The sequence below is a fragment of the Mixophyes fleayi genome, chromosome 2, assembly GCF_038048845.1.
Source record: "Mixophyes fleayi isolate aMixFle1 chromosome 2, aMixFle1.hap1, whole genome shotgun sequence".
Classification (NCBI taxonomy): Eukaryota; Metazoa; Chordata; class Amphibia; order Anura; family Limnodynastidae; genus Mixophyes; species Mixophyes fleayi.
In genome coordinates, this window is record NC_134403.1 from 137,507,140 (window position 1) to 137,579,228 (window position 72,089).

Genomic DNA, 72,089 nt, shown 5'->3' on the forward strand with positions numbered 1-72,089 from the left:
TCATAATTGAATTATTTCTCTCCTAGCTGTGGAATGTTCAGAAGATCAAAATGGCATGTTGGTACCCATTGTAGTTGGCGCTTGTCTCGCTGGACTTGTTTTGATTGTGCTGGTTGCTTATCTCATTGGAAGAAAGAGAAGTCATGCTGGATATCAAACAATATAACAGACCACTTTTTTTTTCGTGTAAATTCACCACTAGCTCAAAACAGAATTGCAGTGAGCCAACATTTTGGATTAGGGAAATTTATTTGCGTGGGCATAACTTCATGCATCTTCATAAGAAATTCTGCTGTCTTATTGTGACTTACAATTTAAAAGCATAGATTGGCTATGCATTGAAGATCTGTTCCTGAAATTACAAGTGTCAATTTCTTTCTCTGGGGTTGGGCCATTTCTTATCAAAGTGGGAGAAACAAAGTGCTTTTAAACAAAAAGAAAACTGCTTTCCTACATATGAATGCACTATTTTTGCATAGGCGTTCAGTAACTATCTTCTTAAACTCTTCAAGTTCAAAGGGAAATTGTTCTATACTACAGTTACTAAGTATTGCAGGTCATGCTGCATTTGTGATTAAAACTGAAATTACTTACATCAATCTAAATGTAACAAGTTCTAGTGTTTGTGTTACAGTGAATATAATTTTTTCATTTAGCTAGAAAGAAAAGTAAATGCTGTGCTGAGGCAGGGCATTAACAATGCACTATTTCAATTATACTAAGTCTTGTTTGCTGTTATGGATGCTCTGCTTTTTCAGAGCTATTGCTTTTCTAAATAAAAAGGGTTTTTTGTTCTCCAGAATATTGTCTTTAGTTTAAACTTACGCAGTTGGATGATATTTTTCTGCACGTGTACAGTATAGATATGTATATGCGGATTACCTAGCTTGATGCCTGATTGGGGTTGTACACTTCAAGAAATATGTGTGCGTTGTCTTTACCAATAAAAGATTTGTTTTCTTTTATATGTGTTTATGTATTTGTTACCTGTGCTGTTTCATGTTGTGAGAATCTTGCACACACTTTCTCTAGACAATGATAGCAAGCATACCTTAGTTTTTTCTCTCACATCCATTGGGGGACACCGGGACCATGGGGTATAGAGTAGGACAGGCGAATGCTGGCACTTTAACTTTCAGTTAACTAAAGCTCTGGCTCAAACCCCTCTATACCCCACCTTCTGCTAGAGGCCAGTCTAGTTCAAGTGCCCGGCGAAGCGGGCTGTGCACAGTGCAGTCGGTTTTTAAATTTTTTCAGCTTTTATTATTTTAATATAGGGGAGACTGTATCTCCGAGTTCTGACAGCCGGCGGCTCACTGAGGCAGGTAGTCGGCTGCCACTCAGACTCTCCACTGCAGATTCATTCATTCTGCTCTACCATGGTTGCGCCTGGCGGGGAGATCTGTGGAGCGCACAGCACGGACGGCTGTGCGCTGGCTGCGGGGGGGGGGGGGGGGTGGGGTATCGGAGGTGCCGTGTAGGTTCTCCTTGTCTGCCTGCTCCCTCTGCCGAATTTAACCCTCCATTGAAGCCAGACACAGTTGTTGGTGGCTGGGGTCTGTCCTCCATCTACAGAGAGCATATGCTGTCTGCACACACTGCGGCTGGAGGGTTGGCAGCAGGTAAGTGAAACTCTCTCTAGGCATAGTGCTGAGAGAGAGACATTAGAAATCGCAGGGGGTTCCCTGAGCTGGCTTTTTTTTCCTGTTTAATTGGGTAGAGATAAGAGTTCTATTTTTAGCTTAGGGAACAGGGTCAGGCAAGGGTCACTGTCTCAGTGAGCCCTGATAGGCTGTGGATTGGTTGAGTTGTTTGTCTGTCTTAGACGTTAGCCAGTCCAGAGCTGGGCCCTGAAGGGGGGGGGGGGAGTGTTTTCCTCTTTGGCACTTCCCCCGTGGTAGTCTTTCACTCCTCGTGTGTGGACACCTGAATAGGCAGCCATTTCAAAAGCTCCTGCTTCTCCCCTTTTCTATCCTGTATACTGTAAGGTAAAGGGTTGGGGGTGGTGTGTCTAGCCTTTGTATTTTTTACACACTAAAGAGCTTTTGGCTGTATTGCAGGCTCACTTTCTCTTGTAGTTTGTGTGCTGCTTGTTATCTGTATTGTGTGTATTTCACTGTACTGTTTTGTCCCATCTTTGAACATGTCTGAGAGGGAGAAATCTTCACGTGGCAGGGCTGGTGCTACCTGTGCTGTATGTCATGTTAAGTTACCGTCTGGGCAGCCAGGAACACAGGCACTGTGTGTGTCCTGGCGTCCCACGGAGACTACTCCTGGTGAAACAGTTGCTGTATGTTCAAACACGGAGGAGCCTGCTTGGGCTCGGTCTCTATTTAATACGGTGGAACTGCTTGCTCAGAAGGTACAGTCTCAGGCTGCTTAATCTTCTGATTCTGCTTCCTTAGTTCAGGCTTTGCCTGTTGCTGCGCCAGTGCAGTCTGTAGAACCAGCCTGGGTGCAGGGTCTGGTAGCGGTCTCTTCCTCCTTGGAGAGGATGATGCAGTCGGTCACACCGCCTTCCTCAAGTAAACGGAGGCGGGTGGTCGCCTCTTTTCTCGGACATGAATCTGATTGTGGTTCCCAGGAAGAGGGTGAGTTACCACTGGGCTCTGACATAGATGCTGCTTCACTGGTGGAGGTTCCATCAGATCGTCAGAGTGTGGAAGAGTTAATTCAGGCGGTGCGTCAGGTACTTGATATTCCTGAGGACCAAGTGCCTGAGGCTTCTGGATCCTCTCTTTTTGAAAGACGCAAAAAGAGGGAGGTGGTTTTTCCGGCCTCTCTCCACTTGGAGTTTTTGTTGAAATATTGGACTTCCCCAGACAGGAAGTTTCAGGTGACTAAGCGACTGCAGTCATGTTATCCATTTCCCCCTGAGTTTCGCTAAGTGGGAGACGCTTCCTCAAGTGGATGCAGCTGTGGCGAGGTTGGCAAAGGTAACTACTATCCCTCTGCCTAACCAGGCCACTCCCTAAGGATGGTGCAGACTGGAAGGTTGAGACCATTCTGAAGTCCATTTTTGTGGCAATGGGTGCTTCTTTGAGGCCTGCTTTAGCATCAGCATGGGTTAACAAAGCTGTTGATCGCTGGTCGGAACAATTGTCGGAGAGTTTGTTGGCAGGCAGGCTATCCTCTAAATTGATTCTTTTAGTGGAACAGATTCAGAGGGCAACAGATTATATAGGTGAAGCTGCTATGGAAGCGGGGACGATGGGAGCGCGCATTTCTGCCTTGGCAGTTGCAGTGCGTCGGACTCTCTAGTTAAAGTCCTGGGAGGCTGATGTAGAGTCCAAAATGGCTCTGTAGTCCATTCCCTTTTCAGGAGGTGTTCTGTTTGGACCTCAGCTGGATTCCTTTATTAGTCAGGCATCGGGAGGTAAGAGCACTTTCCTCCTGGTCAGTGTTCCCAAGCAGAGGATGTCTAGATTTCGGGCCTTTCGTTCCGCAGGTAGGTCTCAAGGACAGTATTCCTCAGGACAATCCTCCAGAGAAACATCCCCCCCCAGAGGTGGTTTGCAGCGGGGACGTCAGGCCTGGTCTGCGCGTCGTCCAGCTGCTAGGCCAGCAGACAAACAGTCTGCATGATGGGGATTTTGCTCCTCCACTGTCGTCAGTGGTGGGAGCCCATCTTCTGCGGTTCAGGGATCGGTGGTGTCAGTCCACTACCGATGTCTGGATTCGGGGAGTGGTGAACCAGGGTTACAAGATCGATCTGCTCGGTCTTCCTCCCAGACTGTTTTTCACCACAGGGCTTCCGTCATGTCCAAGAAGGCGATTGGCTTTAACAGAGGCGATTCAATCCCTTCTGTCTTCCGGAGTGATTATTCCGGTTCCTCATTCTCAAAGAGGTTTGGGGTTTTATTCCAATCTTTTTCTTGTGACAAAACCCGACTGCTCCTTCAGACCGATTCTCAATCTAAAGGCTTTGAAAACTCAGATCAGAGTGCCCAGTTTCAAGATGGAATCTTTACGCTCGGTAATTCTCGGCATGGAACAGGGAGAATTTATGGTGGCTCTAGACATCAAGGTTGCATATCTCCATGTGCCCATTTGGAGGGGTCATCAGTCCCTACTGAGGTTTGCGGTTCAGTCAGTGCACTTCCAGTTTCAGGCTCTTCCGTTCGTTCTCGCCACAGCTCCACAAATCTTTACCAAGATCATGGCGGTTATGGCTGCTTTGCTAAGGGCCAAGGGGATTACAATCATTCCCTACCTGGACGATCTGCTTCTAAAGGCAGATTCTTCTCAGAAGCTTCTGTTACACATTCAGGTAGCAATCCAAACCCTGAAGTCGCACGGTTGGATTATCAACTTCAAAAAATCCAAGTTGATCCAGCAGATGGTGTTTCTGGGTCTTCTATTCGATACCCGTCTGAGACGGGTATTTTTTCCTCAGGACAAGATTTTAGCCTTACAGGGGATGGTGAAATCCCTGTTGATGGCAAGGAGACCTTCCATTCATGAGGCTTCTGGGCAAGATGGTATCGTCATTCGAAGCGATCCAGTTTGCTCAGTTTCATGCACGGCAGTTTCAGTTGGAACTTCTGTCGCAATGGAACAAATCTCATCGCAATCTGGCGAGTCAGGTTTTTCGCCTGTCTCCGCAGGTGCGCCAGTCGCTGATCTGGTGGCTACAGAGGCAGAATCTCACCAGGGGCCGCTTGTTCTCAATTTGGAATTGGATTCTGATTACAACTGACACCAGCCTTCGGGGTTGGGGGGGCTGTATGTCTTCAGGCTCCGTTTCAGGGGCTTTGGACTCAGAAGGAGTCCAAGCTTCCAATAAATGTCTTGGAACTGCGCGCAGTGTTTCACGCTCTAAAAGTGCACAACATTTGCTGCAGGGAAAGCCAGTAAAGATCCAATTGGACAATGTCACAACAGTGGCATATCTCAATCATCAGGGAGGCACCAGGAGTCCTCTGGCCATGAGGGAGACTCGCAGGATATTTCTGTGGGCCGAAGCTCACGTTTCGGCAATCGTGGCCGTGTTCATTCCCGGAATAGAAAATTGGGAAGCATGGAGACTCTGCATCCAGGGGAATGGTCTCTCCATCCGGAGGTGTTTCAACAGTTGGTGGTGAAATGGGGTCAACAGGATGTCGACATGATGGCATCTCGGTTGAATAACAAGGTTCCCCGCTACTGATCCCGGGGCAGTAGCGGTAGACGCTATGTCCGTCCCTTGGAAGTACCGCTTAGTGTACCTTTTCCTCTGATAGCCATGCTTCCACGAGTACTGAAAAAGGTGGAGAGAGGGTGTTCCAGTGCTTCTAGTTGCGCCGGATTGGCCATGCAGGGCTTGGTACACAGACGTGCTCTTCATGGCAGGAGGTTGGTCGTGGCGGTTGCCGGTGCGCCCAGATCTACTAACCCAGGGTCCCTTTTGTCATCGGGGTTTGCATCGTCTGGCTTTAACGGCGTGGCTGTTGAAGCCAGGATCTTAAGAGCTAAGGGGTTTTCAAGTCGGGTGGTTCAGACCATGCTTCGTGCTCGAAAGCCGGCTTCAGCCAAAATATATCATCGAGTTTGGAGGACATATATTGGTTGGTGCGAAAAGAAGGGGTATCCTACATCATTCTCTTCGTCTGGCCAGGTTACTCAGGTTCTTGCAGAACAGCTTTGATGCAGGTTGGCGTCTTAGTTCTCAAGGGTCAGGTGTCCGCTCTTTCAATTTTCTTTCCAAGAAAACTTGCTGTTATACCTGATGTGCAGACTTTCATTCAGGGTGTTCTCCATGTTCAACCTCCTTATATTCCTCCGGTTCCGCCATGGGATTTTAATTTGGTGTTGAGGGCTTTACAGCATCCTCCATTTGAGCCTTTGAATTCAGTAGATTTCAAATTTCTTACTTTGAAAATGTTTTTTCTTTTAGCCATTACTACGGCACGCAGAGTTTCAGAGCTTGCGGCTTTGTCTTGTAAGCCTCCTCTGCTAGTTTTTCATGAGAATAGGGCAGTTCTTCGAACTAAGCCATCCTTCCTTCCAAAGGTTGTCTCTAAGTTTCATCTGAATCAGGATATTGTCGTTCCGGCTCTAACTGATTCCTCGTCTTCTGATAACGATGACTCTATTCATTATCTTGATGTGGTTCGTGCCTTGAGAATTTATGTTAAAATAAAAGATCGCAGAAGTTTCGTAAAACTGAGGATCTTTTTATTCTTTACGATGCTCACAAAAGAGGCTAGCCAGCTTCTAAGGTGACCATTGCTAAGCGGATTACAGCTGTTATCCGCCAGGCTTACAACGGGGCTGGGGAGCCTGTCCCTGATAATCTACGGGCGCATTCTACAAGATCTGCAAGTGCTTCCTGGGCGGCCCGGTATGGTGCCTCCAGTGAACAATTGTATAAAGCGGCCACGTGGTCTTCTGTACACACTTTCACAAAGTTTTACAGATTTAATGTGTTTGCCTCTAGGGATGCAAGTTTTGGGAGAAAGGTGCTTCGGGCCGTTTCTTCTGAGCGTTCCCTCCCGTGAGACAGCTTTTGGAATGCTCTGGTTTTTCCTTTTGTTTGATTGTTCAGAGAATGTTGTGTGAAGTTTATTCTCTTTTCTTTGGTTTCTCTCGATCTCCCTTTCTGCAGGCTTGGTTAAATATAGACTGGCCTCTAGCAGGAGGTGGGGTATAGAGGGGGTGGAGCCAGAGCTTTAGTTAACTGAAAGTTAAAGTGCCAGCATTTGCCTGTCCCACTCTGTACTCCAAGGTCCTGGTGTCCCCCCAACGGATTAAGAGAAATGGATTTTACGTAAGTATAAAAATCCCATTTTTCAGAGGAGAGGTTACATTAGAACATTTCCAGGCATCATGGTTATACTGTAATAGAAGAGAAGGTTGCCTCTCTGAAAGCATGCTACAACTTTTTAATTTTTAGTAAAATTGACAAATACTAATAGAGATCTTTGTTTGATCTCACTCAAATTGGATGACCTGTTAGCTCAAATTATTGAGGTGCTCACAGATGCTGCAGTGGTCTGCAACTGGACAAAAACAGCCAGCACTAGAGCATGAAGCGAAACTGCTGTTTGGCCAGATTGTCATATTTGGCCAGCCATTTGTAGCTAAATTGAAGGATATACCTGAGTGTCCAGCAGCAGCACCCTTATCCAGTGTGTGGCTAGCCTTAGTCAATAAGCTTTCAGATTCTGATTTTATAATGAAGCCTCTAAAAATCTTGAACTGCCAGCCCTATATTCTGTAAACTTTACTATATGGTACTTGAATATCATCACTTGAAAACCATTTTCAGGGATAATTTTCTTGTTTGCAATTTGAAATAAATATATATATATATATATATTTTCTCAATCATACGCACACACCAGACACTGAACCAATCCAACATGCCCATGATAGAATTCTATATTCTATTGCTGTATACAAACAATACTACAGTACCAGTCATGCCATGAGTGTTAACAGTTCATATGTTTAATATACAATAACAGGTACAAGATTGATAGTAAGAAATATACCAAGCAACCAAAATATTGGGGTAATTAAAGGACAATATGTTAATATTAAACTACGAACATGGGCAGGGCTAAATTTTGAAAATCGGACAGTTGGCAGGTATGCATCTTGTACGTATGGAGCCACTTTCAGTGCCTCACATTTAAGTGTTCTGGACAGGCGTGCACCACACCCACATCAAAAATACTTCCTACACCTGGAAAAAGTATAGTTTTAGATTTTTATCCTTTAATTATTTTTTATTTTATTTTTTTCCAATGTTATAGGAGTTATGAATCTGTCCATATGAAGTGCTTTAAACATTGGTGCATGGTCAGAGAAGTCCATAACTGAAGTGTTCTTACAATCATTTTGATGTTTTCAAATGAGGCGATACCAAACAAGGAACATTTTGGGATGTAGATGATTTGCTTGGAAGTGAAGCAATGTTAACCCTTTATAAAACTAGCTTTTTGTTCATTTCCATGCCTCCAAAGAATGCTGTGTTCACTATTTCAAATGTGATACCTTCTCAGCAGACAGGAAGGAATAGGAAACCCCTCACCAAATACATAAATCTTCCCTTATGTGTTTTGGAAAAATAACCTACAATATGTGTACGATAACTTTTTTTTTTTTCATCAAAGGGATAAATTGGATGTACCCAAGCAATGCCAGAGGGTGGGAAACAAGTTATAACTAATACAAGTGTAGGTGCAAAATACAAGATCTTTATCGCCTTTTTTTTAATCAGATCAATAATGTCTACAGCAAAGTATATAGCGATGTCCATTCTGCTGCTCTACACAGTGAGGCATAAGCTTTTTGAGCCCAGGATGTAGCAAATGCCCTGGTTTAATAGCCCTAAGCTTCTTGGAACCTCACACACATTTTTTTCCTTATATGTCTGTTTGATTGAATCTTTTGATGGAACATTCTTTCTGATCTGTTGAGGATGAATAACTGATCAGTCTCAAGTTCTTTTGTTGTAGAGAAATTAAGAGATTGTTCTAACAAGGTCAAGCGTACGTAGAGATTCTACATGACGTGATAGTTGTGGATAAAAGGATGGCAAAAGAGTCTGATGTGGAAGGTTAACACTACTTGAGGTAGGAAGTTGTCTGCAGTACTACCTTTTTATGGTAGATATTTCGAAAAGGTTGCTTGTACCATAATCCTCCTCATTTATTTATGTAGCTCCACCACTACCATAATGAATTTAGTGCTCCAATCTTTGTAGAAGACTTGATTGCCACTAAAATATCACCTTAAGCACGAGTCACTTAAGTGAGGGCTCTTGCAAAGGACTAAGGCTTCTAGGCCAAGATTAATATCCCATGAAGCCACAAGGATGAATTCTCTTTACCGTCTAAAACAATCTTACTATAAGTAACTTCATACAAGTCTGGTGTTCAAAAGAACACCCAGTGCTGATTCCCTGTACCATCCAAGTGTTTAGTGCAAAACATTTTTCCAGTCCTTGCTTTAGGAAATCAAGCACCTGAGGCAGATCTGTAATAGCTGGATTGGCCATATTCTTACTCCAGAAAATAACATTTTTCCTGGAAAAGCACTTCAATCACATTACTGAAAATTCCTATTTGATTCAGCATTATCTGCTCAATCTCCGTTCCATCACAAGCAAGTGTCTTGATTTGGGTGATAAATTGGGCCCTGACATAGGTCTTTTTGAAACGGGTACTGGCTAGGGCTGCTTTAGGAGCATCTCCCACGATATCCATAACCATGGCCCACTATTACTTCACCCTTCCTAATTTTCCTCAGTACTTAGTGAATGAAGGAAAAAGGAAGAGAACAAATACCCCAGATCGAAGACCCAAATGTCTCATTAGGGCATCATGTATACCTTTTGCTTTAGGGTCTGTATGAGGGGAAAAAAAGCTGCTTTAGCTTGGTATTTTGACACCTATCTGTGGCCATTCATGATGTATCTGACAGCGGCTCCTGTAATTTGCTATTGCATTGTTTTCCCCTGCCACTTGGAGTGCTGAGAAGCACTTTAGGATTTAGCATCATTATTGACAGTTCTGACATCAAAGTTCTACTTTTCTCCTTATTGGTTTATAAAGGCCACGGTGGAAAGGTAACCATTGCCTTCCAAACAAGATATTTATGGGAAGATTATTTTGGTCCGGTTGCTACAATCTTTGAATTATATGTGTGCAAGTATGTGCACTCCAGCCCATAGAGCAGGAATCTGTATTCAACACTTCCCAATCTGGGTCTGAGAGATTCACTCCCTGATGTCTTTGTGTTGGTTTCTGTCACCATTCAAGTGATTTTCTTACCTCCTTGGTGACTTTGATCTTGTGATCTAACTATTTTGGCTTGTCGACAATTCTAGTTGAAGATCTTGCCCATGGTATCCTATCGTGGAATAAAACATGCAGAGGAACTTGAGACAATCAGTGGTAGAGGACTTTTGTATGACAGTATACAGAAAAAGGTTACTCAAGCTGCAGCATCTGTCACCCTGTGTTTTCATGGATCTGTATACACTCCCAAGAAATTGAAGCTGCTGAGTGAACACCAGTTGCCTTTGTGTCATATTTATGCTCTTGTAGATTGATTAGTTTTTGTGTTTTCCTGAAAAGAATTGCAATCCTTTGTTTTCTTAATGTTGCCATCAACACCATCTTCCAAGCTCTTGCCCGAACATCCAACACCCACCGCTCGAGTTGTGAGTGCCCTAGTACTTTGAAACTCTGCCCCCTACTGTAATTGCTGGAAGTTGCATGCTTTCCAAGACATCATGTATTTTTTTTTTTTATATCTAACATTATGTCCTTTGCTTCTAGAGGAGCGAAGTTTATAGGGATACATTGTCTACAAGCAATCTTGTATATTGTTTGCCAGGATGATATTTTTTTGTCTCCTTTAAAGCGCTGATAGGAAGAAGAGAAAGCAGATGTCCTGAATTCCTGTGGCAGAAAATGAGATTTGCTAGTTGCTATTTTCTGAATCTTTAGATCAAGTTTGTTTCCAAAGAGTTATTAACCTTTCTAAGGAAGTGTAGTTGCTCTTCAGACTGTGGCTCTGCTTCCCAAGACCTTAACCAAAGGCCTCTTCCGGCTACTACTGCATTTGCCACACTTCTAGCTGAAACGTGGTGAAAATGATGGAGGTGTGTGTGTTCAGCGCCTGTGTGGAATGAGAGAAGATGATTATATCTAGACTGTTGTCCTGATGTTAAGACAGAGTGTCTGGATGTTCCGTTGCTGCTTGTTCTTTTTGAAGGTTCGACAACTGCAAGTTAAGGTGGTCGGGTACATATATATGGTGCTTGTAGCACGGTGTAGAGAGAGGCTCACCTTGGTGGGGGTCTGCGTTTATTTGTAAATGGTTATTGGATTGGTTATTTATAGTGAGAGTTTTGTGGATATTTCTTAGAATGGATGCATTAGTTATTTGTGTAATCTATGTCTCCTTTGCTTGCAGGTTTAAATTCCTTTTATTGGTCAAAAGCTCTTTCACATGCTGTCACAAGCTTTCAATGTTTTGAACTGGAAGTTTATGGGCTTGGAATATTTCTGGTACACAATGTTTATGGCTGTCTTGCGAAATGCCTATGGCTCTGTTCTGTATGTTGTGTGTACAACACAATATTTATAGTAGATGGCGTTTGTAGTTTTGCAAAAAATGTTTAAGGCTTGTGATAGATGTAGCTTGTTGATGTTTATAGCAGGTTGTGCACGCAATACTCCCAGCTGGCTGTGTATGTTGCAAAATGTTTATATCCAACAGTGTTTTTTAGCTCTTTTTAAACAACTGGAAAAACTCAAAACAAAATTGAAGATAATAGTAACCAGCAAAATAAATTCTAGAGAGATTTTAAGGACTACTAGAACATAATTTTTTGGCACAACAAACAAGAAGAACCATACTAAACCCACCCGAAACATCTCTAAGACAACCCAAACTTCCCAAAATCTATAGAGAGAGAAAACAGAATGAGACCTCCACTAACTGCAAACAAACACAAAATCTATGCCCACAACAGAATCTACAAATCACCGAACTCAAGAAATTTTGTCTATTAAAAAAACACATGCCACAACAATTACTAACCACTGATGAAATTTCACTTCACCAATGGCTAAAAATGAACCGAAAACACCCTCAACAAAGAGGAGGAAGACAGAAGGAAGAAGCAAAATAAGGCAAAGTTCATCCAAAAAGAAGAAATAAAACCAGAAGGCATCTTTAATCTCAGTTTACCAGAAAACTACCTTAAAAAGTAAAGACATCAAGTCAGTGATTCTCTTGTTAACACAGGTGAGAGTGTTGACGAGGACGAGACTGGAGATCACTCTGTCATGCTGATTGAGTTAGAATAAGAGACTGGAAGCTTTAAAAGTAGAGTGGTGCTTGAAATCATTGTTCTTCCTCTGTTAACCATGGTTGTCTGCAAGGAAACACGTGCAGTCATCATTGCTTTGCACAAAAAGGACTTCACAGGCAAGGACATTGCTGCTAGTAAGATTGCACATACATCAGCCATTTATCGGATCATCAAGAACTTCAATGAGAGAGGTTCAATAGTTGTGAAGAAGGCTTCAAGGCAACCAAGAACGTCCAGCAAGCACCAGGACCGTCACCTAAAATTGATTCAGCTGCGGCATTGCGACCCACCAGTGCAGAGCTTGCTCAGGAATGGCAGCAGGCAGGTCTGAGTGCATCTGCACAAACAGTGAGGCGAAGACTTTTGGAGGATGGCCTGGTGTCAAAAAGGCCAGCAAAGAAGCCACTTCTCTCCAGGAAAAACATCAGAGACAGACTGATATTCTACAAAAGGTACAGGGACTGGACTGCAGAGGACTGGGGTAACGTAATTTTCTCTGATAAATCCCCTTTCAGATTGTTTGGGGCATCTCGAAAAACGCTTGTCCAGAGAAGAAAAGGTGAGCGATACCATCAGTCCTGTGTCATGTCAACAGTAAAGCATCCCGAGTCCATTCATGTGTCTGGTTGCTTCTCAGCCAAGGGAGTGGGCTCACTCACACTTTTGCCTAAGAACACAGCCATGAATAAAGAATGGTACTAAAATATCCTCCAAGAGCAACTTCTCCCAGCCATCCAAGAATGGTTTGGTGACGAACAATACATTTTCCAGCATGATAGTTATCACTTTTGCCTTATGGCAAGGTGCTCCAAGTGTCTTGGGGATTGAAACATCAAAATTTTAGGTCCATGGGCAGGAAACTCCCCAGACCTTAATCCCATAGAGAACTTGCGGTCAATCCTCAAGAGGCGAGTGGACAGAAAAAACCCCACAAATTCTGGCAAATGCCAAGCATTGATTAGGCATGAGCGGGCGGCCATCACTCTGTATGTGGCCCAGAAGTTGATTGACAGTATGCCAGGGTGAATTGCAGAGGTCTTCAAAAAGAAGGGTCAACACTGCAAATATTGACTCTTATTTATTTATCTTACATTAAACTTAATGTGATTGTCAATAAAAGAGTTTGAAACTTATGAAATGCTTGTAATTTTACTTCTGTATACCATAGCAACATCTGACAAAAAGGTCTAAAAACACTGAGGCAGCAAACTTTGTAAAAACCAATACATGTGTCATTCTCAAAACTTTTGGCCATGACTATATAAACTTCCAGTTAGATATATTGAGAGTTTGTGACAGTGTGCAAAAGAGCTTTAGCCCAACAAAAAAGTTTAAACCTACAAGCAAAGGAGATAAAGAGACTACAAAGGTAACTGATACATCCATCCCACAAAATATCCACAATACTCTCGCTATAAGGATAATCGATATAATTACAAAGAACTGCATACCCCAACAAGGTGAGCCTCTCTTTTTTTTCTACAAGCACAATATGCTGGGACCCGAACACCTTCACCAACCAGAACAAATAACCACGCTCTCGAAGAAACCCTAATTTACAGAACCGAAATCCCTGAACTCTTCATCAGGCAGCAACAACCAGTACACACTTTCCACTCACAAGCGCAGGCAGTCAACAAGCCCTCTATCGTACGAAAAGCATGATGATATCCAATCGCATCACATATGAAATCAGTCCCTTTTCCCATGATATCCATATTTCTGAGTATACAAACCTCTCCACACCAACTGCCTTGCTCAGCTGAAAAGACACATAAGGGAAGTAGGAGCAAAGTTATATACATAAGGTGTTTCCTCAGCTTTAGAGAGACACAGTAAAAGTAAAGAATTAACCCATTTATAATGGCTGCCCAGGAGCAAGATGAGAAAATAGAAAAAAAACCAAAAAAAAAAAACCACAAACTTGTACCAGAGTAATCAGATTTATGACCAGTTTAGCCACAAAGATGTGCAGCCAAAGCTGGCAGATTTGACTATCCAGAGTTTAGATAGAACAGCTGAATCATATTAGTTGTCAGGTGGATGTGTACCTCAAGAAAAAGTCAGAGAGGTAAGGAGGAGAAGGTTGCAGCAGGCCAGATGAGATATGAGTGAATGGACCAGAATTTTGGTTATTTCCTGAGATAGGAAAGAGCAAATTTTAGTAATGTTACAGAGGAAGCAGCAGGACTTAGTAAGAGACTGGATATGAGGGGGTAAAGCTGAGAGCAAAGTCAATGGTGACTCCATGGCAGCAGGCATGGGGGATAGAGGAGAATATGACGGTTTCAACTTTGAGGAGGGATAGGAACATTAACGAGGAAAGATGATGAACTCAAATTTCAAATGTTATGTTTGAGGAAGCATTGAGACATTCAGGTAGGGGACAGCAGGGAGGCAGGTAGATACATGGGATAGGAAAAATGGAGAGAGGTTTAGGGAGGAAAGACAGATTTGTGTGTTGTCAGAGTCAAAGGTAAAGGATTGAGTACGTTTTCCAGAGAGAGAAGAACGGAGGACCAAGAGGAACTGTGATAGAGAAAGGAGAAGGGGTGGGGGAAAGATTGCAAACACATTAAAAGGAGCAGCCAGAGAGGTAAAAGGCAAACTCAGAAAGGCCAGGTTTGTGAAGACCTGGGGTGTGAAAGGTTTTAAAGGAAAAGAGAGTGGTTGACGGTTAGACTTTGCTATGAGTAAGTCATTTGTCACTTTAGTTAGGCCAGTTTCAGTTGAGCGAAGGGGGATGGAAGCCAAACTGGAGGGTCAAGAAATTAGTGGAAAGAAAGAAAGTGGGGCAGGAGGTTCAAGATAAATCATTTTAAAGAATTTAGAAGCAAAGGGGAGGTAGTTGAAGAGAGAGAGAGAAATTATATGTCAATGGGGGGTTTCTTGAGAATAAAGTAGATGAAAGCATGCTTGAAGGTGGAGGGGAAGACGCCAGTGATGAAAGAAAAGTTAGAGATAACAGGCAATGGAGCAGAGTGAGCCAAGAAGCTTGGAAGAAGCAGGGTCAATGGGATAGGTTGAGGGAGGAACACAGCAGAGGATTTTGGACAGTTACAGGAAGGAGGAGCAAAGGGTGGTGGAGGGAATGGTGGAAAGGTCATATGGGGGAGTTAATTTTGTCTTTAAGTGGCAAAGCAAAGAGCAGGGATAGAGGAGGAGAGGCAGGACTTTAACAATAGCAAACAGGCTTCAGGGGTTATTGAACAAGATGGAGATGAGGGATTTGAAATAGGTGTGTTTGGGGATAGGAAAGACAGAATACTTATTCAGAAAGGGTGAATTTAAAGTGGTTGCAGTCAACAGGAGAGCTCGATTTTCCACATTGGTGAGCTGAAGAGCGGGAATACTTTTGGAAGTAGCGAGTAAAAGGGGAGTGCCAGGGTTGGTGTTTAGAATGGAGGAGAATTAGAGAAGTTGAAGATGTCACAAAGATGGGAGAACGTTAGGTCCAGGGAGTGACCATCATGGCTAGTGGGGAAAGTTATCTATTGGGAGGGCCCATAGGACGAAATGAGACTTAAGAGTTTAGCACCAGGGTAGTCAGTAGGGATGTTGAAATCCCTGATAATAGTGGGAATGTCAGAAGAGAAGAATGTGAGAGCCAGGCCGCAAAGTTATCAAGAAATTGTGAGCAAGGGCCAGCGGGACACAAAAGTGGAGAGGAGAGAAGAGCCAGATGGAGTGAACTTTAAGGGTGAGGAGGGAAATTGAATGTGCAGTCAGGACACCTACAACACCACCTTGAGACGAAGGCAGGCTGAGAAAGTGTGTGATAATGGCTATAATAGTAACAATAGGCAATGAATTAGACAAGCTAATAAAAAGCAGTGGATGAGACAGTTCTACTGAAGGTACAATAACAGTAATGGCTACAACATTATGAAAAAACTGAGTATTCAAGAGTTTGGAAAAACAATGAATGAGGAAAAGTTATTGAAGGTGCATGGATTTCAATGGTAAAAGCAGATATAGGACAAATACCATAGAGGCTGAAGGGGTAGTGTGAGCAGATGTTAATGGATGCAGTAACGGGAGGCTGGTGAATTATTAAGTCCTGTGAAGAGACGCAGCTGGTATAATGAAGAACAATGATGTAATGAGCAGTTGGAAAAAGATGGTGGTGGAGGAGGAGAACAGCAAAGACTAAACACAGGTCGGAGCACAGGAGATATCCAGCCAGGGATTAAAGAGAGCCCCCGGGGCACAGGAGGAGTCCAACATGAGTTGAACAGAAGTCTGGGGCATATTGAGGAGTTCAAACAGAACTTTATGTGACACAATATTAGGGGCACAAATTCAGCAAAGAAAGCCTAATTACACCCAGATTCTCATGTCAGAACATGCTACATTTTGCACCCCTGTACATGCCACCATCACTAAACTGCATTTGCTTTGCAAGGCCTTCATTTCTTTTTTTTTTTAACCTACCTTTAATAAGCCTGTATAGGTGTTAGAAAAGCTGATCTTCATATCTTTGACAAGTTGTGACACCACAATATACCGAAGATGAGGTCTTCTTTCACATTTCTTAATAAACATAATGAGGCAGTTTCAACTGAGTGCAATGTTCAGCTGTGCACTTTTCAGGGTACCTCTATGGGGTGGCAAGGTGAAATCTGTGACGTTAAATCATTGCAGATTGCGTTCTGGAGGCTGTCCGTGGCACGTCAAGCTGAATTGAATTGGCTCCATTATGTCATAAATGTAATATTCACATTTTATACCTCATTTCTTAAAATACAGTATATTCAACTAAGAAGCTTTACACTTTAGGAAAATCCATACCGTAAAGCATAGTGCTAGCCAACTTCTTGGCTATGGAGAAACACATTGTTTGCCCATACATGGTAGAGTGATGGATGTACTCTGTACATAGTTGGGCATTTTGTAAAACAGAAAACAAAGTATTTTGCATGCATGGTATGACCAAAAAAAGCGAGATATTCAAAATCCTTTGGTGCAATTAGTCTTATGCAATCACAGGCCAGTGCCCAGCACACAATGCCCTGCAGGGAAGACTGCTATATACCCACATATCCTGATTGTGTTTTAGTCCCACCAGCACAAACCAACTGCCCAACATAATATCATGCACAGGTCTGATGCTTACCATAAACAAGCTCTGTGCTCCGCACACCTGCGTTATGCATACTAGTTCCATTGCCACTGTACATAGCCCTGTCCACAGCATCATGCTCACCTGTCTTATGTCTACTTTAGATGTTCCTTTGCCCTAAAATAAGCATGCATCAATATCATGCCCCCCCCTTCTTAGTGATGGTGTTCTATATTTACTAGCGTGGATAAGACTGCCTTGCTAACATTTTTGTTTTAGAAATATGTGGACTTATCTTTCCCCTAATGGTTGACTTACCTGGGATGTCTCCTGCTAGTTGAGTATCAACAGCGTGTGGGGGGATGGGTGTGCAGTACATCTTCGATCAATTCATTATAGAAGCATCCTTGACATGCTAGCCCTAGCAGGCGAGTTCTTCATGCTGTATCCATCTGTGGAGGCTCAACGCACTACCAGCCAGGAAATATACTGGCATATGGTGCAGAGCCAATAAAGAGAAAGTCCCACTATTTAAATCAAATGTAGTGTCCCATAGGGATAACAGGTGATTTCAGCTAATGAAACAAATAGATCTCATGTGGTGAATACATATGAAGCCTCCTTCTGTAATGCAGCAGCCATGGTTTCAGTTACTAAAACAGTCACTTACTGTTTTAGAACAAAGTGATCATCTTCACAAACCGTGAAATTAGTAAACAATATCTACTGAAATGTGTGGAAAGTATTTGTTTCATTTGTGAGGCCTCTCTGGAGATTATTCTTGTCTTCTAGAAGTATGAAATCAGCAGTAGTAGCAAGAAGGGCTCTTTGCTGATTTGCAGCCCACATTTATTTTTCCCCGCTAAATAACAATTCAAGGAAGCCTGTACTTATAGGCTGAGAAACAGTATTCTAGGCAGTTTGAGAACTCTTCCAGACAGTTAATTCCGCCCTTTAGAACTAAAAAGAGGGAGACCAGGACTGCAAACAACACACTGACTTTCTCCAAACCCAACCCCTGTTTTTTCCTGTCGGGGGCAGAATTGTAAAATTTGCCATTTGGGATCGGTGGGTTCAAGATGTAGTCAGCAAAGGCTTAAAAATAGAATTTCATTATTCAGAATTACAACTTAAAAGTTCTCAATATTTTAGAGATTTGTTTTACATTTGCTCACCCGACACTACAATTTCAAACCATTTGAGGCCTACTTCTCTCCACTTGCTGCGACAGAGAGAAGCCCTTTAAAAGCATAAATCTTTTCCAGTGGATCAAGCTACATAAAGGAATTGAATAGCAAGACATCCATGACTCTGACAAATCATTCCCAAACAGATGGACCTGTACAGACACCGATTAACATCCTATCCTGGAATGTGGAGGGATGGAATCTACCAGTTAAAATAAAGAAATTACTTTCAAACCTCAAAAGACTTAATTCACACATTGTATTTTTCTTACTGGACAACAGAAAATAAAGGGACATTATGAGACACCCGAATAGGACCAACCATCCTAACCAATCTTCCTTTACAGATGTACTTCAAAGGGTTATAGACTTGGAAGGACAAAAGTTATCATTGGAGGTGATTCTCAATACAGTCAGTGATCCATCCATGGACAGATCTGAAGGTAGTACTGAAAGACACTTCAATACAACCAATGGTATCACACTTCTCAACCCAAATCTAGATTTAATAGACCCATAGTGTCTTTTTAACCCCATCCAGGAGGACTACACTTTTACTCCCACCCCCCATGGCAGACATTCTCGCATTGATAATTTTTTAATTTCCAATCAACTATTTTCCAAATGATAAAAGTGCTGTATAAAGGATATAATCATATCAGACATGCCCCAATAACCATAAAAATTAAGCTAGATACACCTAAGCATTATACAAGAAACAGGAGATACCCAGGGTTTCTTAATCACTCAGAAGCGTTCACTCATCATCTTAAGTCAACTTGGCATAATTACATGGATGGCAACATATAGATGACCCAACACTCTTTTCAGATACCTCTAAGGCTGTATTATTATTATTTTGTATGTCCTTGCTTTATGCATGTTCTGTTTTCAATACTGTACAGTGCTGCGGAACACTGTGGAGTCTTCAAATCTACGATAATAATAAAATAATAATAATAATCCAGGGAGAGGCAAAAGGTCAGCAACAGGTAATCAATACATTTAATACAGAAGTGGAAGTTGCTAAATTTATAGGGTCATAGCAGGTGCATGAAAGGGTGAGGTTATCAAACTCTCACGGTTTAGAGTTAGGACAACCCTATTAGCACAAGCTCCGTAGAGTGGCGGTTGGCTTAACATACATTTGCAAATGTGTGCAACAGAGACTTTTGCATTTGTATGTACAAGTAGAAATGGCAGCTCCCTAGCTGGCTATAGAAGTCTGCTGGTGGATTTTCCTCTGTGTTTGTTCCAAGCAATAGATATACTCTGAGCCAACAGCAGGCTTCACGAAATGCAGGCACAAACGCTATCACTGACAGGGAGGCCACGCCCTCCCAACCATTTACAATGCATGTGGCCAATCATAGAGCTCCTTTTGAAACAAACCTCTCTACAGGGGCTGGATGAAAATATCACATGACTGCCAGAGTGGACGAAAGAAGCGTCATGACTGTCTATCAACCAGCCTGGAACAGATTTCGAGTATCATGGTGCCTCATAACAATGACGTTTAAAGGAACAAATTTCATAGATGGGGCAATATCAGGAAGCTTTTAGCAAACCTTATTAAAAGGCCTAAGCTTAAAAACCTGGGTCACATTCATAAAAAGAAATATACACAAATCTCTGATCATCTCACTATATGTGAGGAATTCAAACAATACTATCAGTCACTATACATGGCAGACCAGGACAATAAAGGCTGGTCTACTTAAACTTACATCTGAAGAACAACTTATTCTAGAACAGCCGATAGCAGAACAAGAAGTGATAGACACCATTGAATCATTACCCAATAGCAAATTCCCTGGATTTGATGTATTCAAGGCAGAATACTATAAGGCCTTTAGAGAGAACTTGGCTCAAAAACACTGACAGCTCTATATAACCATATCCTCACCTCAGATGAAATTCCACACAGATTTAATGAGACAAGAATTCCACACAAATTTAATGAGACAAGAATTACTGTCCTTCCAAATACTGTTAAGGATCATACACAAATTAATTCATACCAACCTATATCCTTCCTTAACCAGAATGTTAATATCATAACCAAATAATTGCAAACACATTACAACTGATTGTGCCTCACCTGATCCCATCTACCCAATTGGGCTTTGTTAAACACAGACAATCCATAATGGGAATGCGTGCAGCAATTGCAGTATTCATTGACACTCACATACACAAGCGTAAAGATTATATTAATACATTTAGACGCTGAAAGGACATTTCATCAAATTGCATGGCCTCACCTAACTAGTCTAATGAAGTTTTAAAATTGGCCAATATTTTCACATTTTCAAACCACATATTCTAATCATAGTGCACATTTCACCGTTAACATAAATTCATGCACCTTCTTCTTACAAAGGGGATGTTCCCTTTTCTCACTCCTTTTTAATGTACCCTTAGACCTCATAATTAGACACCTGACCCTACAAAAAGATTTCCATGGCATTTCCAAGGTTAAAATTACTGCATTCACAAGTTGATTACTATTCATAACAAATCCCAAGAGATCAAAGCTTCTAATAACATAAACAAACAAAAAAAAAAAAAAAAAGATTCATAGGCTTCTCCATAAATTTCAACAAATCAGAGGCTTTGGCGACGTTTAGACCGGAGGTAATCGTAAAAACGATTACCACAACCCCGACAATACCTACAAATAAGCACTGATTAGGCAAAAAAACAACATCAATATACACAGACTTACCTACAAAGTGACGCTGCAGATTTCCGAGGGGTGGATGATGCTGACCGCAACTAATTCCGATGAGAGATCTCTCCGGCATGTGACTTCTGCGTCACTGAACAGTGCGACCAAGGTAACTGTTCATTTAAAGTGACAATGCCGGGACCCCGCAGGTTAAGTGTTTCAACAATTAGGGAAAATTCAACCTATGGCAGGATTTGAATGTCGTTGCAACCTTCTTAAAATGCCTAGTTTTCCCAAGATACTTTAAGTCATACAGTTGACTCTCCTTATCCTCAATAAGGGGACATACAAATCCTCAATAAAAGCATCAAAGATTTTTTTTGTAGTTCAAGAAAAAAGAATTACAGCAATCTGCCCAGAGAGGAGGAATAAAACACTGCTAAATCTCAAACACTAAAATATTGCTTGAGAAGTCGCAATAGACTGGATCACAGACAAAAGTCTACATGTGGACACACTGTTATAATCCCAGTTATGTGCCCCAATGTGCCATATTTATATACTTCATGCACCTGTTGGCAAACTCAAAGCGCATGACTTAGGTAATGTCTTACTCAATCTACATAAAGAGACATGGACACTTAATAGGAAAATAAAGAAGCTACAACACACACATTCATTATTTCTTCCACTGGTGGGAAATTTAGAATTTCAGAATGAGGAGAGGAAACAGCCATTTACTACTTGGGCAAAAGTAGGAATAACAAAACTAACAGATCTATTAGACACATCCAAAACACCCCTCTCATTCCCAGAAGCAATAGAAACATATAACCCTCCACTCAACACACATATTTGCATTTATTCAAGCAACCCATTATCTGCATATTTTCTTTCCTTCTTTAAAACAAAATGATTTTATCAATCCCCTAGTCTCTATTATATTACATGGCACACATTCTACTTATGCAATTTACGCAAGAACTAACCGTGAAATAAAGTTCACAACTGAAATATCATGTGTCCAAAAATGGGAAACACATTTCCTAAATTTAACACCAGACATACTACATCATCTTAAGATCACAATAAAACTTATACCAACTAGTAATTACCAAGAGATGACATTTACACTCTACATCAGGCATACCTTTCCCCAAAGGTGATCTATAATTGGCAGTTCCCTTGACAGTAAATGCCCACAATGTACTGCCATTGACACAGACCAATTTCACATTTTTGGGTATACCAACAAATGCAAAACTTTTGTAAAGAATGAATCAGATTCTGCAACAATACCCTGGGTGTCTTATTTACAAGCACACCACAATGTGCAATATTTGGTTATCTAGCTGACCAACCCAGAATTCCAATAACAAACAAACATTTATTATTAATACTAGCTGCGCTAGGAAGCAAGGCAATCGTACAACAAGGTATTTATAACACACAACCGGTGATAGAAATGACAACTACCAGACCATTACTGTTTAACATGGACCGGTTGTAAACAATAAATTACTCTTAACACCAGCATTATTCAAATGTTGGAAACAATTCATACAGACTCTCCCATTATCATCCAGACATGCAATTCAGAAAAGACTTCAGCAAAAACAATTCCTGACAGTTCGCCCCCGACCCATCCATCTGTAATTATACTTTACCTTGGATTTTCTCCTGCGAGAGGCGAACCAGTCACTTAAATATATGTAGACCCCTCTGTTTTCAAAACAACCCAAATCCATGGATGGATTGCTGACCTACTGGGACTCGGGTGAGAAACTTCTGTTTTGATTACTGTTATTGTTTATAATGTTTCTCTTCTCTTTCGAAGTTATTTCTATCACTGCACCTCATCAGAAATGTACTATGTATCTAATTATGAAACAATAGTGCACAGTCTACTTTACATTATATTGTTTTAGTTTATAAAAAAAAAAAAAAAAAAAAAGTGTGACCCTTAGGCAGCTGCTTAGAAACATAACAAACAGAACTAAATAAAACATTTATAACACAACACACAAATATTGTTTCTAGTGTCAAAACTGATCCCAGGATTTGTAATATTTCATCCTAAAATTGACTAATATATGTTATATGAATTTGTTTAAATTGTCAGAAATCACAATAAAAAATATTTTGGAGAAAATAATAATGTCATCAAGTGCCCCAAGGCACTGCTTTCTATTCAAAGCTGTTCCTGGTAGAAAAATTGTCAGGAAGTTTCAGAATCATTCTGAACAGATACTCAATCACTTTGTATATGCAAGACATTTCCAAGTGGAATCGGTGGACTCCATTCTTTACGAAATAAGAACCTCAATAGACTTCCACGTGGAAATAACCACATTCCTACTCCAATACAACATCATCAATTCCACAGATTCTTTAACCATGGATATCACTTCCAGTTTATCTGCTTGCCATTCGGCATCACCTTCATCAAAGTACTGGCTGCACTCTGAAAATGTAGCATAAACCTGTGGCCGTTCTTAGATGACATTCTTGTCAGAGTAAAGTCAGGAAACATTGCCAAGAATATGACAACACTGGTGATCTTATTCCTACAACAGCATGGCAACACAAAAAGTAATCTAAACACCTGCAGTCCCTGGGAGTTCAGATAGATATCTACATACTGATTCAAGCAAGGAAAAAAAAATAAGATAATTCCATTATTTATCATGGAATCTGGAAAAGATTAAATTTTTTGATTAGTGTCCCAATTATTTATGAATTTCTTAAAGACGGTTTTGATAATGTTCTGGCTCTCTTTATCCTGAAAGTTCAGGTATTTGCATTTTTTTCTTGTTGCCGAGCCGGCTTCTAAAGACCTTATTTATCAATGTTTTAATACAGTAAAAGATTAAACTTTCTGTAACACTCTGGGATCTCAATATTGTTTTGGATGCCTTAATTTCAGATCCCTTTGAACCCTTTGCAAGATATTCCCCTGAAACTGTTCACTCTTAAACCATTGTTTCTAGCAGCAATTACATTGGCTTGTCAAGTGGGAGAACTATATGCCATGTGGTGTAAGGAGCCTTTTCTAAACATCTATGGAAAAAAAAAGCAGTATTCAGAACAAATCCTGCTTATTTACCTAAAGTAGTTTGCACTTTCCTTATCAACCAAAGACTTACACTACCACCTCTATGTCCATAACTAACTGATAAAAAGGAAGAGCTAGTACCTTCTCTGGATCTTGTTGTTAGAACAATATCTATTTACCTTTCCTGAACAAACCGTTTCAGAAAGAAGAATTATTTGCTCTTTCTGGAGGTTCCCGCAAAGCATGTGCTTCATCCTAACCCATACTTGCCAACTCTCCCGGAATGACCGGGAGACTCCCGCATTTTGCGAGAGTCTCACGGACTCCCGGGAGAGTGAGGCAATCTCCCGAATTTTGCCAACTTCCTAGTGAAGTGGGCACAATCAGATCCGAAACGCCACGATTCCTGGTGAATCGAGGTGTTTTGGATGATGCGTCATTACTTCACGGGGGCAGGTCCAAAATGACGCGATTTTGGAGCCCCGCCCCGCACCACGCCCAGCTCCCCCGGCAGGCTCCTGGAAAACAAATAGTTGGTAAGTATGTCCCAACCTACTCTGGCAAGAAGGGGAACGGCATGAAGTGCCTGAAGTTTTAAAGGCGAATTCTAGAAGGGAGGTGGCTACATCCTGGGCACGCAAAGCTCAGTCCTCAACAGATAACATCTGCAAAGCAGCTGAATGGTCATCTCTTCACACCAGACATGATCTTATAGATGTAACATCCATTACTGCATTTAGGAGAAGATGTCCTTCAACAAAAAATTCAGTTATGCAAAAATAAATAAATATGTAATTATCAGTATTATTTGTAGATTACTCTTTGATTTACACTGCTTTGGTACATCCCACTGGATGGGAGTACTTCAAAGAAAATAAATTAACGGTAAGGATAATTGTCTTATTTTTCCTCATCATTTTTTGCTCCCATACTAGAACAAATAATTGCTATGCTGTACACATCACAGCTTTATACAAACTTGTGCAGTCAGTAACATTGAAAACGTATTGTTACAGGTAACGAACATGTTATATTAACATATTAAAGTAAAATAGAGTATGGAAAATGTATTACAACACAAAGTTATAGTAATACATATCTTAACTGGTAGCAATTATATATTTCTGTTGCCACAAACAACTTTTTTTTTTTTTTTTTTGCAAATCGCTTATAAACAAAATACCAATTAAGTCTAGAAATTTCCAAGTACAGTACAGTGTTCAAAGCTCTTAAAAAGGCAGGTCCGTGGCCTGTGTCAACAGTCAGCATCCTCTGTTGACTTCTTACTGCCAAGACTGCAACATATTGTATAACAACATCTTGCACTCCACTAGGCATGAAGAATTATTCAGTGCAATTATCACATTGAAGGAATGTGTCAGTCATAATTGTCAGTCTTCCATTATTCCAGAGGGAGTAACTGTGACAGTGATTCATTCATAGTTTGTTTAGTGTGGTCCTGAGTAAGTTACTGTGAGCGGTGTTTCTCTCGTAGTTTATTTATTATGGTCTTGGATGAGAAACTGTGAGCAGTGTTTCTCTCGTAGTTTATTTATTGTGGTTCTTGATAAACTTCCTGGATCAGTAAAGATTTTCTGCAACAGAACAAAAAGGAAAAAAAAAATTGCTTACATTTGAATGTATTTATTTTGTATTTCATTTTAGCAGTACACAGCAGCAAATGCTGCAAAGCCAAAAGGTCCTATTACATACAGAAATTCTGCAGCATTATCACTGGTGAGAAACTGCACCAATATGGCTGTGAGTGGTCCCCCGTATGAGTGTGGTGCCAGAGAATGATCTCATTGAGTTGCGGTCAGCAGCTGAGCATTGGTGGATTGTGGATTCAGTCATCAGTCAACTACACCGATAGAGCCCTCAGTGTAATCCTGCCAGTGTGTAGCCAAATTGAACATAGATCCTGGAGCTTGGGATGAATAGCAAGTTTTGCAAGCAAAAGACTGCAATGATTTTATTTTTATATTCCAGTTACCCAGTGTAGATGTACGTACGTACGTACGTACGTACGTACGTACAACCGGTTGGCGGAAGTGATGTAATTGCCAACCATATGTGTTCAGTATGTTAAGGTTACCAACTGCCATTATGTTATTGGTGGTTATAGGAAGTGAAGGTCACCAACTGTCATTAGGTTATTGGTGGCTACAGGAAGTGAAGGTCACCAACTGTCATTAGGTTATTGGTGGTTACAGGAAGTGAAGGTCACCAACTGTCATTAGGTTATTGGTGGCTACAGGAAGTGAAGGTCACCAACTATCATTAGGTTATTGGTGGTTACAGGAAGTGAAGGTCACAAACTGTCATTAGGTTATTGGTGGCTACAGGAAGTGAAGGTCACCAACTATCATAAGGTTATTGGTGGCTACAGGAAGTCAAAGTCACCAACTGTCATTAGGTTATTGGTAGCCACAGGAAGCGAAGGTCACCAACGGTCATTAGGTTATTGGTGGTTACAGGAAGTGAAGGTCACCAACTATCATAAGGTTATTGGTGGCTACAGGAAGTCAAAGTCACCAACTGTCATTAGGTTATTGGTAGCCACAGGAAGCGAAGGTCACCAACGGTCATTAGGTTATTGGTGGTTACAGGAAGTGAAGGTCACAAACTGTCATTAGGTTATTGGTGGTTACAGGAAGCGAAGGTCACCAACGGTCATTAGGTTATTGGTGGTTACAGGAAGCGAAGGTCACCAACGGTCATTAGATTATTGGTAGCCACAGGAAGCGAAGGTCACCAACGGTCATTAGGTTATTGGTGGCTACAGGAAGTGAAGGTCACAAACTGTCATTAGGTTATTGGTGGTTACAGGAAGTGAAGGTCACAAACTGTCATTAGGTTATTGGTGGTTACAGGAAGTGAAGGTCACCAACGGTCATTAGGTTATTGGTGGTTACAGGAAGCGAAGGTCACCAACGGTCATTAGGTTATTGGTGGCTACAGGAAGTGAAGGTCACCAACGGTCATTAGGTTATTGGTGGTTACACCAACTGTTCGTATGTTACAGAGGCTGGATAATAAAGTGTGCTGTTTAATTTCTCCTCTTGTCACTCCAGTTCCTCACAGTGTACAACAATTTTTGAAGTGACCACCAAAGACCTCCCAAACACAAGTAAAAATGCTAATTGACAATTGCCTGCCAAACACTGTTGACATGCGGCTTCACTGGCATTTTTAAATGCTCGCATACAGCCAGGACCTCTGACACTTGGCACTGCTCAGGTCTCTCTGGAGCAGGAGAGATCTGACCCAGCAGTATTAAACGAAAGCCTACTGCTAATGTTGAAGTATGTGCTTAAAGGCACGTCTTCCTCAAACAGTCCCATTTCAGCCAGAAGATTCAACATCATTTCTTTAATGAAGCCCAAGTTAAGTTAAAAAAGGGTTTTTGAAAAAATAAATAAAAGATCATCTCAATATGTTACGAAATAAAAAATAGTTTTCATAAAATCATAAGTAGACACATCATGTCTTTACTGCGGACATAAAAGTATAGAGTTTTACAGATAACTTTTCTTCCCATATACATATATGCAATACCTGCATGAAGAGGTGGCAATCTGTAACAAGTTGTCCTTTTGTTATTACACTGAACTTCTCAAACACATCTGGGAAATTCTTGGCTTCCAAAATGAAAGCTTCATTCTGCTTTATTAGTGTTAAGGCCACACGAAAAATTATTTTTGATCCCTCGTGGAATAAACAGTCCCATATTCGAAGTACAGTCTGTGGAATTTGAGAACAGTGCTTATGCATAATATGGACAAAACATCTCCTACCTTTTAAAACACACAGATTACTAAAAATGTACAAACTATAGCAATCTGTAATCATCACAAATACTCTGCTTGCAGCTTTTGTAGCAGGTTTTCTGGAAAGCCTTTTACATTGTTTTTGACTAATGTGCCTAAAGCAAGGGGGAGGTTTAATTTGCATAAAGTGCGCACATGCTCCTCATTCACCAGTAAATCGGTGGATTGAGCGATTATGCAAGACAAGAAAGGTGAAATACCCTTGTAACGCTCACTCCAGTAGAGGTAAAAAAAAATCTAAACTATATGGAAAGGCACTCGGAGTTATCAACCAAAAGGAGACCACTCAAACCTGAATTTGCACTTCTGGATTAAAGTTCCATTAAATTTAACATGATCACAGAACATTACTTACCTGGGGTCTAGAGTTAACCCCACTCAAGGTAACCAATATTCAGCCTACTAATTCACTAGTGGCATCATTGATACATGGGGTAATTGGTGTCTCATGCCCAATGACATTTTTGTATACATTAAAAAATTAGTTAAGAAATGTGATAGTAAGTAAAATGTATATTTCATGTATGTATGTATGTATGTATGTATGTATGTATGTATGTATGTATGTATGTATGTATGTATGTATACAGGACACTGCAATCTGACTCAACCCGCTTTGTGGCGATTGGGGCACAGATTAAGTAACAAATTCAAATAAGTAAATATCAGTTTTTCCTACATAAAACCAGTCTATGCTACCATTTACATATATAGCTTCATAGTGTGGATCTACAATCAAGAATCTTATTCTCCTGGTTTCCCAGGTTGACGTTTCCGTCTTCCTTAAAAAAAAAAAAAAAAATCTACTACTCTCCCTGTTCCTGCTGCCACTAAGCATCAGAATAAATAATAATTAGACATTTTATCTCAGCAGCTACTTGCTAGCTGGCTGCTGAGCGGATATCTTCTCCCCTCCTTCCTATGAAGCAGTCTTACATAGAATATGGCATGTCCTTTGCATGGAATATAGAACATGTTTTATGAACAATCCCTCACAATCACTGTATGGAAACCTTGTGCCGTTCACTATAACTTGATTTTACCCTTCCAATAATGTTCTGTAATTGGTCTCTGGACTAAATCTGGTGACTTTTACTAATCTCTAAAGCTTTCCTTTCTCCTTCCGTTCCTCTCAATTTTTTGTTACACCTTATCCAGGTTCTACTGCAACTTAGAGTAGTGTACATCCAAATATTGCTAAGCATACAGTTTTGGTCAGCATTTTTGGCACCCCAGCATTTTAAGTACATCATGTACAATATTTCCTGAAAAAAAAATGAATGTAGTGAAACAGTTTGGTCTATAGACACTCATATTTGGCACAGAACCAATCAGATTCTAGCTGTCACTTTGTAAAATGTACTAAATAAATGATAAATAGAATCTGATTGGTTGCTATCGGCAACATCTCCATTTTTTCAAACCCGCAGTTTAGTAAATATACTCCCTGATCTCAATCCAATTGAAAATCTTTGGATAGAGCTGAAATCTGCCACTGGGAGAAGGAACATATATTCAAGAGCTTCAACAAATTGCATTGGAAGATTGAGAGAAACTACAAGCAGGGTCATTCCACGTCAGTTCAACCAGGTGTGTCCACCACACATCTCAGGTTTTAACAATTTTTTTTTTAGTTAAGAGAGGACATCCCAAAAACTATTTCTGCCAAATATCTTGACTGTCTGACCATTAGTTTCCGAAATGTTGATTTTTCAATGTGTTAAACTGTTTACTTATCGCGGCTTATTTATTCAACTTTATTTGAAGTATTGTGGTGAATCCTTAAAAAAAAAAAACAACATTTGGACCCTTAAGGTAACTTTTCCTCCTGAATCCAAAAATCTAAAACTAAATTACTGTATCTGCCTTACGTTTCAAATTACAACAAAAATCCAAGCTTTTAGAAAGAATTAAAAATGCTAGGTAACATTAGCTATCCCAATTTCTTTTAGGTGCTTAACAAAGGTATACATTACTTTTAAAAAAAAAAAAAATCAGCATGGTACGATGGTACGGCGTTTCATAGTGGCGAAATAAAAATAATGAAGTTGACATTCATTACTGCTGTACCGCATACATAATTTACACAAGAAACCATGCTAGGTTAAAAACCATACCCAAAAAGTGAACAAAACTGAGGCAATGGAATAACCCTTCTATACCGAACTGAAACTTATGAGAAGTTGATTCATTTTCAAAACTGAAACTTTCCAGAGAAAGAGAGAGGGAGACAGACAAAAAGAAACGGTTTTAATACGGACTGCCATATTACTATCTACTCAAAAACCATTGGATTACATAGCTGGGACCATTTTACAGATGAAGAAATAATTTTAGATTCTGAGAACTGAAGTTTCAAATGCAACCTGTGATGCTGGATCCTCAGTCAGCTACCATCATGAAAATGTACTGCTGTTAAACTATGAGGAATTTCAGATAACATGGTGTAATCATTTCTTGTCTCGCAAAAAAGGAGCCAAAAAGATTAAGGGCTAGATTTACTAAGCTGCGGGTTTGAAAAAGTGGGGATGTTGCCTATAGCAACCAATCAAATTCTAGCTTTCATTTATTTAGTACCTTCTACAAAATGACAGCTAGAATCTGATTGGTTGCTAAAGGCAACATCGCCACTTTTTCAAACCCGCAGCTTAGTAAATCTAGCCCTAAGAGTTGTGTCACTGAAGTGGGCCAAAGAACATGGCGAGTGTCGACTTCATGCTGTTATTAAGCCAGAATAGAAACTTTGCCCAAAATGCAGAATTCAACTGTCACACCAGACATAGATATGCCAACAGAAGAAGTTGAATCCCTGGTGAAGAGTTTAAATGAACCTGCAGAATAGATGAGCTGAAGCAAAGTATTGCAAAGCTTGGTTGTTCACCAGTGAAATTGCATTGGATAAAGAGAAAACACCGGGAGGCATATGCTAAAAGAGAGAAAGAGCAGGCAAGTACAGCCATTCAAGACAAGCTTACTGAAATGTTGTCTTTTCCTAGCACATCACTAGAATCACCCCAGAAAGTAAGCAAATGTTCAGGTTGTGATGATTTACAGAGTGCAGAAGAATTTAATGTCACAGAATACATGGTAAAACAATCAAGAAAACTTAAAGCAGCCCATGGCATACTGGCAGAATCTGAAAAAATATAGAGGGGAAAGCCCTTCTTGTATAAATCGTTCATCAGGAACACCAGTTTACAAAGACTATGAACTTTCTCGGATGTGTCCTGGAAAGAAGGAGTTTGTTTCTGTAAAAGTTTCAGGAGGAAAAAGAATTCACAAACAGAAAAGGCTACTCATAGTCAACTGGAAAGAGCTTTATCTTGCTTTCATAGACCGCTTTCTTCCTTACGACCTCTGTGGAGCGTTAGTGTTGCTGCAAGAGGTATGCATTCTGTGTTTGTGAAACTCACCAAAACTTAAAATTATTGGTTGCTGCTCTATCACTAAAGATGGATTACAAGACCTAACTGAAATCCTTGTTTGTTCTTCAGTCTCAAAAACTTATATGCCTCATCAATGTGACAAATGCCCAGGTCTGGAAACACTTCAGAAAACAGTTTTTTCATAATAGCGACATGGATGACAACGACACAATTGTCTATAAGCAGTAGGTCCACACTGACCAAAGTAAATTGGTTACAATCACTAGTACGATGGAACAATTCCGTCATCTTATTTGTAGTGGTATTGATGTAACAGCCCATCTGTACACAGTTAAGTCCCAGGCTGAATACCTATGCCAGTTGAAGAAAACCATTCGACCAGAAACAGAAGATATTGTGTTACTAGATTTTGCAGAAAATTATTCATTCATAGGTCATGATGCAATTTAAGGATTCCACTGGGACACTCACAAGCAACACTCCATCCATTTGCTGTATATTTTAGTCAAGATGATTGTGCTACTTTATACTGCGTAAGTCTGTGCGTTATAAGTGATACCCATGACCCTGTAGCCATAACTCTGCATACCTTCATTACGGTAGTTATGAAACACTTATCGGAACTATTACCAATTGAAGTATGTTCACTACCTTAGTGATGGTGTTAGTGCACAATACAAGAACTACAAGAACCTTTTGAACTTATGCTTCTCTAAGGATGACTTCAACCATCAAGCAGAATGGAATTTTTTTACCACATCTCATGGTAAGAGTCCGTGTGACAGTATTGGAGGAACAGTTAAACGTCTGGCCAACCGCACCAGTCTGCAAGCAGTGGAAACCCATTACATCTTGACACCTTTGGACCTGTATAACTGGGTAAATGAAAATGTGCATGGCATATAGTTTTTCTATGTTTCACAAATTTAAATATAAGACTGCGAACCAAGCTGCACAGCCGTCTATAAACAGCAAAGACTGTGGCAGGAACACGTACTCATCACAGATTTCTGCCTATAAGTAATGATGAGCTACACATATACCGCTTGTCATCACACGACATTAAGACAGCAGGAACCAGATTTAGTGTCACTACGACCAGCGTCACAAAAAATGTAGACAAAAGTGATCTGCAACCTGGAACATACATAGCAGCAGTGTACGATAACTTCTATTACATTGGGTGTATTATTCAATATAATGAGGAACAAGATGTGCTGGTACACTTCATGAAACAAAATCAGTCAACAAATGTGTTGTCCTGGCCTTCAAGAGATAAGTGTTATATTCACGTCCTTGTGTAACAGAAGTGCCTACTATCCAAGCAAGTACTGGAAGGCAGTATACACTGTCTGCTGGCACTTTAAAATTACAGACTGTTACAAAAGGTTCCAGACAAGGGAAAAATAATGTGATAACTCAACTTCAGTTGTGTTTAAGTTTTTAAATGTCATGGTTTCTTGTGTAAAGTATGTAAATGGTACAATGTGCGAACATCAACTTCATTATTTTTTTTTCTCCACTATGATATGGAGTACCATGCTGATTTTTTTTTGTGGTAGTAGTGTATATATTTGTTATGCACCTAAAATAAATTGGGATATCTAATGTTGAATTAACCTACCATTTTTAATTCTGTTCCGAAAGCTTGAATTTTTGCTGTAACTCGAAACGTAAGGCAGATACAGTAATTGGGTTTGGATTTTGGGATTTGTGAGGAAAAGTTACCTTAGGGGTCCAAATTTCGTGGTGCTTCCTTAATAAACACCCGTGATACTTCAAATGCAGTGGGGAAAAAAATAAGCTACGATTAGTAAATAGTTTAATACATTGAAATATCAATATTTCAGAAACTAATGGTCAGACAGTCAAAATATTTAGCATAAATAGTTTTTTAGACATCCTCTCAACTAAAATTTTTTCGTTAAAATCTGAGATGGATGGTGGACATTTATTCTTTTTTTTTGGGGTGATCCGATGTGGAGTGACCCAGCAGATAGGTGCAAGAAGCTTACAGAAGTCTACAAGAAACATTTGGAGACAGTCATTGTTGCCAAAGTGTGTGCAACCAAATATTAAGGAAGGGTGCTTGTAATACTGTTCAGGTCATATTTTATATATTTCGTTTTTGACATTATTACATGTAAGTTGAAAAGATATGTTTTTCATAACTTGGGACATCCTATCACAATATTCTGATGGTAAAAGTTGGTATATTTCCATTTATTTCTGAAGATATTGTACAGTCTATACAAAAGTTAAAGGGTGCCAGTAATGTTGACTAGAATTGCATTTTTCTAACCAACATTTCTATGTTTGTCTTGCAATTGCATTGTATTTTTTATAAACTGTTCATTGATTCTTCTCAATATAGTGTTCATTTAACAACAAACAAAAGAAAATTACAGTGACTGGCTGCAATGTATTTCTGTCTGTATCCTTTTGCCTCTAAGCTAAACCATACTAATGAATAAGAGTATCACTTTATTGATAACATGGATCATTTTAGTACCCAAAGGCTTAATTACTTCATTATTATTCACATAGAAGATTCTTGTAATCTGAAAAGTAAATCAAATATTTAGGCTTAGGGTGGGTGGGTCCAACAATGTATAGATTGAAAGGACTCTGTCCATTTTGGCCTGTATTAAACTGTGGTTTAGTTAGAATATTGACATAAGAGCTGTAAAGAACGTACACTCACCTCTACTGGAAGGGTATCAATAAACAAACATAGAAACCATCGGGAAACCACAAGCGTCCATGTCATCCCGTGCCTCTCCATTAAATCTGCCACGGCTGGGATCTTACTTTTTACCAGATCCCCCAGTACTTCCTGGTCAGTTTTAAGACCAATCATTGGAGGGCTGTAGTAATCTAGTGAAACAAAACAAATAGAAATATTTCTCTTTGAAACCAGAGATGATCAGAATATTGTCATTCTGATTACAGCAAGACACTGTCTGCCCTCAAGGGACCCAGGTAATTCTTTTCTATCTTCTAGTAAACTAAATCAGATTACAAGATGTTCAGAGAAAGAATTCATTCTGTCACCATTGTCCAATTACAGGCATAGATAAAAATATAGTATAGCCAGCACTAAGCTTTTGCTTTACCCTTCAAGAAAGAGATAATGTCATCAACAGTTCTAGACTGAAAACAAATAGTAGTAATGATCTATGGAGATGCCAGTTTATGGAAAAAACTCAACTTAACACATAATGTAAAATTGGCAGTGTAGTGCTGGCAAAGTCTGTACAGTACATAACCAAATTATTTATATGCAGGTTTCCCATTTTCTTAATGGCTAAAGGACCATTGCCCATGATTCATATGCCACTACCCTGCGCCTAGTTCTCCATATGGGTAATCTTATACTATATTAACAACACTGTGCAGGCTCACGATCATGTTCTCAATCAGTTCTGGAAATAAGTAGATGGGCCCATAAGGACTATTGGAAAGGATACCAACAGTAAATACATTAAAAATACTGAATTTTAATGATTATTTCACCCCCCCCTCCCCATCTAGTTATCTTCTGTACTGTTAGGGCACAGTGTACATTGTATGGAACCATATAAACAATCTAGTGATAAGTACCTTATATAGTATTGGGGCTGATGTGGGCAAATAACAAACACCACCTATTGCAGCCTCCACTCAATAGTGTTAGTGGAAGGACAGTACTCTACAACAGTAATACATATCCGCCAACTCTCCCAGAATGTCCGGGAGACTCCCGAAATTCGGGTCGGTCTCACGGACTCCCGGGAGAGCAGGCAAGTCTCCTGCAACTGCCTTCTCAAAATGACGCTATTTGCGGTGAATCGCGTCATTTTTGCCCTGCCCCCGTGACAAAACGCCATGGTCGTCGTGGGTGCGGGGCCAAACTGATGCGTTTGGCTGAGCCCCGCCCCCTCCCGCCCCTCTCCCGGACAGAACTTGCCGAAAGTGGGAAAGTATGCAGTAATACACTTATTTTATCACTGGAAGAAAAAAAAAAACATACAACACTTTTTTGAGATTTGTTTTGCTTGAAAATGTATACAGTTATCCTCTGTGGCCTATTATCTACACATTGTTCTATTCTGATGACAAAAACCTTACACAGTGTAACCAGGCCCAAATGATATCCTATCTTATCACTTGTGAGCGTGCTTAGCAGAATGCAGATCATTTTTATTTTATGCAGCAGAGTATATGATTCCTACTTTGAAAGAAAGGATATAGATGTCAAAAAGTGAAACTCTTTGGCACATCTACCCATCTTACATGTTTACATTACTAACTGGTGTTTTACAGTCACGTTTGCATTTGTTCCAAGCATCTACTACACAGAGAATATCATCGTTTTTAAAAAACCTTTTATGCTTTATTTATACAGGTCCTGCAGAGTTCCGTTTTACAAGAGCAAGGAACGTAATCTCCATAAAAATACTAAATTGGCTTCTATGGTTATACGCTTATCACTACAATCAGCATGCGACCTTGTTCTCAGTTACTAGTAGCTTAAGAACACACTGCCAAAAATAAAACCTTCACTTCCAATACTAATACTTGTAATCTACTTATTGCAATCTCCAGATCAGTAGTATCCAGAAATACAGTGGTAATCTTTAAATTCCTAATTTCCTAGTGCTTATTTCTTTCTTAATAACACACACCTAGGGGTCAAGAGTAGAACATTTACAGTAGTTTATCGCCTCAGCAGTCTTCATGGGTGCAGTAAGTGCTAAAGCTAAGAGCACCAGATCTACCACCAACCACAGTTACAGATAAAGCAGATACAACATACTTTAAGTTACAGGCTTTAACTTTATAGACATACAAAATCATGTCAACATTTATAATAAATGATTACACTGACTGCTGACTAGTAAGGTGACATAACTTATGATACAAACATAGCAGAGCACCATAATATAGACATAACATCCAAAATAAGTCAATCCAAATAGAAAGATTTTTGACAGATTACCATTACACTATTGCTACATGCGCATTTTTTTTTACAACACACCAATGTTCAATTATTGTAGTAGCAAACTCTAGTTCAGATAAAGTATATTCAAAAATAAAGGTAACTATTAGCACAAATCTTTCAAATTAAAATGAAAATATAATAGTTCACACTTTATTCAAATATATTTCCTGCATCATCCCAACAACATTGTTTGTTACATCTATTCTACCAGACTAATATATGCAGAGTTGCTAGTTTATTTTGTCTTGAATGTCAAGCCAATGTAGTAGGATATAAAAAGTGCTTTAACTTATCATTGCCTTTATCTATCCCCCAGACTTCAGAGTTGCATCACCTTAATCCTGTGCTCATGAAACCTCAGAAAGTTGGGCAATCTTATCCACTGTAACGCCTGCCAAACATGCTCTAATAATCACCCTCTTTCTGAAAGTCTGAGGTCCTCTAGCCATAGTAGACAAAATATTGAGTAACTAATGCTGTCCTTGGTTCATCAGTAATATATATATTGCAAATTGAAATAGATCCATGCATGGATCTATTAATAATGTATTGCATGGGATAGTTAATTCAGTTCTCCAAAGCAAGAACCTAGGCCACCCTATCAGTAGGAAGATCCTGATGACATCTAAAATATTTTATATCACATTGCTGAAGAGCTCCATAGCTTCTACTTTGCACAAATAACATTTAAATTTGAATGGTGTTTGCGCAGATCAGGGATACATGTGAGGTATTTTACATGTGGGATATTTTATTAAAGCTTCAGCAATTGTTTAGTTCACATATGTTAAAGTATCCCAATAACACAGTGGGTTACAAAACAGGTAAACCTTTACATGCCAATACTGTAGTTTTTGCAATGGCTGTCCCAGACGTAGATGACTGTTACTGTATATCCTACAACAGCTGACACCTGTGATCTACGTTCATAGGTGTGGCCAATTGCACCTGTTCACATATATGAAGTGATAAAATGTTCTTTTGGATATCCAATCCCTTCCTGCTCACATAGAAACAGTGATGAACATGAAATCATGGCTCCTTATAACCTCTGGAAACTCTTGTGACGTAATAACTGGGTGTTCATTACATCAAAAATTGCCTGGGACTATGACCCAGATCAGTTAGAACATGTGTTTACATGATTTAACATAGACTTTGATGAAACACAAACCTATGGTACTGCTTTAACCACAGCAAAGTTTAAAAAATTAAAGTCTTTAAAATAGAATATATGCCCTGTCCCAATGGCAGGATTGATTTCCTCATTTAACACCTGAGACACTTTTGAGAGAACTATACAAAGCCACAAAATTACTACCTGCCATGACCTAGGGCTCTCGGACTCACACTGTTGCCCAAAATGTGGATCTCCCCGAGCGGATCTGACCCATTGCTTTTGGGAGTGTACTCTAATTAAATGTTTCTGGACCCAGATCTGGAGATAACTACAACATCTTTACCCCAAATGCTTATTTCACCTACAAAAGTATTAATTCTGATAGTTTAAAAAAAAAAAAATTACTTGTAGTAAACTCGATTGATTAAACAGCCCGACAGCACATATTGACGCGCCTGTGTACACCGATAGTAATATTACTATAGTTAAGGGGGAAGTTAAAACAGTCGCAGTCTGTTAAATGTTTATTAGTAAGGCTTACATAATGTAGCCTTAAGCAATTCCGTAACTCCACCCTTAACTATAGTAATATTACTATCGGTGTACACAGGCGCGTCAATATGTGCTGTCGGGCTGTTTAATCAATCGAGTTTACTACAAGTAATTATTTTTTTTAAACTATCAGAATTAATACTTTGTAGGTGAAGGAAGCATTTGGGGTAAAGATGTCGCTATAACTCTTGTTGGGAGTTACAGCAGCGGAAATGTCAGTACCACCGAGTTAGTTCTGTGTGTATTTCAGTCTCACCATTGCCAAGTTATGTACAAGCACTTGCTGTTAATTTTCTTGCATTGTCTACGCGAGCTAAGCTTGCTTGGCTTCAGTTTGTCTACTTTGCACAATGTCTATTATTCTAGTCTTTGGTAACTGTGTTTTGTTGTATTTTGTTATTGTACTGTATTAAGAAATATAAATTTCTTTAAAAAAAATACCCCAAAAAATATAGAAGACCCCAGACCAAACCACCAATAAAAAAACACATATTTGGTATCACTATTAATATTAGAAGTTGCAGAATAATTATAGGGGTATATTTTGAGGACCATGTTAATGTTTTAAAGGACCATTAAAACCCCCAATTGTATATTCCCATATATGAATCATGGTAAAATATATTGTGCAATGTTAACCTGACATTCCTTCCCAAAACAGTTCATGCCATTCTCACATCTTTAGGACAGGGTCCCAATGACATCATATGCAGGTCATAAAGCCAAGGATGCAATCATTTGAACTGATGTGATATCACTGGCATAGCCCTTATTTATGAATTTAACAATCCATAATGCATTCATGTAGAGCAAGACAACAAAGCTGTCATTCATATTGTGCCTCCTCACACAGAATCCAGAACACATAATCCTAATATGGCAACCTGCTGCATGAAAAAACATGGTGTTCTCCACCCTTCTTTGGAATGCCCATCAGGAAATAGAAAATGGTGAACATATTTAGTGAAGTATAAACCCTTCTATTATATTAGTTAGCTCTGTAATACACAGCTTTTGAGATTACATTAGGAGATACTGACTTGTTTTGTAGGTCATTGCAAAAAGAATCAAGACAAACAAAAAAAAAAATTGTAAAACGTCTCAACAAACTTATTGAGATAAAAGCACAAGAATTATGTGGTTTATTTTTGTAATCTCCTAAACCGCTTACAGACAAACCTTGAAAGGAGGACAGAACATGATAACCGAGCCATTTCCCACACAGAAAGCATGGATATGCTGACAATTACAAAGTTGCTCTAGGAAAAACATTCTAGAACCAGATAATATTTCCTATTAAGGCTCTTTTGTGATTAATTGAATCTAGCCAAATCTTGACAAACTGTTGTATAACTTTGTAAATTGAACTACTATATATTTTTAGATGCCCAAAATGCACTATGACATACAAAAACATGTGTCAAGTGACAGGACATATAGGGGAGCATTCAATAAAATAATTTCACTATTTTATATCGGGATAGGGCGTATTACATGTGGTAATTATATGAATTATCTATTCTTCTTATTTCTCTATGTTTAATATTCCTAATAAATAACTTTTGAAAACTTCCCTTGGGAAAACATCAGGACCACAGTAAAGTGATTCACTTTATGAAAAAAAAATGAATTCAGGCCAGTTCTAGTACTTATTGTGACTGTTGCACAATAGTCTGCAGGAGAGCCAAAGAATTTGACAAACAGTCTCTAGCCTGGAAGGCATGACACTCATCCAATCAAAAGACAGCTATTATTTGGTCTGTGCACTGGATCTCTCCTTCATGCATCGCACACAGATCAGTATAGAAGCTGTTTAACATAAGTGTTCAGTTACAATAAATGGTCTCCACTCCATTAAATAGAGGTTCCAAATAAATGTGGGTATCAACATATTTGTTCTCTTTTTGTTTTGATTTATTGCATATAAAATTAGGTTTTCACATATTTTGAAGGTATTGTTTTTTTGTGTAATGCAAAAATGAATTAAAAAAAACAAACAAATCAAAAACTTTTTTGTGGTTTTCCTCCTTGTCTCAAAATGTATAATGTCATCAAACATGTTAACAAAGTGTTTGTAGCAAACAATAAAGTAGTACTATCTACTTAACAGTTTGTAGCCAAGAGACAATAGAGAAGCATCCATGTGTCTAAACATGGCTATTCTCATTCTTTGGTCTTTTTAAATGTTGAGAGATATGAAGAATTTAGGCGGATGTCACACCAGCAAAAAAAAAAAAAAAAATGTAGTAGTGCCCACAAGCTTGCTTAGCGACACATAGCTTTCAATGGGAAATCCATACTCCATTACCTCATCTGTAGGCCCCTACCCTTGATCTCATCTCCTCCCTTGTCTTCTCACCTCGCTGGCTTTAATCCTGTTAGCTGTGCCCTCACTCTAGCGCACAGGTAAGGCTTACTTTAGTCCTCTCTCCCCTCTCTTGCTTGCTTTAGTTCTCTCCCCCTTCCACTCTCTAGCTTCTTAGTATCCTTCCCTCTGCTTAGGCCTCCTTAGTACTAGTGGATTGATAACTTACTGCACTTTATTTCTACTGCCCTGTATGCCGTGTCCAGTTTTGTCCTATGCTCTACTGGGTTGATAGTTTACTGCACTTTGTTATTGTCATGTCCTGTAGGCTGTGTCCTGTTTTTGTTTCTGTTTTCCCCATGTTCTATGTACTGTGCTGTGGACACTTTGTGGCGCCTCATAAATAAGCGATAATTATTATTATTAACTTTCCTTGTCTCAATGAACTCTTCAGAGACTATATTTTATTTTAAATCACCAATACCATCAAAACCCTGTTTTTGTTTTGTTTTGTTTTGTTTTTTTAACATAAATCACTGTGGAAGGCTATAAGAAGAATTGTAATATTCACCATTTCCCTTGTTTCAGACAGCTACTAATGATTTATGATTCTGGAATACCATGGCAACCACAGTCACCTGTCACTTGATGTAGTGAGCAGATTGGCTTTGGAATGCCCTCTGTCTGCACTGTTACATACTCCTTTACCCACCTCTCTGCATTCACATGGCATGCTGAGAGCTGCAAAACTGTCAGCCAGTTTTGTTTGCCAACTAGAGAGCTATTGAAAAGGAGATAATAACTTGTAGGAGGAAAACGAGTAAAAATGACAGATGTATGCTTAAAAAGTAATTTGCTTGCTATTTAAAGAAGAAAAAAATATTCTATGCTGCTTTAAAGTTTGGCTTTTATAAAAGTGTTTGCTAATTGTTCTGCCAAAAGTGCAAAACAAACAGACGAAAACAATTGTGGAATCACCACTACTATTGTCTTGATTTCAGGGCTCCCAGGATTATCTCATACAAGCACTTTGTTATGTCCTTGGTCAAGTGAACATGACTATGCTTCTCCAAGTACATTAACGTACCCCAGTTGATCTGAGGTGCATATTCATTTGTTTTACATTGTGACCACTAGTATAATATAGTTACATACTTCATTACAGAATTTCAGGTAACTTCTTTTAAATGGAATATAATGCACTTCACGTAATGCAATTTGCAAGGTTTACCTTCTCTAGCACAGCCCTTTGCCATCTCTAATAAATTAAATATCAGGGCAAGACTATACAGTTACGCCAGTAGATCTGAACAGACAGTCAGCAGCAAAACTTTACCTCTACTGGAAAAAAAAACACATACAGAAAAAAACTGCAGTGTATTCTGTCCACTCTGATTCACAATTGAACAATTGTGAAACACAAGTGTTACTTATGATTAATGGCTCTCAAGTCATTGGATACTTGAGAGCCACTGAAGGACAATGGATTTAAATGGATAACATTAGTAAACATAATGGCATTAGATCATATAAAATAGCTGATATATAACTATATTTACATTTTTTTGTACATCATTACACATTTTAAGAAATAAGGCGATACATAAAAGTAAAATAAAATAAAAATAGTCAAGCACTCTAAAACAAATATATAAATCATGGTGTCAGCATATACATAAATAGGAGAATTTTGTGCACAATATAACTATGATGGGATAAGCTCTCCTGCCAACATCAAGACATTTCCTGTAGGTGAGGTTTTAATTGTGGCGTGCTAGGGACTCCTATATAGTGCACAAAATTCTCCTTTTTATGTATATGCTGACACAGTGATTTATCTATTGATTGTTTTAGAGTACCGGATAATTTTCTCTTTTATTTTCACATACACAGGGGTCTTAATTGTCCTGACTGCACTTTTTTGAAATGACATTTTATTCACTTGTACACATTCCCATTACATTCATTTAAAAAAGCACACCTTTTTCACTAATTTATGACATACAAAAGTAAGGTAAAATATAAATAAACAAAAGTATAAATATGTACCTATGATAAATATGGGGAGGGATATTAAAGGATATTTAATATTTTAAAAGGATATTAAAGGATTAAAGGTACAGGAGAAATTGTTTTGTAAAGCAGACTTGTGCTTTTCAAGAATCTTTTCGCAGATTTCCGTTAAAAGTCCTTTGATTGTCATGTTGACATTATTGTTTGTAAATGTACTAATCAACTGTTGGACCTCTCGGAGACCAGTTAATTTATTTTTTACAATCATTTAATATACTTTAATACAAGAGGTAAACCCCAACCAATATTGTGTGATATATCAAGGCCATGCTTGCAACTCTCCCAGAATGTCCGGGAAACTCCTGATTTCTGGGTAAGTATCCCGGACTCACGGGAGAGCAGGGCAGTCTACCGCATCTGGCCACTTCCTAGTGAAGTGGGCAGAATTAGAGCCAAAATTACACGATTGTCAGGGAATCGTGGCTTTTCGGCCAAAATTATACAATTTACCACCTCCCCCTGGCATCTCCCAGACGCTAACTTCCAGAAGTTGGCAAGTATGATCAAGGCAAATGTTGATCAGTGGTACTAATTCACCAATAGAAGCATTCTGATTGCTATGAGAATTTAAGATGGGGAAAAAGGCCAATGTGTGTGAAACTGTACAAAGTGAAGGACAGGAATTGTGGGACGAACAAGAGACAAAGAAATAGAGATACCAGAAAAGGACAAATAGTCAATGAGATTGTGACTGAAATGAAGACAGTTCTTCAATATAGTACACTCCATCACTAGCAAGTAATAAAATAAGTCATAGATATATGGACATTGGGCCTGAGTCATTAAGGAAAGTAAAGCATAAAAAGGAGTAACTTTGCAACTGGGCAAAACTATGTCGCTGTGGAGGGGAGGGGGGGTTAATTTAAAATGTGAGGATAGATTTATAGTTGGGGTAGGGAATGTGCTAGGTCAACTTTAATTTTCATTTTAAAAATAATGCTATCAAGTATTTGTGCGCTACATGAAAAAGCAGCCACTGTTTAACTTATGTACAAAATAATAAACTTATTAGCACCAATGCAAACAAACAATAAGAGACAACTAATATGCTCTAACATCACTGATGTTGCATCTTCTTGGAAACATCATAACTCACATTCACAAAGACTTTGGTAAAATATATATATATTATACACACTGGGTACAAACATTAAACGTACCAGGCAATATGCGTCCAATGAGAGCATCCAACAGCCAGAAGGCTCTCTCTTCATCTTTAGCGATAAGAATCAGGTATCCAGTGATAAAATTCATACCCTGCAATGAGATATTTGTTTGAATTCAGATTGCAAAAATTGTTCATTTAAAAAAAAACAACGCAAAAACCCTCTAAAATACAATAGGGTGTACAGGGGTGACGTACATCAATATTTTCTCTGTTTCCTCTATTCTGGGTTTCCAATGTTTGTCACTCAGCCTTTTGGTGTCAAGAAGTTATTTTTATCATAAGAAAAATTCTAAAAAACTAAATTTTGCAAATAAAGGACCTCTGAACGCCAAAATTGAAATGTTAAGATATGACTAATGGAGTTCAAGTGTTACCTCTCCTCACTGCTGCAAAGAGCTAACCCCCTTTCCACATCTATTATTGCTATCAACATTTACTTATATAGTACCAACATTCTCCATAGTGCTTTAACATTGTGAACAAACACATTAGTAAAATAATACTGGGAATTAACAGACAGACAAAGAGTAAGAGGGCCCAGCATGCAAGCTTACAATTTATAAGAGTTTCATACATACAGATTGCATGTTGGTCCAGCCAGTTTACAGTGGAAGATAGTGCTTAGTACTCTTATACGACTCCATCGCAAACCAATGTTGGTTGGTTTGAGGATGGGGGGCACATTTTTGTAAGCATAGAAAAATGTAAGCTTTGAGTGAACTGAGTGAAGGAGTGGTAAGTCGGTAGAATAGCCACGTGGGTTAAGAAGGTGGTTGAGGAATTTCATAATCTTGCCTGAGGAGATGAGTTTTCAGGAAACACTTGAAGATTTGGAAGCTAGAATGTCTTTATGTAAAAGGGTGTGAATTCCATAAAGTGGGTGCAGCTTGAAGAGAGTCCTCTAACTGGGAATGGGAGCAACTAATGAATGTGTATGAGCGGCACCGATCATGGGCAAAGGGTGTTGTGTTGGGAGAGATTTTTAGACAAGGGAGGAGATGTATGTTGGTGCAATTTTCTTAATGGCTTTTTATGTTAGTAGAAGTATTTTATATTGGATCCAGTGAAGTGCAGGCAACCAATGTAAGGACTGCGACAGAAGAGCAGAAGTAGAAGAATGCTTTGTGAGGAAAATGAATCTAGTGGCTGCATTCAATATAGACTGTAGGAGTGTGGTTAAGGTGAAGAACAGTAGGAAGGAATTTGTAATAGTTTACTATCAAATAAAAACATATTTTGCAGATATATAAATAAATACATGACTTATTTACTTCTTTTATTTTTTAATAACATCCTAAACACTATGCAATTTTAGTTATTCTGCACATGTAAGGAAAACACAGATTCGGAAGGGTTAAATGTTGTAGGTTAACTTAGATCAGTCACTACAAAATGAAGATCATCAAAATAGTGTAAATGAAAATGTTCAGGAAAATTCACATGGAAAAATAGGTTTGGACATTTTTCTTCCTGCCGTCTGGATTTCAAGATTTCCGGTAAATGATGGCAAAAGGCTTGGAAAATAGGGAGATACTAAAGGGTGGGGTTTTAGTGGTGAAAAGTCAGGGAGGAAGCCTAGCAGCTAGTAGAGCTGCTAACAAGTTCTGTTACATTCCTATCTCTTGCCACAGACAGGCTTGCAAGTATGTGCTAGAGCACCCATGTCATTTCCAGTGCTGGGGGTTACTTACATAATTATAGTAAACTGAGGTTATCACTGGCTGAATACCAACATCTTTAATACAGAGATCTATCTGTTCATAGGTTATCAGTAAACATGGCTTTCTGATTCCCTTGCACATGTTAACTGCACTCTTAGCACAACTGTTCATATTGTTAGCTATTAAACAAGTTTATTTTTCAACAGTTTTTCAGTTTCTGGGCTTACTGAGTTATTTATGATATTGTTGATGTAACATGATTTCCAAGTGTTGCAAAAAAAGTAGATGCAGCATTCCTTGCAAAAATAATCATTTCAAATGTAAGCTCCCCTCGTCGATCCATAATTAAGCAATAGTGTACTATCTCTCCCCGCCTGCTAATCCTTTATTGAATCATCTCTATTTGGTTTTCTTTTTTAAATGGCTTTTGTGGGCGGAAATCAATACTAAAAAAAAGAAAAATCCACTAAGCCATCATAAAGCACAGTTCTGCCTAAGTAATAGGAACATCATTAAATGATGTGTGCGACATGCTTTACAGTCACCTTAAGTGTTAAAAGAACACTTACAGAGCAATGAAAAAATAAGCACACCTCCCAACATTATCCATTTAAAAATCAGGCCACATTGGGCCCTCAAATGCCCAGGACAGGCTTCTTTCGACTGCTGATAAAATGTACCTGTCCAGCAAAATCAGGGACTGCTGGTAGATATGCGCAAGTATAAATACAGCACAATGGACAAGATAGATACAATACAGAGGTAGCAAAGACATAGATCTCAGTTTTCATTTTGGACATGAGAGGTAACACATTAAAAGGGGCACAACTGTAGCTTCATATTTTGTCCAAAAATATAATTTGTTAATGGTGTGATTTTTAACAACCTCACAAAAAGTATGTTTTTGTTTGTTTTCTAATGCATGGGCAATAAAGTTATATCTGCGCTAAAACATTTTGCATCAGAGTTAACAGTCAATTCTCGGAGAAAATTTTGCAGGCGCATGTTTCTGCTAATGACCGTTTTCATAAATGCCACCCACACGGTCTTCATCCAGCCAGACACACTCCAGAACCTCCAAATAAACTGGATTCCTGCTCCCTACTGCTATTACTGCATGCAGGATCAATCCCATCACTAAAGAAATACAATGTATTACCGTTATTTATCACAAAGAACAGCCTGTTCTGTGCAAGGTACTAAGAAAATAAATAAATAACTAATATAGAGTGACAACTGGAACATGTTTCAGTGATCAGTGGATTTGCAGCTTTGCATACTCTGGTTGACGTCAAGGGCACATTAGAACTTTCCAGCAACAGGAATAAATGTTGCATTATCAGATCATAATATGAAATAATGAGCCTACCTACAGTGTCCTTTATTTTACAGCTCCTAAAATAAGGCACACGGTTTTGTTAAGAATGTATAATACACTGCTGTACAGACTTGTGGGGCTGGAAATACAATAAGGTTTAGTAAAGGGGATTCAAATTTCAATGCTTCATGCAGTTTTTCCTAAGAGACTTCATTGAGATACTTTGCACGGTCTGGTTCCTCCTGTAGAGAAAAATTCAAGCAAGCAATGCTTGCCAACTTTACAGTTGCAGCCATGGCGACAGAATGTTTCTGAGCTCTTTGGTAGAAAAAGAGAAAGATATTCATTGAGTGGGACTTTCATCATCTTCTAACCACCCAGCCAGCACACTATACTGGTTTTATAGGGCTGTGAGAGCAAGTACTGTTTGCTAGGCATTTCATTTTTCTTGGCATTAGACATGAATAGTCTATCCAAAGCCACAAACGTTTAAACGTGTTAAAATGTACCTAATTAATAAACAGATAAAATACACAACAAACATGATACTGAAAAGGAAGCAAAGGGAAAAAGTATGTATGTGCCAAGTACTCGCATCTTAAGTGAAACATCTCTGCATTGCAGAGAAGGGCACAGGTGTGTTGGTGCACAAGTCAGGTCAGTGCACATGTGTGTGGATGGAAAATCTTTGCATTGGAGGGCTTCATATTGTAAATAATTGTCAAATTTGAGAAAGTTCCAATCTATGTGATAATAATGATATATACAGTGATTGCTTCCACAGATGTAATTACTGAAACCTCCTCTCCTAACCTAATTTTCCCCACCTATACCCCCAACAGACACCCTCATCAATCCCCACTTCTGTAATCAAGGTGATCACAAGGCTTCACCCATCACCTAGCACAAAGCCTAATTCTACTCCAACAGCCCTCCTCAGTGTTCAGGATGTAACTACCGCTTGTATCCACTTGGGAGTCTGGAGAAGCCCTGGAAGCGGCTTCCCTTGTACGCATGCAGACCCTGCTCAGCGAGTCTCCTCTGTAACCAGATCAGCAGAACTAGTACTGCCGGTAACTCTGGGAAGAGGATGGGTTCAGTTCTATAGATCAGCTGTCTTGGAGTCTCCGCCACAATATAACCTGCCCAATTAGCACATGAGCAATCTGTGCATATACACCTATGATGTAGGGGGGGTCTCCCTTGGCTAGGGAGATCATCCTGTGGCTCCTTTCACTGTAGGCAGTATGATCAACCCATGGGAGATGCTTGGTCTCCCACAAACGGGGTCTGAAAGAGAGTGAGAGAGTGAGGGACAGTAAATGGTAAGACACCGCTCCTTTCCCTGCAGACAGTATGACAGGTTGTAGAGTTCCTATAGAGTGCACTGGGGCAGTACATGATATCACTTCGCTACAAATTTTTTACAAAATTTTTTTACTAGGTGCTGCCAAAGAAGTTTCACTTCAAAACTTGAGAATGGAAAAAAAGGATTCTTGGTCATCACCAACATGGTAAGTCAGAGGTGTCAACCCCAACCCCCAAGAGCTACCAACAGGTCATGTTTCATGATCTCTGTCTGTAGAAACAGGTGGGATAATTACTGTCCAGCCAAATAGATTAACGCACCTGTGCATTATTAAAAAAAATAAATCCTGAAAACATGAACTGTTCATAGCGCTTGAGGAATGAGTTTGGACATCTCTGGGGTAACTAGTAGAGTGGAAGCAATTGAGATTCGGTAAGAAATGTGTAAAAACCAAGTTCCGTTAACACTCGCCTATCGTCTATTTAGTGCCAGCCATTTTGTCAGCTGAATGAATATTCACAAGGCAGCAGCTTATCAATCCAATAGAAACCAGGGACATCACTGAAACACAAAGCTGCAATATCAGCAGAGATTTTGACTGTGGGTTATAATTTTAGAAGATGTAGTATTTAAGACACTATATTATTATATTACATATAATTGACAAGTAGGTTGCCCCTCTGCAGAACACAAGTAATAAGAACATAAAATGAAAAAAAAAAGAAAAGAAAAAAGATGGACATAAAATTAAATAAGCGTCAGTAAAAAAATATTAGCCTACATGTGCCATAATCAGTAATATTCTTATTGTCTGCATTAATTCAACCAGTAAGATGATTCTGGAGGAAGCTGGTATGTCAAAGCAATCACTATGATGGAGTTGTATACACTACAGAGACCTCGAACCTACCAAATATGCGTCGTGTTAATCAATAGTCATATTTGACTTTAGCATTAAATAAGTTGAACAACTTAGCATGTTACTAAGCAACTCTTGATGTAGCTCATTGGTGGATGCCCCTGGAACTCCAAGCAGTGGCTGCCAGAGAAAAGTGCACATTTAAGAGGAGAAGCCGAGACTGCTCAGTGCTGGAAGACTTTTCCACTGGGCACTAAAGCTGTTACAAAGGAAGAGGCTACTGAATAGCTGCACCGAAGCTGCACCTATCCAATCAGGTATCCTATTCAATCAGGTGCTCCATTCAATACACACCTACATCCTATGCAGTTGGAATCTCTGACAGAATCACACTTTCCAGAGCTAAAATCTCTCAGCTCTTTCTCTCCATCGGCACAACTGCTGTGCAGTAACAAAATCAAATTATGTAGCAAGAAGTTGTTCTAAACTGGAATTTTTAAATCTATGACTACGAAATGTTATTCCAGTGTAATAATCTCTTCCTTTATCTTAATTTCATTTGTTTAAAAACATACCATCAAAAAATACCCAGGCAATATCAGCAAGTAGTGAACATTTTTCACAGTACTCATTTCAAATCCATATATTCAATTAAGCTCAAAGTGCCTTCCGGAACAGAGACGAAAGCATTCCACGTTACCACTACATTGCAGATTTCCCTTTGCCCCCCCCCTCCCATGGGGTTGCGGAGGGAAATCCGAAATGTTGCTTGCACAAAACATAAAAATAAAAGTGTCCAGACCTACCTGGCAATATCCTACAGTTTTATTATGGTGTCCATAAGCCACTAAAACATTATGTAGTGTCTGCAAGAAACATGGGCTTGCATTCTTCTCAAAGTTCACATTATCAGGAAATGTCCTATTCAGATCTGTAAAAGTAAATGTAGAGTTATAGATCTTGCAATGGCCTTAACAGACACAAAAACTGAGTGTAAGGCTCACAGTTGGTTTGCAAGGTTTCCAATTAATATGCAGTTAAGTCAAATGTTATTACATTAAATGTGAAATGTGTTCCTTCATCCATATTTAAATACAATTGGGGTATTTTAGGATAGATCACATGCATAATAATTTTATGTTTGAGCTTTCTGTCTCTGTAGCTGATTAGCAATTGAGGAACTGTATCAATCCTTGAAAACCTTTGTGTCTACTATTATATTGAGACAATATAGTGACTAGAGCACATCATACAGCTAATTCTAATCACCAGTAACATAAAAATTTAGTGACTAGGGATGTGAACTTTAGCAGTGACTTCCTGATGAACTCCATCCAATCATTAGGAAGTACAACCTTTAGCATTGTGAAATCAATCATTGATAAAGTTCTATTTCCACCACAGCATCCTATTGCAGTAGACAGCAAGTCTATGACTCTGGTAACACATTACAGTGTATGTGGGAAAATGACAAGACAGCTTTTTTTATATTGCACACATAATAGGGGCATATTCAATTCTCTGCGGTTTCCGCCGCGGAAAAACTATTACCGGTATTACGGTAATAGTAAGCCGGATTTTAGCTTGCAGCTCCCTGAGCTGAAATCCAGCGAGAAAAGTACCGTAATACTGGTATTTACGCACACTATTACCATAATGACGGTAATAGTGCGCGCATCGCGGTAATTTTGGCTATAACGCCAACAATTGAATATGCCCCATAGTGTACATATGAAACAAATATAATCAAGTAATATCTTTCATGCGGTGGCGATCATAATTCAGACAATGGAAATGTCGGCATTTAACCTGCCAACATGTTCACATTGGCAGGTTAAGTGCTGACATTTCCACTGTCGGATTTAGGTGCCCCACCCTTTCATGTTGCAGTAAGTACATCTGTATTTAACTGTTGATAAATTTACCTTTGGATACATGTTAAGCAATTTAATACAATCTATAGGACAGTCTCAGAAACTTGAAATAAGGGACTCAGCCCTTTATCACTGGTGTAGGGAATGTTACATGTAGTTTTATAGGGATAGTAACAGGTCATACTTTAACTTCACCCATTTCCAGCTCCCCATTCCCTCATTTAGTACTTTAGTATAATAATTCCCTAAAAAAACAAAAAAAAACAAAAAAAACTTAGGGAAGTTAGCCATCCTAAGGCCACCACAGTAGGACATCCAAGACAAAGCATAGATTGCTTTAGAACAGTGTTGGCTAACCTGTGACACCCCAGGTGCTGTGACACTACAAGTCCCAGCATGCTTTGCCAATATATAGCAGCAGACTTGTAGTTTCATAACACCTGGAGTGTCACAGGTTAGCCAACACTGCTTTAGAACATACTCTACTCTGGCTGAACAGGGTTCTGGAAAACCCCATTTTTTTGGACAGGGCTTGCAGTGTATTTCTGGATACACGGTTGCAGCCAGCAAACCATAACCCACGCACAGAACAGAGTAGTGGTGAGTCTCTAATGCTTTAAACAGCAATGTATTACATAGATTTGCCATTTCTATCCCAGACTATTCATTATAACAGCTTTATAAAACCACATATCAATATCATAAATAGATATGCAAGGACTCTACTGTGTACTTATTCATATGTTTCCATACAAGTTTATTTGCCGACACAGAACAATGTACATCTAAAAAGTCCTCTATTAAAGTACAGGAGTCAATTAATCCAGCAATTGTATTTCCACCTAAACTGACATACAGCAAAAACATGAAAATGGGTCTGGTCATGGAGCTGTAAACCACCTCTGGTTTTGAAGGAATTAACATCCATCACTAAAGCACTATGGCTAGTGCCATTTGATAGCTATGCCCCCAGCGGAGACCGCCACTTTGCAAGATAAGCATGTATCCCCACAATTCATTAGGAGTGGGTGATATCATTGGCTTGTACTGGATGGATAAGCAGCACTCTCATGAATATTAATTCAGCTTACAACACATCTGCCTTCCCGATTTATTAGAGGTAGGTTTGGTTAAAATTATCAACTGAGGATTTTAATATTTGTTGGTGTCACAGATAGACAGGAACTGATATAATATATATATATATATATATATATATATATATATATATATATTATTTTTTCTATCCTCCTCCAAACCACAGTGACATTTTCTAATGGAACTAAAATCTTTGCTTAAAGTGTCACTTTCTGTATATACATGCCTCAGGTATCATGGAGGAAGTGTACTTATGCAATACAGGCACCAGGTTTAATAAACAATCCCCCACAAAGATTTGGAACAAATATTAAGCTTGACATCACTCCAAAACCAAGCGAGGTGCCAATGTTTTACCACAGCAGAAAAGCAAAAGATGCCATTATGATTAGGACATTACCTGTGACAACTGCATCAACAAGCTTTGCATTCTTCTGTCCATCTACTAACACACTGTGATAATATCCTGCATTCATCTCCATTTTGGCTTGCGCTCCACTCACCATCATCCACACATAAGAGCGATGTTCGTTAGGAATGCCTTTTCGAATATATCTCTTTACTAAAACAATAATGCAACAGTATAAGGGGATTTGTCTGCAAATCATAAAGTAAATAAAATGCATCAAATGTTGTTAATCCTTTCTCCTCAAAGTCTCAGATCATAAAGGGCAGTTATCAGGGAATACACATGGAAACAGTTTCTGTTGGAATTGAAAAGGATTCACAAATCTGTCTTCAGTGGCAACTGATAGGTGTTTCTTGAAGTCTAAAAAGGACATTTCTTAGTGAATCACTTGGTTTTAATCATCATGACTAAATATTCTTTCTACACAAATGGTTTCTGAACATTCATGTTTTATTATCATGATTTGTTTATGGTAATTACAGCTGTTTAAGTGTTTAATATCCTTCCAAAAATGAATCCAGGACCAAGGAGACAGATACTCCAAAGTTTCTCAAACAACCCCATGGTAGCCCTCACACATGATGATCCAGCTGTTTGACATGACCAAACATCTGTATCACATTGCAGGCACAGGTACGTGTCTGGTGAAACGATGGCCCAGGGGATACAATCACCAGGTGCTGTCATTTGACTTGAATATGATCAGATAGGACAAACCCGCATAAATGTAGAATAATGGTTCAACTTGGTAAAGTGGAGGAATCAAAATATCTTTGCATGCGGACTACTTAAGGGTCTGCAGACACTGCATGCATGGTCTAATGTCAATGTTCTTGAGTCCATTATAAAAAAAACACATAAAACAAGAGTGATGTGCACAAAATTACTCCAAGGAGGAAGCCACTGGTCTCTTAGAACAACATTGAAAAACACCACCTGAATGAATCAGAAACTACAACAACAATGTTCTGTAGACAGATGTCTTTATAAAGCACAGCAGTGTGAGTATCATGTTTTGAGTCTGCTTTGCCATGACGATTCACAAAAAAAAATAATCTTGCATTGTAGCAGCTAGGGGATTCATCCATGATATAGAGCTCAGAGTGTAGATCATGAGGCACAAAAATAGCCCTAGTAAGAGGATTTAACAACTTAGCTGAAGTAGGGGAAGAAAGTTATGGAACAAACAAGTCAAAATTTGACCAGAACTCAACTGGAGTAGTGTGACATGAACTGAATCAATTTGTGAAGATAGAAGGTCTAACAATTCGTAATTATTTGAAGCAGTATTGTACTATCTAATCTGTTATTCTAGACTCATTTAAGTGTTTAGGACCATTGTCATAATGTAAGAGCCTCATTCTGGTAAGCATCAACTCATTAAGTGATACCCTGAGATTCTCCTGTTGAATTTGTAATTACAATGCAGAAATCATTGTCCCACCATAGATTGTGTGAATTTTTTTTAAAGCCAATGTGCTGGGCATATCAGTGTTTGCAGGCAGCTAAAGGAGAGGTTATTTTTCCAATCTAAAAGAACATATAATTTCCTAGAAAGACTTTGAATGTTCGAACAAAGTGTCCAGTAAAATACCTAGGCCTACCCTAGCTGTACGGCTTTAAAACTCACCTATTTGAAAATCACAAATGCTCACAAACTAGTTTTTTTGCGGTTACCTTTATCTAAAAGCAACTTTGTTATGTCCCTAAAAACATGTTTGTGTGGCTATTACTTACAATGTTTCACTGTCAACCATGTAACTCCATGATGGTGACTATGTCACATATGGCTTGAAGAAAGATACCACCCAACTACTTTTATAGTATCTTGAATGACTCAAAGGTCAGGTGGATCTTCTATGTGAGGACCCCTGTAAGGCAGGCCAGTCCCTTTATATATCCAAGGGCTCCTGTATCTAACGTAAGTGAGGCATTTCTTCATTCCTATAGGCTGGTCGATATATACTCTAGTTGCACCATGTTAAATTACAACTAATCTGTATTATATATCACCTTGTCACAGGTATAATTAAGACTTGTCAGTATGTTAAGTTTCTTAGACATATCAATGTTATGTAACCCTTCTGTTATCCCCTTCCCTTTTCCATCCCTGATCTAATAAGGTCGGGTTTGGATTCTCCCCAACCCCCATCCCCTTGAACCACTTACCAGGCTTCATTGGTACGAAATGGAGGAAGAAACAATAGTATTACACTACTTGGTACCTAATGACGCTGGTTTCAATGGGGCTGGGTTCAGTTCCTACTCAGCCAGTGAAAAGCAGCCGGCATGTAAACATTGCTTGTGAATGGCTAAACTTTTCACATTCATTTCTATGGGTAATGAATTTCAAGGGGCGTACTGCATCCATTGAAAACGTAATGCCTGTTCAATTGAATGGGTAACACAGCAACTGCCAGAGGTTAAAATATTTTTATTTATTTATTTTAACAGATTCCCCGCCCGTTCCGTGCGTTCGGTCAATGACCGTCGCCTTTCCTCCGCACTGATCACCTCATCCCATTCCAGAATTCAAGATTTCTCCCATGCTGCCCCCCTCCACTGGAACAAACTCACTCACACCATCCGTCTGTCCCCTAATCTTAGCTCTTTCAAAGGGGCTCCCAAAACCCACCGCTTCCTCAAGGCCTACCAGCCATCCTGCCTCCTCTTGCACTTGATCCCCTCTACGGATTCCCCTCATGCCTGCTGTCTGCTTCCCCTCCCCTTAGTATGTAAGCTCTTATGAGCAGGACCCTCTTCCCTTCTGTCTTAATTCCATTTATTCTTCTCCTACTTGCTATGCTTGGATATACTGAGGCCTTGGTATATACTCATTTTACTGTACTGTTGTACCCTTGTGTACTGTCTGTATTGTATTTTTGTATTCTGTACGGTACTACGGATACCTTGTGTCGCCATATAAAAGTTATTAATAACAACAAATTTGAGAATTTTAACTTCTGAACAAAAATGCCCAATTACAGCTCTTGCCCTATTTGTGTTTATACAGGAAGGGGTAGTAAATAGTTACCAACATAATTTTCAGATACATCAGGAGCCAGATAATTACAGTATTAAAAATTCTGATTTCTGCCATCAATTTCTATCAATATTATATACACATGATCAGGGGCGCCGAGAGGGGGCGGGTGGAGTGGGTACAAATTACCGGGGCCTGGGCCTGCCTGGGGGCCCCGCTGCCAAGTAGCTACATTTTTTTTTTTTTCGTCCAGTGGGTGGCATTGTGAAAGCTGCAATAACAGGTAGATGAGAATAACACCACTTTAATACATAATGGGGAAGGGAGGGGATGATTCAATTGCCGGCGCTGTGGCGCACGGACATCGCGTCGCACATATTGCCGGCAATAACGGTAGGGGTGCGAAGAAAAATGAGCAGAGATTTCTGTCAAAATCTCAGCCGTCAAGTGTCTCACCAACGTTCCGGAGGCACTTTGCAGCTAATTGAACTCCCCCCATAATGTCATGTGTACAGAGGCGCAACACATGATAGACACGCTCCCATCGCTATGTGGCTACGTCCCCATCTCTTCTACTGCTCTGTGTGTGCAGGGGGCAGAAAGTTGCTGTACTGGGGCCCAAAACTCCTCTTAGCGGCCCTGCGCATGATCCCTAGCGCTTTGAAAGATTCTGCGGTAATCGCATTATGTATCCTTATGCTATATAAATATGGCCATGTCCACTGTTAACATGTTGGGGAATGTAGTACCCAGCGGTCATCTTTAGTGCACCAGATATGTATATATAGCTGCACTTCACCAATAGCCACGTATCTCTAGAAATGATACTCAAATTTTAGCAGCTATCAAAAGAACAACCTTACTTAGCTTATTGCCTTGAAAAACTTAAAAAAAAAAAAAATATTTCAATAGAATTATGAGTCAGCATCAACAGACATTTTGTCCAAAATCAACAACAGTTTTGTATATCGTCATTAATCTGAAGTGCTCTCGTCCCTGTTATTGTAGGTGTCCTTTCTGTAGTAATGCTGTGGCGGCATTAAGTGTTTTGCAGAGATATAGGGGCCTATTTATTATAGGTAATTTACTTGTAAAGTCCCCGAAAACAGCTATTTTAAGTGTTTTTCTAATTTATCAACACTGCCTCGCAGCAGATCATAGATATCTGCCGCTTTGCTTTTTTTTTTTTTTTTTTTTTTAAATACATAGCAGTCCCCATAGATGTCTATGGGGACTGCTATGTACTGCAATTTAACAATTTTCGAACATACTTTTACACTTATGGTAATGTACGCCTACCGTTTTTGACAGTTTTCAACACTGTGACACTCTGCTCTGAAGAGCAGCGCTTCACAGCGCATGTGTGGAGGGATCACATGATCCCTCCCTATCTCAAACCTCTCTCTCTGCAACCGTGAATTAATTGCAGGGATGTTTGTGTGCATGCCCGAGGTTTTCAGCTGGCGCATGCACACTGGAGTGAGAAAAAGAAAATAAATGCAGAACTATGGATTCCTGTCAGAACAATATAAATGTGAATTACAGCGTACCACACACACACACACACAACTGAATGTCAAACAACAGAAATGCTTAGTTCTAAAGAACATCAATGATATTTTTTATTGTGTACGGTTTTCTTAATATTACATAATAATGTTATAAAATGCTTTGGTAAACATCACAAATTTCATCTGTGACACAATCTGTGCTAAATATTCTGGACTGACAGAGAATGGTTATAATAGTATTATGGATTTGTTTCATTCTAAATCATTATATACCTCAGGCATCACATTTGCGGTTACAACATACCTTTTAAGCTTTTCTCAACTCCTGTAGACTTCTGCAAGAGCATAGACCATTTTTCAGCTCGTCTGGTGAGAACAACCAGATATCTGGAATAGAAGTCTTCATAAAATGCATAATCAAATTCTGCGGGTCTTTTAAATCCATAAGTATCGATCCTATTAACCAAACACACAATATCAATTGCATTAGTAGGAGAACTCATAATTCCAACATGCTAGACTTGCACTGGTGCAGTTATTGAAATGCGACAAACTGCCAAAATTTATATTTAAAAAGTGTGTAGACTGCCAAATGCGGAACTGTTAAATAGTCCCTATTAGCCTCTGAAATAATGTCAGACATTTATTTATGAGGTGCCACAGATTCTGACGTCCTGGACAATCAGATTACAGAAATGACAAATAATAAATATAATGCTACAGATAACAGTAATGCAATTAAACATAATGCCTCAATGGATGGTCATGATATTAGATATGACAATAAGGTTGAACGAGGGAGACAGACATGAGATATAAGGAGAATAGGATCCTGGCCATGAGAGAGCTTACATTCTAGATGGAAATGAAAGACAGTAGGTACAAATGGGGCAAGAGTGAATGTAGTGAAAGAGGTCATTAGGGTTTAGTAGGGGTAGAGTAGGCAAAAATAAAGAGGTGAGTTTTGAAGAATTGAAGGCAAAGTCTTGGAGATGGGAGTAGGAGTAGATAATAAGGGAGAAAGAGTTAAAAATCAGAGGTGGAGCTGAGTAGACGAGCTGGGGTGTATAATGTGGCAAGGTCAAGTATATATGGAGAGGAAGCTTTGGTGAGGACCTTGTGAGAGCAGTTATAACAAGTCCCTCACTGCTTACACCTAGTTTACATCTGTGGAATTAAACAGCTATACAAGTATTATGTAGCATTGGTATTTTGGGGGCCTGTAAAGCCCTGCCCCCAGATAGAGTTGTGTCCATTAATTGGATGTTAACTAGCCAATAACTCATTTGTAGCGCTCGGTAGGGTGAAGGCCAATGCATGGATTGGGGATAGATGGAAGGATATCCCTGAAAGTAGGAAGCAGGATAACAAAATTATACACTGTTAAAACTGACAGATATTATAAATTATTGAAGACAATCACTATACAATGTAAAAAGCAGGTAAATAGCAGCATAGAGTATATAGCATTTCTTATATCTTCTTTCAGCACTAGCACTCAATAGTTAGCTCCCCCTAAATTGTAAAGGGACCATTCCTAAGGGTTCGAGGAGCGGAAAGGCACAAACGAGTCCAAAAAGCCTTGCCAAATGGCATACAGATGGGCTGCTGGGGTAACTAATGTTTCCCTTGACTGACTAACCCAATGATGGCTAGTAGATATGAAGTGTGCCTCCATGCCTATAGTAAAATCCCACAAAGGATGGCCAGCCCCTACAGCACCTCCATGAGACTTTACCCTGACATAGGACTAGACTGGCTATAAAACAGCTACCCCATCTTACAGACACAGCCCCACTACAGATGGAGCTATTCTTTAAGGGGAAAACACCTTACAATTTAAACTGTACTAACCAGTTTACAGCCATATGATTTATATAGATACATACATCTTACATACAATGTCTTCCTGATACACACCACAGTGAATTCAGTGCACAGAACAGTTTTTTTTATTTTCTATCAACAATACACAACGAGCTTATGGTAAAAATATAAATAAATAATAATACAAAAATAAAAAAATAAAAAAATCACAAAGTAAAACATTGCTTTTCCTTTTAGTTGATTTTGATTGGTGTAGCGAATCTCCATGTACCACAATGCAATCTATTTGCACATTAAAGTGTTAAGTGTTTCTTATGTAGCTAATTTAAAGAATTTACACTCACTACTGAAGAACAACTGAGGTCAGGGTCACTTCTCACTGACTGAACGTTTCTCTATAGATATACTTATACGTGCTAATAGCAAGACACGCTGTACAAAGGAAGTGCAAAGTCTACAAAAGAAGCTCAAGCAGAAAAGCAACATATTAAGTTATACTTAGGTCAGACCAAAAGTAAATATACCATGGTCTTATCATAATTATGGAAAAAACTATGCTTTCAATAGTTGCGTGAGAAAGTTGAATTAAAGTACACATCACCATAAACAAATATCGTCCGATTCCGCTGTACATAGAAATACATAGATCCTTGCTTTTGGTCCAAAAATGTTATTTATTTAATCATCTCTTTTTAATTTGTTTACTCACATTCTATTATTGTGCTTTATGAACACTTATTATTTCATTGTCAGCCTTCATAAGCAAATGGTTATCTGAGGATTTAAGAAAACCAAAACAAACAACAGAAACCTAGTGTATTTTTAAATTGGGAAAGACAGGTCTATCTTAATATGAAAAGAAAAGGTCACTGTACACAAATTTTAAATAGCAAAAGTTGTCACAAAGAACAAGGCTGATGGCCTCGGCTTCCCCAAGGAATTCTATTGTCTACAGCATGACATCAATTTTTATAACACACTTGGGCAGCCAACACGTATTTACAAAAGGCTAACCCATGTCCAAGTATTGGACAGAGACTATACAGAACAAAGACCAATGCGAAAAATAAGTTCCATCTGATGGCATGGATTTAACAGTTTTCTTTATATGGGGTCATATAGACAAAATAATCTACCCGTCTGTCTCATTGGTGTGAACAAGCTCTGTACACTTGCTCAGCCTATAAAAGAAATAGAGAGTGAAAGTGTCAGTCAATGACTGTATACCTGTGATTACATACTGACAGGATCTACAGAGCAAGTCATAATAGGGTGGGACAAGACTTCTCTTCAACACCAGTATGAACCAGGAAACAGTACTTGTTTAGAAAACACCTGCTCATGATGTGGCCAGACTATGTATAAAACAACTTACATCACAGTCATGTTTATAAACACTAAGCTACTATCAACAAATGTATTCAAAATATGCAAAACACTTATAAGAGCATACAGGTTACATTTAAAAATAGAGGTTAAATAAAAAGAATCAATAATACAGAAGGCTCACGTGGGGACAGTGAACAAAAAGGTATTTAAATCTCTTTGCCATCCATATACAAGAGATCAAAATGTATTAGCAATATCACACCAACATCAGGATTTCACTGAAAAGCAAAATAATTTCATTACCTGGGCATTCTGTCCTTTGCGGTCTCATTATCAGTGTCCATTAGTGCTTTATACAGATTGGGAGTGCAGACGCCAGCTTTCTGTAGAATACAATGAGAGTTTATATCACATTATAACAGGTGTACTTTATTCTCAAGAAAAAAAAATGTTGTCGCAAATGACATATGTGTAGATCACTGATCATACAACCAGCAAATCATTATCAAATTTAAAGCACTTAAGCCAAATGCTTTCAAAAACAAAAAAAATGGTTTCCAAGATTACTTATTGCACAAATACAAAATGTACCATTTAATTGCCTTATATTCAACATGTTAAACATTGCCATATATGCATGATAGCCACCATCTAAATTAAAATATATAAGTAGAGCTAATACTGTCTAGTTCACAATCAACTTTGTTTCCTGTAGAAGAGAACTGGTATCTACCTTGTTTCCAGCTTCCACACAGGAGTCTTTGTTTTACATCTAAACACCGTCAAATATTTACGGCTGAATTTATGACCAAAGCCAGCATAAGCCAAAATAACTATATAAAATAAACGAACACTATTACTGCCCAACAAATACTGGCATAGATAAAAGACATAGCATAAACCATGCCCCACGCCCAGGTCTTTGCTCCCAGGATTAGCTAGTGGCTTCTCAAGTAGTCGAACAGCTCCTGCACCTGTCCCCATACACTGACAGCCGCCTGATCACATAACTTTTCTAGCTGACACTCCTGGCTGATCGACTCACGACAATAACACAACTTACCTGCAGTGACAACAAGATGTTGTGTTACCGCTCACACACCGATGAGTTAACTTTAATGTCCATGTCAACCCCAGAGGTCTGCACTTTAATCCCTCTGTGTAGCTAGGCTCTCCACCACACACAGCCTAGTGTCAATCATTCGTTCTGGGCTGGGCCATTAGTCCATCCGAAAATGGAAAAGGGGCAGGACTAATGTTCCACAGACGGCGAGGATACACTATAATGAGCCCATACACGGAGAGAATGGATGTGCTTCGCAAAGCATAATAATAATGACTTATGTTACTGAAATATATCTTCTAATGCATCGATTTACTATTTTATAAAACAGTTTGAACTGGAATTATGTATTCAAACAGCACAGCATCTAATTACTGGTACTCAAATTCGTGACAAGAACAATTTTTATGTCTTGTAGATTTATTTCACTGAGAATAACTTTTCTGTTATTTAGGGGCCTATTTATAAAGCCCTATATACCATGTGGAAACTGCTTTTTCTGCATAGTTTAAGCAATTTTAAGTAAAATGTTAACTTAATAAAAGCCTAATGCAGGAGATGGGAGGTATCAGAGATATCTCTTGCATTTGGCAAATTACTGCATTATACCACAATCTCCATTATACTACAATCTCCATTATACTGAATAGTGACTGCGGTCTGGGCAATTTTATCAAGCACTGAAAAGCTTAGCTTTTTGGAGCTTGACCCTGATGGCTAACTTTGAATCCTATGGGGAGAGCATCCACTGTGCTCTTTACCGTAAATGGCAACAGCGCATGGGCAGTAAAATCTCCCGGAGTCTTCATTATAAAAAAAGTCAGTCAGGACCGCTTCCCATTGGACAATAAACTGGAAAGTCCTCTGTCATCGATGCGATGACAGTTGATAATTAACAGGGCAAAAACCTGTTTATTATTAAATAGGCCCATTAGTCTGTACATGAAAATTTTATGTAATTCCCACCATAGTTGGAACATCCATTAAGCAATCTAGGCTCCTGCCTAGAGCCCAATGCTCAGCAAGGGGCCTAGATTGCCATAAACCATATGCTGTTTTTGGGGGGGGGTTTTCATTTTGTTTTTTTGACAAACTTATGGTGAGGGGAGGGGGGGGGGGGGCAAAGCAGTATGTTGCTTAGGGGTCCAAAGGGTCTTAATCCAGCTCTGATTTTATTAGGCAGTCAGTCTAAGGAGTACTATTGAGTCCATATGCCATTAGCTGCTAGGAAAAGTGCATCCCCCAACAGTTTGCCTGAGCAGCAATAAGTAATGCAAGAACAGGGTATAAAAGCTCCACAACACCACCATTGCTTCCTCTCTAGCGTGACCAATAATGTTGCAAGGAGCAAAGCGAGAGCTCCACTGCCAGGAAGCAGGTTAGACACTGTGGGCTTGATACTGGGCGCAATATGCGTTTGTTGTAAAAGGCACGTAAACTGGATATACATACGCCCTAATTCAACAACGAGCAGATGTGATAATCCGTGTGGTGATAAATACGGGTGTAGGTCTGCTCTACTCTACTAGAGAAGACACTGCAGGATCTGTCCAATACATATGTATAATATAAATCACAAGAGAATGCACAGAAAAAAATAATAAACTATAAAATTAATGCCACCTGTTAATAATATAGGCATTATTGATAAAACATTAAAAAATTCACATGAAATACATTTATTAGTATGTTATGATTGTCTACTATCCATAAAATAAATTTCTACAATTGCTCCTGATATCAAACACATGTGATAGAATACATACTCAGCTGTCATCACTAGCAATCAGCACTTAGACTAGACCTGTAGCTGGAGCAAGAGATACAGCTTAAAAACAAGTACTTCTGAGATGCTCAGAGCTTGATTTGGATGCTGCTGCCTGAGCTCGAGATTGGCATGCCCTTACTGTACATTGACTACGGGCAAACGCTTCTTCCCCTCCACACTCCCTAAAATTGTAGGTTGTAGTTAGTGTTCTTTGCGCTTGAAGATGAATTGAACGTTGCTGCTTTCTGTGGCTTATGAGCCGGTTCTGGGCATGCACAAAGTAATTTTATGGATTGTGAGCACAAAATTGCCTTTTATATCCCTTAATGAATCCGGCTCTACAAGCTTATTAATAGGCACTGAGCAGCAGTCAAAGGAGCTGGCGATCGAAAAGCGGCAGAGAAATCAGCCAAACAATAGGAACAACAGAGGCCTCTGGCCAAGTTGCCAAGTCCCATGCTGTGAATAGTACCGTTCTCAGTATTGATTGCAGTAGCGGAGACATCAGAGTGGTTGCACTGGGTAGATCTAATGTAGACATAGGTAGTATTCTATTCGTATATTGGAAAAGGGGTTCCAGTGAAAAGACTGAGCTAATTCAAGACTACAATGTTCAGTAGGTTGGGCATCCAGGGCCGTCCATAGGAATTCTGGGTCCCCTGGCAATCTTTGATCTTGAACTCACCACTGCTTGAGAGATTAATTTGAACAATATTATATCTCAATGTCAAATTAATAAAATTAAGTTATTAGAACAATAATTGTATTATGTTTTGGTGAGGGTAGAGCAAAACACCTAGATAATGGTCCTCCTGACAAGTGTGCCCCCCTGTCCTGTGGATGGCTCTGGGGACAATCAACATGGATTAAGCCATAGTTTATTACCTGGGTAAGCGAGTTATTCATAAAGTTTAGGTTCCTGTTTTCACACAGATACATCCAGAGAATGGACTGAGTTACTCTGTTTGAGTGTTTAACAGGATATTCAGTTTCAACCACGTGCACCACTGCAAGACCGGCCACAGTTATGTGCATAATAAGGATGTGGAAGCTATTGCTTTGTTCAATAAATGTATTAAGCAGGATTCTTTTATGTTAACCTAATGACAGATGATATAATAAAAGAGGTTAATCATCTTGTTAAATTTAATTGTGTTGCATATCCTATATTACTAACCTATGCCCCTCTGAAAAACGTGCCATATTGGCTTTTCCCCCAGACCCATTTGTTTGTATACATAGGCCTGATGCCTGGCAAATCAGACAGTGGTTCTCCTGGGCTGATCCCAACTATTACCTTCTGCAAGCTTACTGAGAAGATCCGGGGGGAGGCCCTACTATCAATGAGGGACTTGGCTATTTATATTCCACAAGTTAACCCGTGCATGATACTCATGCATTCTAGTCAAATCAAGCTACTTAAGGTGTTAAAAAGGTTCTTGTCATGCATTTGGGCCATAGCCCAGGCCTCCTCAGGGGAAGAGCGTTACTTCCCGACGCAAGCGCCCTTTTTTAATGTGGTTTTGTCCACATGTCACCACCTCATCATTCTTCTCCATCACCTCATTCTTCATTTTCATCGCCACATCTATCCAGATGTCTATCCAGACACAGGGATCTCTCTCAGTGGTCCTGAGTATCACACTCCTCTCGCTCTGTCACCCCCGGCAACCACCAACCACTCCCCACTGTCACCCCCGGCAACCACCAACCACTCCCAACTGTCACCCCCGGCAACCACCAACCACTCCCAACTGTCACTTCTACTTCAAGAAATATATATATATATATATATATATTTTTAAAATCTTTATAAACACTTTTAACAATTAACAAATTAAATTAACAAATTAAAAACATCTTAGTATACCAAATTTCAGCCCTTTCTGATTTTTTTTTCCCACACACACGAAGAATTTAGTAGGTCAGTGTGTAACTCCACCCAGCAGGTGGCTCTGCAGCTTGTTTTGTTTTTTTCACACACACACAGACTAACACACGCCACTAGGCATTTATATTATAGATAGTCCCTGTAACAGTCCTGCTCAGGGGTTACAATTATACTGTTTTTTGCTGGATAAATATGGATTACTTTCTGTAGTATATTGAAATAAATATACCTTCCTGTGTCCTTCACATAGCAGTGTTCAATCAGGCGCAGGCTGGGGTATCCGCCCCCTGGGCCTGTCTCATACTGGGCTACCTTGGGCTGGATCACTGGGTCACCTGCATTTTTTTTCCTTTAAAATATTCCTAATACCCTGCTGAGCCAAGTCTTGTCCCCCCAGGCTACAATTTGCCAGCCCTCCCCTGATTTTAATGGTAATAGGCAAATTGTGGTGATGTTTGTTATGTGTGGGTTAATGACATCTTTAGGCATCTAATCTAAAAATGCTTTATTTAAACAAGTATTACTGCTCCAATTTGATAACAATCTTTATACTGGAGCAGCATTATTAATTCTTTCTGAAGATTGCTTTGCTATTGTTGTGAGTTCATCTTATTTGATTGCATATAGTTATTCTGGAGGTCTGGGTGTCATTGTAGATTATATTTTTTTCCTAGAAAGTATTCGCGTAAAGAGTGCTTCTCACACTGCTGTGCTTGTTGCTGCTACTAAAGCCAGACACCAAGATTCTAGCAAAGGCTGTCTTAGTCTATCAACAAAACATTGCTTTACCAATAATTAGAGCCACTGAAGCAAAGTGACATATGCTTGACATAACCAGATGCCTGCAAGTGAGTAAATACATAAACAGTGAAGGCTGATTCCTTATTGGTTCTCTTTATCTGCAAAATTGTTGGACAATTGTTAGACCATTGACATGATCGATAACAAGATGGATTACCATTTGTATAAGGAAAGTTTACAGGCTGAAAAAGTTAGCAAAACCACTCTTACGGTCTATTGTCGCAGATCAGCCTCAACATATTGGGCTTTCTAGGCACACACCTCCCCAGGTGAGCTATGCAGAGCTGCTGTTTGCTCAATGATGGTCACATTCAATAATGTCAGCATTACAAGCTGGATGTGGAGTCTTCTAACCAGGCTTCCTTTGTCTTCAATTTGTGGTCCTAAAACATAAAGATTCAAGCATGGAGCTTTGTTTTTTCTTATTGCTAGGGTATACTATACTATACTATCACTTATGCTCTAGCATTTGAATGGATGAGGAAATGGACAAAAACATTTTCCTTTCCTGAATTGGAACATGGCAGGGGGCACAAAGCTCCATATCATTACTTGGCTTAGGCCCCTAAGCCATCTTTCCATACCGTTTATGTGATTTAGGCAGGGCATGTGAGGTTAAACTAAAAACTTTTAGAAATCCATCAACATCATCATTTATTTATATAGCGCCAACATATTCTGTAGCGCTTTACAATTGGGGACAAACACAGTAATAAACAAACTGGGTAAAACAGACAAAGAGGTGAGAGGGCCCTGCTCGCAAGCCTACAATCTATTAATGCAGCATCTGGCACTATAAACAGCTATTAGTTTGAATGTCCATCAGTTTGTTCAATTCACTAATTGCTAATCCCCAGTCTGTTTATCATGTATGTAGAAAATCCCATTTCCAATCATTGCACACATTTTCCTTACGTAATATATAAAAGCCCTTTCTGACTGCAAAAAATGTAATCTGGATAGTACTTTAGATCATTATTCTAGCACATTTATTAATTAACATTTATTTATATAGCACCACCATACTCCACAGCTCTTTACTATTGGGGACAAACAAGACTGGTTCGTAACAGATAAGCAAAGTAGCAGTAGCACCCTGCTCGCAAACTTAACAATCTATAGGGAATTAGGATGATACATGAAGTTATATTGCATATTGGTTCAGCCAGATAGTAATGAGCGAAAGTGCTTTGTGGTTCTATATAGTGCAGTTAGGTGTTGGTGGAAATCAGGTAGATTAGCCTAGGGAGATTAACCAGATGCTCTGAAATTTGATAAACTTTGTGAGAAATGAGTTTTCAGAGAACACTTGAAGGTTTGGAGGATAGGGATAAGGCTGGGTACACACTACAAGTTTTTCAACTGATTGTTGGGCCAAACACGCATAAACCAACTGTTCGGCCTTATATCGCAGAAGTGTGCACACTTACACAATGACCGTTAGTCGTTCCAAAGCACTGATCGTCGATTCATTTGGTTGATCGGTAAAACTAATAATCTCGTTCCAAACTTCCTTTCCTGCAGTGTGTATACACTCACGATCACGATCTCCATAGAGTTTACAGAGTCATGATCTTTTCAGCCAAGGCCGGCAATGAACATGTCCGGGAGAATAAATGTAGAGAATGCCGTAGATGGAATAATGTGTCAGTTCATTCTGAGACTGAATATTTAGTTTCAGAGTCACTGAAGCTAGCGAAATTTGTAATGACATGTCGATAGCTATAACAAGGTGGTTAATCAGTATGACAGGAATAAATGAATTAATGAATGAATAATGTGCTGTCATTCTCTAAACAACTACAGGACCAGATGAAGAGCACAGATCTGAAGGTAAATCATGTATAGTATTTACACATGAACTGGCAGACTGATTGAAACTTCAGTCGTTTGTAAAATCGTTAGTGATAACAAATGGGTCACAAGGGAGGAAATTCCACAGAGTGGGTGCTGTCTGAGAAATGTCCTGTAACTGTTAAAGGAAGCAGGTAATGATTGTGGATGAGAGGCTCAGATCTTTGACAGAGCTTGAGGAGTCGAGTTGGGAGATATTTTGAAACAAGGGAAGAGATGTATGTTGGTGCCATTCTAGCATGCAATTGGCTTTACATGCTAGAAGAAATAGTTTACATTTGATTCTGCATTATACAGCAACCAATGTAGAGACTGAAAGAGGGGAGCAGCAGAAGAACGTTTTGCAAGTAAAATTACTTTAGCCGCTGCATTCAAAATTGATTCAAAATACTTAAATTCCAAGAGCCTTTTACACTTCATAGCACCATTCCCAATTTGCTACAATGCAAATCAACTTAATGGTTATTAAAAATATTATCCCTTCTTCATTCCATTAACCAGGAATACTCACTTCATACATTGGCAACATCCTGTAATTCACTGTGGTAGTGAGAAATCTGGCAACGTGGAAGTGCTCTCTCTTAGTTTTGTATGAGCAGCTATAAGACTCCTGTCATCAGTAAAGAGAAGAGCCTGATGTGCCTTGATACATATTTACAATTTGTCAGAAAGAGCACATGTAGGTTTGTGAACTGTCATCAAAAGTTGGACATAATTATTCCTCATCCCTTCTGACTGGGGTGCTAATGAGGTCTATATGGCCTGATGTTTGATGGCAGGGGTTCCATGTCTAACTGTGTCTACCTTATAAGCTCATTAGAATTGTTTGTAGTTATAGATGTCTATTTTGGCTGAGCGGTATTGGAGGTGTAGTTTCCAGTTTAGATAGGATAAGTAAACTGGAGTTGGGAAAGCATAAATAGTCGTATAACAATTATATATGAATTCATCTGATTTTGACTTATGTTGGATTTGCTAGCTATGTACTTATTTTATAGACATACAATAATCAGTATTAAAATATAATACATTAAAACACAATCCAGCCCTTACAACAATAAAAGCAAACATCAGTATTTTACTATACAAATCCTGCACTGATCCTAGGTTGGTTTTCTACACTTCACACTCACTCACTGAGACCTCGAACCCTGAGCTGCTCGTCTACTGGATACAGTTTAAATAATTATTTTCTCATGTTTGTTGAGTGTCTACAGTATGGGGAGAGAAAAATTCCAAAATACCATCAAAATGTGATTATTTCCCCATTTGTGAAGAGGGTCAATAATAACCAAGAAATTGTACTAGACGCTAGGTACTATATTTATTTACCTGGTCCCCAGGATCCATTATTGTTATTATAAAACAGTCTGTACATGACAGCTCGGCACTGAGATGAATGGACCTTTACTCTTGTTTTTATCTTGCATTGTTGATGACCCCTTACACTAACTGTAAAGCGCCATAACTCATAGGAATCACATAAATCTGGATATCCTATATAACATTACTTTTTTGTTGAAAGAGAAAGTGGTGCAAGTGGATCTATTGCTGGTTGTATTTTCATTTCTAGAACTGTTAAGATAAATATAAATAAACACTGATGTAGTAGTGTGCTCTTGTGGCAAGGGCTGAGGGGGGCTAAATGATTTTAAAGTCGTTATTATTGCTAATCAATTAGTTAGCTGAGCCATCCTACCTCAATTACATACCAGATTCAAGAAGAGAGATCTGAACACTACCACTCTCCTTGCTTGTGGAACTAAGGACTGTGAATTAAAACTTTCTAATTTAAAAGTGAAGACTGTCTAGGTAAAACCACATGTGAGCCCTAAGTTCATATCACTATGAAGGAGCAAAGAACTTTACATGCACAGAAAACGGAATGTTATTGAAATCATTGGGCTACACTTTTGAAATAAAACAAATAGTCCTATCAGGGCATTCTTTTTGTGCAACTGTATCTATTTATTTGCCTTTCTCATATGAGTGCACACCCCCATTACAATTTATGGAGTGCCCCCATAAAATCAGTCTGCACCACTGATTTGATAGTGTGGTTATAGCTGTGCACAATTGTAGGAGAAAATGTCCATAAATTCTTGCCTTCTATAACTTCAGACCCTTCCATTTTATTTAATCTTTTCCTTTTTCCTCCTAAAATACATCTAAGTCTAGCCTTATTTCTATCCGCATGAGCATGAGGGCACATTGGGACTGTCTTTATTAAATGTGTCACTGTCATACATTTCAGTGGTTGTAGTGGGTTAGCAACAAGTAACCAGTCAAAGTCAGGGTCAAACTGGAGCTTTTATTGTGAGGATCCGCAGCATAAACAGCAATACATGTGAATAGCAAAACCAAAGTAGTGCAGAGAAATTTCAATATATATATTTATATATATATATATATATATATATATATATATATATATATTGTAGCAAAGATGCCTATTTGCCACAGCTCTTCTGCATAGGGACAGGTGAGGTCCCGGGAACTCTGCAAGGGAAAGCTGCATATAGAGTTAATTCCCACACAGTCTTCACAGTCTTTCCCAGAGCTCACAAACACACAGGTGTACCATATGGGTGTTATTGATTTATTGTATGTGATTAGTTTGCAGTGTTTGAGTTGGGTTTAAAAGGCTGGCCAGTCAGTAGAGAGTTGACAGGCGGGAGATCTTCACCCTCCACAGACATCAGCCAAGCCTACAGTGAATTAAGTCATACTTGTTTCCGGGAGAGGGGGCGTGACTGGAGGGCGGGAGGGGGCAGGGTGAGGCCAATCGCATTATTTTAGCCCCGCCCCCGACTACCCCGTCACAGGGGCGGGGCCAAAATGACGCCATTGGCCTCGCCCCATCCCCTCCCGCCCTCCAAAATGGCGTGAATCACAGAGAATCGCGTCTCTGTGAAATCCGGGATGCGGGAGAAATGCCAGCTCGCCCGGGAGCCCGGGAGACTGACCCGAATTTCGGGAGTCTCCCGGACTTTCCGGGAGAGTTGGCAAGCATGATTTAAGTTTTTCACCCTGCCACAATTTCAGAGCCGTAACTTAGAATTCTAGCGCCTGGGGCGAGAAAGACAAATGCCGCCCCCCTAGCCCTCAATTTGAACTAAATTAACCTAAAATATTCCTAAATTGCGCACCCCTTTAGCGTTGCGCCCTGGGCGGTCGCCCCTGTCGCACAGCCCTAGTTACGGCCCTGCACAATTGTTTTGTTATATTAGTAGAAATTTGTCTGTAAATGTACTTTTCAAAATGAATTCTAAAGCTGCAAAGGGAATCCCATTGAAAGTATAGGCTGAGGAGCAATGTCTACCAGCTCCAAGGTTGTGTAAATATGCTACAATGGAATGCCCCCATAAAAACGTCTTCTCCACCACTTGAATCTCATTCAAATATTGCATCAATGCAGATGACTCGATCTCATCCCACTAATCAACACGAATAAGAGCACTTGAAAAAAAAATAGGAAAATTAAATTATAAAATAATGATTTTTGCTACTTTGTAAAAGACATACGTTGACTGCTTTATCCTATTCACCAGACAGCTGTATAACATGTGTGCCCTATGGTATACTGGTTATTAATTAATTAATAAATTAATTAATTAATCTTTGGAGAAGTTCTGGGTATGCCACAATATGCCTGAATTACATTATAGTATTTTCAGAAAATGAAATGGGATTTATTAGGAGTACTCTCCGGCCTGTTTATAGCAGGAATTCACAAATATTTTACTGAGGCTTTTCTCACCCCTGTGCTGAGCCATTTATGACACCTTTTGGGTTTGTAACATTCCAACATCAATATCAGTCATTTGCTTGTGCAGTACCCACACAAATGATATCTATATATTTTTCATAACACGTTGGATTTTCAAAAATACCATTACTTTGCTATGGAATCTAAATCTATGTGATAATAGCAGCGGAGTTAATTGAAACGCTTGACAAAGTGGATATCGTGTGTGCAATCACAGGGGGTGTATCGTTGATGATTTTGTTTAACTGAGTGTGATAACTTGTCATAACTGGGTTTTTATGGAGTTTCCTAACCTTTTACAATATCACACTATGGTGTTTCTTGTTTTTAGATTTTACATGAAATCTGAGAGGGGGGGAAATCACATTTTTTCACATTGTCACATAAATTATGACAATATAGACAGAAGACTGCATATTGCATCATCAAGGAGTAATAACAGGAATGTATAGCAAGTAAGACAAAACAGGTGGTTGTTGATGAAAATATTGGTAGTAATGATAAACCACTAGAATCGCTTCTCGTGGTCTTCACCTTTATCAGCCCCCTTTCTGAGGAATGTGTCGTGGTCCACAGTACTTGCTTCTACCCTGGTCCTATACACATAGTAGAAGTAGCTTATGAAACTCAATTCTAGAGACCGATATACAATATAGAGAGCATTCTAGTGACTGCCATACAATAATGAGGGCAGCCTGGTGACCGATATACAATGCAAAGAGCATTCTTGTAACTGCTATACAGAGAGCATCCAAGTAGCCTTCACATAATGCAGAGACCAGTCCCCCAACACATACACAGCCTCTGCTCAGGCTGCACTTTGCACAGGTTTACTCCACCTTCTGCACCATGGGAGTGATAGAAACAATACACACCTGAGAGTGGTTCAGGTATCCATAAAGCTACTCACCTGCCCAAGGAACCTGGATCAGCCACCTTTTCTCTCTGCTTCAACCACATGTCATCACCTTCCTCTTCTTTCCTCTACAATTGATCAGTATGTAGGCCCTTCTATCCCCGCCATAGAAGGAGCTCACTGTGGCTCAATTATCTTCGTCCTCTTTGTTCATCCTCCTCCTCCTCCTTTCTGCTCCTTCCTTCCTCCTACTTTTTGCTTTATTCTCCTCCATCATACTACTCCTTCTTCATTTTTTCCTCCTCTATACTCCTCCTTTATCATGAATTACAGTGGAGCTGGGGCGGTGAATGCTCTGTCTGCACTTCCCCTAGGAGCACATGTAGGACTTCTCGAGGGGGAGTGGGGACTTTCAAACACTTGATTTTGGGGGAAAAGCACAAAATTACTTGCAATGAGCCTGTAACAGACTTTTTGGATTCTAATTGAGAGTTAGCCACAAAACACTGCTTGATCTCATAGATATATAATACCAAGATGGAGACTTGAGTGAATTTTTTTTGGGTGAACTTGTCAATTTCTCATCTACTCAATAGTATTTTCTCAGAATAACTGTGTTTGCATTTGCAATTTAAACTAGAGCTTATTGCCAAATTCTTAAAGGTGATCCCTCCTCCTCTCATTTTCATTAATGAGCC

General features: G+C 39.3%; 2 protein-coding genes across 2 annotated transcripts in view; one reads left to right on the forward strand and one right to left on the reverse strand.

Annotated features, from left to right (window-relative positions):
* The window catches only part of LAMP1 (lysosomal associated membrane protein 1), a 16,052-nt gene extending 15,087 nt beyond the window's left edge, over nucleotides 1-965 (forward strand). The window contains exon 9 of the mRNA XM_075200042.1: nucleotides 27-965. Coding sequence (XP_075056143.1) covers nucleotides 27-166 — 140 coding nt within the window. The 3' untranslated portion in view covers nucleotides 167-965. The remainder of the gene's footprint in view (nucleotides 1-26) is intronic.
* A 23,780-nt stretch (nucleotides 966-24,745) lies between these two features.
* GRTP1 (growth hormone regulated TBC protein 1) lies at nucleotides 24,746-60,595 on the reverse strand. The gene is made up of 9 exons (XM_075200043.1): nucleotides 60,453-60,595; nucleotides 59,693-59,772; nucleotides 56,538-56,689; nucleotides 51,731-51,892; nucleotides 49,165-49,289; nucleotides 43,204-43,300; nucleotides 33,711-33,883; nucleotides 27,349-27,534; nucleotides 24,746-25,385 (listed from the first exon to the last, which is right to left on the reverse strand). The coding sequence occupies exons 2-9, from the start codon at nucleotides 59,731-59,733 to the stop codon at nucleotides 25,287-25,289; spliced, it is 1,035 nt and encodes a 344-aa protein (XP_075056144.1). The 5' UTR covers nucleotides 59,734-59,772; nucleotides 60,453-60,595; the 3' UTR covers nucleotides 24,746-25,286.
* Nucleotides 60,596-72,089: the final 11,494 nt, after the last annotated feature.

What these genes read in the sequence shown, in the direction of transcription:
- GRTP1 (XM_075200043.1), bottom strand. Translation starts at nt 59,733, where the DNA reads ATGGACACTGATAATGAGACCGCAAAGGACAGAATGCCCAG. An exon ending in TTGATACCCTTCCAGTAGAG is followed by an intron (nt 27,535 to 33,710) that starts GTGAGTGTACGT and finishes CAAATTCCACAG; the next exon opens with ACTGTACTTCGAATATGGGA. An exon ending in ATTGCCACCTCTTCATGCAG is followed by an intron (nt 25,386 to 27,348) that starts GTATTGCATATA and finishes GTTCTGTTGCAG; the next exon opens with AAAATCTTTACTGATCCAGG.